This window comes from Anguilla anguilla, chromosome 16 (genome assembly GCF_013347855.1).
Source record: "Anguilla anguilla isolate fAngAng1 chromosome 16, fAngAng1.pri, whole genome shotgun sequence".
In the NCBI taxonomy this organism is placed as follows: Eukaryota; Metazoa; Chordata; class Actinopteri; order Anguilliformes; family Anguillidae; genus Anguilla; species Anguilla anguilla.
The window spans coordinates 12,341,017-12,413,105 of NC_049216.1; the positions used below are offsets into that span (position 1 = coordinate 12,341,017).

General features: G+C 45.7%; 1 protein-coding gene across 1 annotated transcript; it reads right to left on the minus strand.

Moving 5' to 3' along the window:
* Window positions 1-865: 865 nt before the first annotated feature.
* slco3a1 (solute carrier organic anion transporter family, member 3A1) lies at window positions 866-59,449 on the minus strand. Its single transcript, XM_035396627.1, has 10 exons — window positions 58,748-59,449; window positions 46,947-47,406; window positions 9,413-9,511; window positions 7,656-7,934; window positions 5,943-6,107; window positions 5,391-5,589; window positions 5,008-5,143; window positions 3,540-3,709; window positions 1,986-2,050; window positions 866-1,388 (listed from the first exon to the last, which is right to left on the minus strand). The coding sequence occupies exons 1-10, from the start codon at window positions 58,901-58,903 to the stop codon at window positions 1,012-1,014; spliced, it is 2,106 nt and encodes a 701-aa protein (XP_035252518.1). The 5' UTR covers window positions 58,904-59,449; the 3' UTR covers window positions 866-1,011.
* Window positions 59,450-72,089: the final 12,640 nt, after the last annotated feature.

Here is a 72,089-nt window from a genome sequence, read left to right on the forward strand (position 1 = left end):
CCAAATACTTATGGACTGCACTGTATGAACACTTTAAACATATGCTGAAAATATAGAAATGGTTATGACATTATTACATTTGAAATGATTGAAAAATATGATACTGACAGTACATTCAAAAACAGTAGAAAGAACCAACTTCCCAAGACACTTCCTGTGCAATATCTGCTGATATAACTCTTTTCAGAAATAGGCTGATATTCGGTCAGAATCCATATTCTAGTACTGTACATAAAAAGCCATCCGTATGCAAACACACAAAGAAAAAATGAAACAGCATAAATAATAATTTTTTTAAAATCTATTTTGACATTTCTTGGCAGCTTTAATGGTATCAGACAAACTGTTTAAATAACAAAGCAACTGTTTAAATAAGAGGGAACAGATCAACAGCTGAATCAACCTTATGTGATTCAACGGAACCAATCCCACTGGGGTGGGACAAAGATAACCAATAGCTGCTGTCAGACACAGCAAAAAAACCACTGACCCTGCTCACCATCCTCGCAGATACAGTATCCGATTTTTAAAATAACAAAAAGAAAAAAACTAAATGGACCCTAATAAAATCTCCTTGGATTTGGATCAAGACACATTAACAGTCTTCTAGGGCCTGAACAGGACATCAAAAAAAGTTACATCCTTTAAAAAAAGAACAAAGAAACACGAAGATCCTTCAAGAGAATTTTTTATAATTTACTCACACTCGCTATATATGTATATGTGTGTGCATGGGCGTGCGTATGTGTGCGTTAGTGTGTGTGTTCGTGTGCGTGTGTGCGCGCGCGTGCGTGCATGAGCATGTGTGTGTGTGTGTGCGTGCGCGTTTGTGTGTGTGTGCGAGCGCGTGCGAGCATGAGCATGTGTGTGCGTGTGCGTGCGTGTGTGTGTGTGTCTGCGTGTGCGTGCGTGTGTGCGCACGTGCGTACGCGTGTGTGTGTGTGCGCGTGTATGCGTGTGGGTATGTGCGCGCGTGTGTGCATACAGCAGGTAGTCCCGTCAGTGTTTCCACTATAAAACAGACTCCATGTTCTCGCACCACTCGTGATCCTCCAGGCTGTATATAAATTTTGTCCTGTTAGCCGGGTTCTGGCCGAGCTCCTTGCCCACGTTGTCCAGCGTGAGGTTGGAGGCGAAGAGTTCGGTGGGGGTCAGGTATCCCTCGTGGTTCTTGATGTACTTCTTGTAGTTCTTGCGCAGGCACTGCCAGGTGGTGGCGTACAGCAGGAAGGCCACGGCCTTCAGGACGATGGCGATGCTGACGTACAGGTGGCGGTAGGCCACGTTGTCGTAGAGCATGCAGGCCCCCCTGTCCCCGCACACCGTGCTCCAGAACAGGCAGGTTGAGTCGATCCCCGCACCAAAGATCAAGGGAGGGGGGATGAAACCTACGGCAGAGATAATGATCAAGCAGGCAGGACTCAAAGAGGACACAGAGTAATGATGATAATGCATTACTTTTCAGATTTAAAGAGCTGTTCAGAATAAACCTTGCACTAAAGTAATCAAACAAACACAAACCTCGCTAAAAGCCGGAAAAACCTTTTAAAGCAAAACAAAAAAACAAGACGCCTAAAACCAAAGCTGAAAGCTAAAATAAAAGTCGTGATTTAAAAGCCCAACGGTTAAAAACTAAACAACAGAACTAAAGGCAATCCATTAAAAGCCTCTTTAAAACACAGAGGTTTTTGTGTCCCCCAAGTGAACCTGGTCAAGTTTTCAGCAGAGGAATCAATTGACAGCGATTAGCTCAGAAAACATTTGGCACTATATATGTTCTATATAGCCTGGCACCATATAACGACATGGAGACTGTAATCCTTATATCTCCACATACATAGGGTGCCTCCTCACTGTGCGGTGTGCAGCTTGACGGATTAACTCCTTTACAGTTTCCGCTCATAAGACCCATCAAACCTAGTCAAGGGAGGAAGGGCAGCCGCGAATAATCTCGCAGCGACTCGCGGCCGGCGGCGATCTCTCACCGAGAAGTCGCAGCAGCAGGAACAGAACTCCGAGCGCGTAGGACTTCAGCTCCGGAGTCACGGTCCTGCGAATCAGCCCAGCGAGAAAAAGAGAGGGAAAAGAAAAAAAAAAAGACTGATTTGAAGGCTGAAACTGCGGTTTTTTCCCCCCCTTTCACTTTCCTCCTGACGGCGGGACTCTCTCCACACACAAAGTCATTTGGCTGCTCGCGGCTGAGGGGCCGGCCCGTCTCCGGCGCAGAGGTTATTACCGCGGGCAGAAAAGAGGAAGCAGACGGAATGAGATTTCACCGCGAGGAGAGCCGGCGGCGGTGTTTGCGGCGGGGATGATGCATAACTGCATTCCGCAGCCTTCCGCAGAGCAGCGTCTGTTTCCCCATTCCATTCCCAACCCCCCCCCCCCCCCCCCCCCCCCGAAAGCTCATCAGCTTCCCCGCAGGCTGGAACCGGAGGTCCCTTTCCATGTCTGGGTGAATCGCTCCAAGTGAAAGATCAGCAGTGCCAAAATGGCTTTTTTTTTTTTTTTTTTTGCCTCAGACATTTTCACGGGGAACTGAGCAGGTTTCTAGTGTTAGGTAACTGAAAGTCAGCAGGTCTCTAGTAGGGTTGCAAAGGGTTGGGAAATTTCGGGTAAATTCCTGGAAACGTTCTGGAAAAAGCTAAGCTCTGGAATTTTTGACATTTTGCCCAATTTCAATATAAAATGTAAGCTGATAATAGTGAATAATTTCTGGGGGGAAATACACTCAAAAAGGTAATACTAGATAGTGTGGCATGTTCTGGTTAAATAACCCCATTAAATGGAAATTCATTGAATCACAACCCTGCACTTTGCATCTCATGTGCAGTGCACTCTTGCATCACATGCACAGATTGCCAGCATTCCACTTAATGGGAATTCAGTAGAAATGTAAACCTCTGCAAACAGCATTACCATCAGAGGCAATTCATTATTCAGAATTCCTGTTTTTTGGTTGTTCAGTGAAAGAATCCCAAAACTTGACTGTAGATTTTTTATGTTTATTTGTAGGTTTTATAATTATGTCTGCCTATGATAAGGTCAATGGTTTATGTTTTATATGGTTTCCACCCCAGAATATTTAAGTTTGTGCAACCCTAGATTCTAGTGTTCAGATATCTAAAACGTGAACAGGTTTCTAGTGTTCAAATATCTGAAAAGTGAGCAGGATCCTAGCATTAGACATCCGAAAAGTGAACAGGTTTGCAGTGTTGGATATCTGAACAGTGAGCAGGTTTCTAATGTTAGGAATCATAAAAGCGCAAAGGTTTATAACATTACTGTAGATATCTGAAAAGTGAGAATGTTTGTAGCATTAGATAGGCGAACAATAAGCAATGTTATAACTTTAGATACCTGACAGGTGAGCAGGTTTCTAGACGCTGCTGTTTAGATTGTCAGAGGAGCAAGCTGTTTGAAAAGCACAGATGTCAGATTCCCTGAAGAGTGAGCAGCCTTAGAGGCGCTGCTGTCATACATAACAAGGTTTCCCTTCCCGGATAATGGGAGACGGCCTGATGGGCATTGTGGGATACCTGATGAGGATGATGACGGACGGCGTCTGGGCCATGGCTCCGATCATGCTGCAGGCGCAGATGACGCAGAGGAAGATGAGGAAGGCCTTCTGGCAGCCCGGGCTCGGGCACTTCCCCGGGATAGCCTTGGCCTCCCCGTCCCCGGGGATGCAGGCGCACCCCGTCAGATTCTGAGGAGACACGGACATTCACCCCATTTACCCACAATCCCTCTGTTTCCTATTATTTCTAAATATTACCATTTTGAAATGCGCTTCACTTTGGTGGATTTTTAAACGTATTTTAAAGGTAATCAAACAAAATGACACTTTCAGGCAGCTCTGAATCTGTGGGGGATTGGAACAAGCAGGGGGCACTTTAAATCAATTAGAGTAGGTGACTCTACTGGGGCAGTTACAGAACTGGCTTCATAGCTAGGGGACAAGTTCCAATCCTGGCTGGGGGAACTTCACTATCCACTTAACAATAATGTAAGATATATAACCTATTATCAATTCAACCAGTCTACTTAAAAAATGAAAGCCTGAATGCATTTATCATTTATCTTTAACTTTTAGTTGTAAAATGCAAATGCTTTACTCACAAACATAGATTGGTATGTTTATTTGTGTGTAATTATGAAGGAACAAATGTTGATTGAATCCAGGTCTGTGTTTAGCAATGCGGTCATTGAAGTGTTAGTTAATTTGTTTATTAAGGGTGGATAAAACACATATAAAAGTCCCTGAGGAATAAATAGTACAGGTCATGAAGGACATTCTCATCTGCGCACTGTATATATTGTACATTAACGTTAGAGCAGCATGACCATGAAGGCGATGCTCCATCATCAGTAGTCTGCTGGGAAGGAGGCCGTGCTCCAAAGCCAGCACAGAGACTCTGTCTCTTTAACAATATCGCCGTACGTCTCGGGGAGAGCTGTGATGTGACATCTGGGAAATGTCTCATACACAGCGACTGTATTAAAAACATTATTCACCCCTAATGGCAGCCCCGCGCACGCTGCTAATAAAAAGCCGTGAAATCTGAACAGTGAAAGGTCGCTCCTGAGAGAGCAGGCGACAACGGGGCCACATTACCCACGATTCTCCTCACCCGTGCCGTCTGACTGCGACTCGGTAGGCCCGCGCCTATCTCTGCTGAGGGAGGCTTTCAGAGCAGGCCATATCGATTCCATCGCACGGCATCCATTTTTTACTGACTACTGTAGCAAACGGCCCAATCCAGGCTGAGTCACGCGGTTCACTTTAACTCTGCATAATTCAATTACACAGCTGCATGTTCTCATTTCTTGCTTACGTTATATTTAAAGAACCTTTAAGAACCTTGAGCTGCAAGTTTTTGTAAGAAATGTGCTATATAAATCGATTTATTTAATTTTATTATTATTACTAATAATAAAGAAAATAAGAAAAAAAAAATTTTTCTGAAGAGGGTGTGGCATGGAGGTGGAGACCCCTGGACTCACCGCTCGAGTGCAGCCGGCGAAGCAGGCAGACAGGTAGGTGACTCCATCCGAGCCACAAACGGGACTGACAGAAGCGGTGAGGCAGTTACAGTGGCTCATGCAGGCGGCCACCGGCTTCTGCCCCACCCTCAGGGTCCTAGAGAGACATGGGTTCAACATTTACGCCTGACAATAACAAGCTGCAATGAATACATGGGATTAAACATAAAAAGTTGGTATGTATTTAATTATAACCTAACACTTAATATGATGACAGAATAGCCTAATAGTTCAGGGGAGGGTCATAGATAATGGACTGGCTCATTCGGTGGGCCAGGAGAGAGAGGCTAATGAAAAAACACCAGCAGCACCACGAGAACCGCAATGTGGGGGTGGGTTCTTACTCGTTGTTGTAGGCGACGGTCACCCCGGCAACAGGCCCCGTGTCACAGCCCAGAAACAGGAAGGAGACGTAGCAGGCTGTGGAAACCAGGTTGACCAGCATGGCCATGCGCACGGCCCCCAGGGCCGAAAGGTTGAGCTTCTTCACCAGCAGGCCCCCCAGGAATATCCCCAGACATGCGCACGGGATGGCCGTCATGCCTGAAAATAACAAGCCCCCAACAGCAGCCATTTTCTTCTTAGTTATTCTCATTATTTCAGCAGCATTTTGTAACACACTTTGCAAACCACGGATGGACTGGTAAAGGCTCAATGATCTTTATAGTACATGGACGGACAGTTAATGAGCATAGTGGATAGCAGGAGCCATCCAGATGATCTCAAGCTCAGTGAATATGTGCACAATCTGAGTGATTAAAAAACAAAGAGAGATGCAGATTTTATCAGTCACCATTAATCTCCTGTCACAAGATGTATGGATGACCTACCCAGAAGGAAGCTAAATGGCTGTAGAGCTGGCCCCTCCCCCATTACATGTCAAAAGTGTTACTCACCCAGTAGCTGATTGGCTGAGGAGGTGGTGAGGTTGAACTGCTGCTCCAAGTACTTCCCCAGGAACGCAGCAAAGCCGGCAACCACAGCGATCTCCATACAGGCCGCCAGGGTTATACAGGTGAACACCGGGTTTGAGAGAAGGTGTTTGGTCACTTTGGGGATCACTGGGGATGCACGGGAGGAACACAGGTAGGGAAAGAGGAAGAAGGGAGATTACTTAAATTACTTTCAATTGCTAGCTGTTAATTACAAACTTTTTAATAAATATGTTGTGGTATTTACTGTTACATGCACATATGTTGGCAGTATTGGCCACGGCATTCAGAGATACAGGCGAGGTCGTTTTGCATTACAGGAACAGTTTATTGCGTCCCTATAAACCCATGGGACATTTGCGTGACTAATCTCAACATTAAATGCAGCAGGCAGCTTGCTAAAAAGAAAGGTTTCTAAATACGATCTAACGAAGCCAGCCACACAGTTTTCGCAATGCTCAGGATTCATCAATATCTAGCATCCTACAGCACACCCGGGGAGTGAGCTTTTTCATCAGACTGTAATTGGATGTGGCTTCTAGTTAAACGAGGGAAGTTTGCGTGATAAGGGATTCGGTGCTCTGTTTGCTCTCTTTCAGCCTGCAGTTTAGCCGATCTCGCGATGAGATTAAACACAGGCGGCAGCGAAAGCTAACACCATACACCGCGTCCCGATTCCTTTTTATGGCTGCACAATATTAGACAGACTTCTTGGAGCTGCTGGAGAGAATAATCCACGCATTCACGAGTGTCTCCCAAGTCAAACATTTCAAAACTGGAGATCTTACAGGATCCAGATGGCCGTCACAATTTTCACTCGCGTTTTTATACAGATTCGTCAGCGTGAGCTGCGTGCGCATCGCTGCTTTGTCCAAGAAAGCAACGTTAAACCATCTTTTGTGTTCTCGCTTCCTCCGTGCTCCACGTACTCGTCTAAAATACGCTTTTCCTTTGACGTGTAACTGACATCTCCCCGCTCCCAACCTCTGCCTGAATAAAAAAAGGTGTTATCTGTTATCTGATAATGAGCCGTATCGTTTGATTGACAGCTATAATTATTCCAGGGGTGAGGAGGCAATAATGACTCTAATAAGACACACATCCCGACGCCCTCGCTCCCCACGCCACCCAGCTATTTTTGTGATTCCGGGAAAATTAATGAGAGCGCGGGATGCAGAAAGTGAAACGAGCATCTGGCGCTGGCCCCCGCTGCTGCTCCGCTTTGCATTTTAATTCAGTTACAGGGCAGTTCTGCGCGCTGTTGGGGGGTGGGGGCGATGACTGAGGGGTGAAGCTAAGGAGGCGTAGCAGGGTCATGATGTGCACTTCCTGTTTGTGCTCTCTATCGAACAGATGGCAGATGGAGGCTGATCAGGCTGATCAGTTTTAATGACGGAACACGAGCAGAGTGTTACTCCCAACGATCAAAGCACTTGCATCACTCAAACTGTTTCCCTGTACCATACAAACTGACTTCTGTTTGTAGTAATTATCTTAATATCAACAAACGCATATCTGTGTGATATGTCCTTCATCAGACCCATGTATCTATATTCTGGTAGTGACCATATGAAGTTCCGGTTTTAGCAGTGGCCCCAGTGAATTCTGGGCGCTGTGTCTGTGAGGGAGAGGTCTTGGTTGCGACCCAATAAGGTTCTGGTGGTACGCCCCCCTCACCTCGAAGCTGCTGGCAGCAGGACAGGCCGTTTTCGGGCTCGAGGTGGGGCAGGACCCCGTTGCTGGGCTTGGCGCCCTCGTAGTCCTGGTCCAGGGGGTCGGGGGGCAGCATGGCCTGCTCGCTCTCGGGCCCGGCGTCCTCCTCGTCCAGGTTGGACAGGGACTGCGGGAAGCCGAACATGAAGAGGGCGGAGAAGAAGAGCAGGGCCCCACACAGGAGGAAGCCCCCCCACCAGGCGCCGATCCAGCGCGGGTCGTCCGGGGTCAGGTCCAGCTTACCTGTCCACAGCGACACGCAACACACAGACAGGTGAGCAAAGATGGCCTCTCAGGGATGGGATGAAGTTCATGTGAAGGTCAGCGCAACAGAATCAATGGAATCCATGGAACCTATACCCAGCTATTCAAACTGCATCTTGGCTCCCCTCCCATCTCAGCACCTTAGAATTCTTATATTATGTCATTAATTCCAGTTATCATGGCATTTTTATGGTTTTGTTTGCTTGTGTAGCTTTTATAATAATAATAATAATAATAATAATAATAATAATTTGTACTTGTTTAGTGCAATTCCCATTTTCATGCAGTGCATTTTATCCAAAAATAAACACAGAATCAAATACTTACAATTAATATAGTGATACATTTAAAATTCATATACAACCAACTATCAGTTACCTCAAACACAGCCATAAAACCATTAAAATAACACTGTATAATAGCGAAACGCTGCGCAGACGTGTGAATACTGTCTGATTAAGGTAGCACCAGTTCTCCATCCATCGAAATGACCTTTCGGAAAGATCAATAGACTACAGTCAATATAATGGCATGGATAAAATATATAAGGCATAGCAGCAACATACCATTGGTCTACTTTGATTTTTATGCACATTGTTATATGTATTTTTTTCTTGCTTTAGTGATGTTGCAGATAAAACTCCCTGTTCTAGGAATTTTTTTTGCCTGGTCTGACACTGCTGGCCCTACTATTCAAGTAGACGCCCACAAACTCTCTTACAGTACACTGTGAATCACTCTGGATAAGAGATCTGCTAGCAATCCAATGAGAAGAGATGCAACGTCAACACCTGAAGAGGTTCTGGGTTCAAATCTTTGCTGAGACACAGCTATTGTGCTCTTGAGCAAGACTGTGACCTGTCTGCATTGCTTTAGTAAACATCTAGTTGCTCTGGGCAGGCGGATGTTTAAAAAGTGCCATATTGGCCATTAGTTACTCTGGTATTTTACCGTTAACACATTTTGTAAACACATTCTGAGGTCTTTTTTTTAAAGATTACAACAGGTGATGACCCAGACTTGAACTACAGCAAAATAATTACTACTGTTTCTTTTAGCGAATCATCTTTCAGTGTTTGACATTTGTGTTGTTTACTGATCGTATCGTAACATATATTTATTGGAAGTTGTCATATTTATGGTTAATATTTAATAACAGCTATTTTTTATCAGACCACAAGTGAATGTGTAAAATGCAAATGTTTAAATGTCCTGTGTTCGAAAGACGCAGAATTCCATGGACTGGCGCGACCACTGACATCATTGTAAAAGTTTACACTGGCGTCTTACCACAGTGTTATAAAAGTTTACACTTGCATTTTCATCAAGTGCTGTCGTTCACAATAACATTCTTTTCTTCTCCCATAGTGTGTGACCACAGTGTTCTAAGAGCGTATGCCGATTAACGAGGGCTATGCAGATTAACGTCAACCACTGGGGATCCACGGAGAACTCACTGGTGTCGATGAAGGCTGCATCCACATAGATTTTAGTGCAGAGAGAGCCCAGGATGAAGCCACAGGCAGGACCAAACACCAGGGTGGAGAACAGGATACCTGCCGCAGAAAAGCAAAGAATACTCTGTCAGGAGGAGAGGATGTTCACACCTTTAGATCATTCCCGTTTCCTATAATAGAGACACGAGTCAGCCAGCAGTGAAACACATTACAAATGAAACGGTGTCTGCATACACTCTACGAGAACGAAACAGATCTCCTGTACAGGGCTTCCTGTATATGGCACTTGTCAGTACATTCGACATGGAAGAACCGGACTTCTGTGCAACACAACACACTTTCAAGCAGTTTATTAATATCCATAGCCTTGAAGAATATACAAAAGAAAAATATTTTAAAAAGTCTAATAATAATAATAATAATAATAATAATAATAATAATAATAACATTTTACAGAACATTCATAGAACAATGGCATTAATTGTAACAATAATATTGATGTGTTTAATTTATAATTAGGACTCTCACGTCAAGGCACAAACAAAGAACCAACAAACAAAGAAAGAACCAACCTGCTACATCAAAAGTGACTCAACAGTAATAATTTTAACAGTAAGGTAATAACAGCATAGGACCTCTTATAAACTGCTTTGAAAAGGCAAGTTTCTTTTTCTTCAAAATCACTGAGGGAACCTGGCTAAACCAGGAGCAGGGAAGCAGTCCTGTAGATTTAAGAAGCTGCGGGAAACAGTAAAGAAATGGAGGACTGTGGGATAGATCACATGCTTGTCTGTAGGGATAGATTGAATCACAAAGGTATGTTAGAGTTAAAAGTCAGATTTAAAAAGGTGAAACAGGACGAAATACCTGGTTTAGAATTCCACATTAGGCTCTCTTTTCGCCGAATGATAGCAACACAGTTCCCTCAGAACTATCTCTGTGGTCACTAAGCGATTACTTTCATAAGAATGCAAACACTTTAAATTAGGAAAAAAACAAAACAAGAGAAGACAAAGCTGTTAATTCTTTCACTGGCCTCAGATAATTGTGGGAAGAGTGGAGCAGTTAAATTCCTTTCAGCGAAAACCCAATATGCAGTCACTAAGGAGTTCACACGTGCTGCAAGGAATTGTGGGAGTTAGTTTGTTCCTCACCATCATTCTCTGGGGAATGCATACTCCCTATCCTGGATTATGAAGCAGCCCAAAATGTATAATGACATTTATCAGTTTTATAAGTACTATCATGGGGTTTAATTATCAACCAGACCTGAAGCTGCTGCAAGGGAAGTGTGTGATACTGAATGCGACAGGCAGGATTCTGTCAGATGTGAGCCTCTGCTGCCCTCTACTGGTGATAAGCAAGAGCATTTATATCTCCCTACACTAATGGCTAGAAAATGTATGTTACATACATAACCATATTTATGTTTGATGACCCACCTAAATGACTGTAGATGATATGCAACAGTTTTATGAAATAGAAAAACACACATGCAGCACAACATCTACATAGCACTCAATATAAATTCTTCTTCAACCCCTTAAGTCACACGGAGTGGGTTTATTTTCATGATTACATTTTTAATGGTGAAATTTTCAATCAATCTGGTTATACAATATACCATTTGAAAGTGTTACACCTCAGGATCTCATCTCTATTAACAATTTTATCATGCCAATGTTCTAGCAGCAACTGTTCCTTATTTACTTGGGGAGCCAAACTAAGTTTGGGGGGTCCCTCACCTTCTATGCATTTTGGAAATCTGGCACGAATCGCAGTAAAGTCATTATCCTTATCATGGAAAGGGTCCACTGAACAAAATACATGGTAGTTTTTAAGTCCCAAAAATGGGCTAACTCTGAGAAACATCAATAGAATGTCCATTGTTTACTCAGCAGTTCTCCTGAGGAATTATCATTGTTATCAGTTTCGCTGTTGCATACACGCTGACAATACTGTGGAATGTTATTATCACTGGTTTGTAGAGACTCTCTGGAACAATATGAGCCCCACTAGAAGGTTCTCTGACCAGCATTGGCAAAGCAATCCCTCAGTATAGCCAATGGGACCCACCATTAGTCATGGACAGTATCATGCCTGCCCTGCACACAGCCAGCCAGTGGCAAGCTATTATAGTGATGACTGATAATCCTTTTAGCCAATTACATTATGTGTATAATGGGGTATAGGTTGTTAGGCTTGCGTAAAAGGGCACAAATTGTTTCTCCTGCATAAATAAACTATAACTCTTTCAGTACGCACACTGAGAAAGTACTGGCAAAAAAGTTCATGGAAAGACTATGCATAAAAAGGTTGTTATACAACAAAAATGTATTTTGCAATGACTAAGTCTAAACAGAAGACTGCGTGAGTGAATATTTCTGAGGAGGGCAGTGAAAAAAGCTTTGACTCCACAGCAGAGGGCATGTTCAATGAAGGATGTTTTATACCCCATTTTATATCAGTGAGGATCTAAATGCATCTAAACAGGCAAAGGGAAAGCAAGCTAATTTCAGCACACTTCCTTCACAAAGATATGGTACATATATACAGTATATAGTATTTTACACCTTTAAAGACTCATAGTATCATTTGGTTACCAAGTGTCCTTCTAAAGTCTCCAAATGTCTTTTTTGGAAACCTGATCAGATATCACTTAGAAAACCATGCAGAATGCTCATTTTTGGTGGTCATCAAATTTTAATCAGGATTGTCCAGTGTTGTGGCTGTGGCTACATTGTGTTTCCAAGCCCACCAAGTATAACCAAAAGCATCTGTATCCACTCAAAAAAAGAAAAAAAAACTTTGGAGAGAAAAACTGTGTGTTTGAGCTTCTGTTATTTTGTTTCAGTAATTCAAACTCCTAATGGTTATCTTTTCAGGAGAGACCAGGTTTATGCCTGTAGTAAAAGGGTTCAAGAATAGTAGCCATTTTATTTGGGGTATTGTGGGTCATTTTCAGGCTTGTTTTAAAAAGGGTGATGCTACGGATGTGATTAACAAAAGAAAAAGGTGATTTTATCGGGTGGTCTGGAAATTATAAGTAATCTACTGTTGAGTCTCTTGTGTAATGCTAGATGAGCCAGCCTCAAGCAAGTTGTTTAAAAAACAACACAAATAAATACGGAATATGTATTTTCAGCGGCTTGGTCACTCAGTGCTCAGCATTAAAATGCGAGCAGTGGCACATTTCATCCACACAGGGGAGCAGTCGGCCCAGTAAAAATTCTCAGCTTTCTCAGCAAGCAGCAAAAAGCACTCATCCCTCATTAAAAATACAAAAAGGGGCAGTCAATTATTGAGAAAATCACTGGATTAAAAGCACATTCCACCTGTCACTGTGAAGGGATTACTATTTCACACACAACATAAAGAGGAAACTCAAGTGATACCACTTCCTCTCTAGATGCAGAAAGCCAGTGGCCTGAAGGTCAACGTGAGATGGCTGGAAGTACCTTGCCGTAAATTTCATTAGAACATCAAGCACGCGTCACAGAGACTCTGCATTTCCTTCATCATAAATCTGAATGGACAGTACTGTCTATGCACTGTGTTGCCCAGATGACACGACATAGATTCGCCCTCACTGATTATTGATCCAGTCCCATACACAGCCGGTGTCCGCGGTGATCGTCAACGGGAGCGCTTCGGTCACGTGACTGACCTGTTTGCAGAGCTGTGGAGATGTGTGGTAGGAAGCAGCGCTAATGGCGGCTCTGGAAAGATGGGCCTGATTACGTCAGCCCTAATACGCGGGACGCGCAACTGGGTAGCTGGGTTACGCACCCTGGCGTGCAGTGCAGAACAAGCCAGCAGCCAGAGGGGAAAAACAACGCACTCCAACATGGTCAGAGTAACCCCAAAACCTTAAAAGCAAACACGGTCAGACGAATCCCAAAACTGCACACAAGTACAGTTGGACGAATCCCAAAACTACACACCAGTACTGTCAGAGGAAGCCCAAACTATGCTTAGAGTTGCATCAGAACTCAGTTGCAGACAGATAGTGTGGAAAGACTGTAGAATCTGTTGCTTCACAAAACAACCACTAAAAATGCTCTGGCAACACTGGGTAACCTCCCCCCCCCCCCCCCAACCCTAACCCTAACTCCCCCTCCTAATGCTATTTACAGTAACCCTGCTGACATCCCTGAATCTGTGTGTATGAAAGAGACTGACTGTTAGAGCGGGAGAACGTAACAGAGAAAGAGTGAACGAGAGTATGGTGAGAAATTAATGTAAGCTAAAGAAAGCGCACACAGGTGCAGGGTACAAGACAAAATTGAAATAAGAGGAAGTGTCACTGAAAGAGAACCAGCAGTTGAAAGAGGAGTTGTGTGAGAAAGAAGGATAATTGAATATGGGAAAATGAGAAGTAAAGCATAACCGCAGAGTAAAACTGGCTAGTATCTAAAAACATGGACATCTAATTCTGATGTGAAAATTGGCAGAGCGATCTAAAAAACGTCAGTGGCATAAACACTGTAAGCAGATATGCCATTTTAAAGGAAATATGAGAAGAGGAAACAACCCATTCACCTTCGTGATTCTCTGAATGGCATTATTGACTCCTGCACACTCCTAAATTCACATTATGCAGTACGCCATTTATTTCGGCATCCTTCAGTTTCAAACAGGAAAGGTAAGGGGTAGTCACCGTCTGCCATGAAATGTGAAATTGTGGATGCTAACTGAAATAGCAACTACTGACAAAGCTGTCACCTACGCTACACGTGCAAACCATCCTGTTATTTTCTGGAACAATGCTCCAATTCTCCTGGAACAAACAAACAAACAAGCGGGCAGGCATTCAGACATCATAACAGACCCACAGTGATGAGACGAAACAATCTACATAAGCAGAGACGGCGTCGCAAGTCCGTAGCAACAAGCCGGGGGTGTGGCAGGAAAAGACTAAGCCAGGGACTTTATGGCGCCCAGTGGAAATTTTATTACACACCTACTTCTGTTCTACACTCATTTTCTTTCCTTTTTTTTAAAACCCTTTTTAGCCTTTTATGCTGTCGCCTGAGAGCACCCTTTCATTCCGAAAAAGAAATGTTAACAGCATCCCTCTTTCAAACTCTCATGCACTAAATGTCCCATGTTAAAGCAACTTTCGCCAGTTTGCAGCTTAAAGCAAGCACTCTCAAAACAGATGTGTTAAAAACAACACATAATGTGTCATTTGTTAATGCACCTGAATGCCTAGCTGAGTACAACACTTTGTATTACTTTCGACACAGTCTGTGTTTAAAAAGTCTCCCTTTGTAAAAGAAATAATATATTTTTCTGACAGAATTAGTAATTTAGACTTTTTGAGAGTGAGAAAATACACTTCAAGTAGGCATAAAGCACCTTGTGCAGTAATGTTACGTTTTTCCGGAGGCTATACACATGAAGACATGAATTTTATAGTGTTCATTCACAATTATATGCATTAATGTCTGTTTTTACGTATATCACTGCTGGTACTTCTTTCATTGAACACAGAAGTCAGGCTGCAGGTGCAACAGGAAATTCCAGCCAAAAATAAGATTCAATATAATAATTTTCATTTACAAAATCAGGTACGATACACACATACATCCTCTGGAGTCACAATGTCGCTGCGAAAGCTGCTCTGAAGTTGAAGTGTAATTTCCTGCTTTAAAGCACAAACTAGTGAATGTCCCTAAAGCAGCTACTGCAAAGAACACAGATCCTCAGAAAGTTCTGCAAATATCTAAAATATCCTTCATCGCACAAAAAAAAAAAAATGTCTGGGCCAATCAAAAATATACCAAAACTGAAATACTACTGCATTTTGAATTACCATTAGTAGTAGTTTTCCTTTGTACCTTTTGGACTGCTTAAAACTCTCTCAGAGTTAACCTAATTCTTAATATGTCAGCTGACCAAACCACTTTGCGGGTTTAAATAAATTTATTTATTTATTTTTATTTTGTTTTTATTCTATTTTATGTACTTTGTACTTTCTTTGTTCCTTTTGCTTTTATTTATGTAAAGCACACTGGGTTGCCTCTGTGTATGAAGTGTGCTATAGAAATACATTTTGACTGATTGATTGATATGCTGTGAAGCGTACTGTGATAAATCTGTAAAATACCCTAAATAAACACCATTTTGATTGGTTTTGATCTGACACTGATGTTCTGTTCTGAAATATCTACTCTTCATTACTTCCACCTCCTGCTGCCTGCATCCATTCTGTTAGTGTCTCTCCAAGATGCAGGCAGACAGGGTGCTCCTGAGTCTCTCCCTCTAAGCCAATGGGACAGTCAGGCTGTGTTAAATTGCAGTGGTACTTTTGTGAGCTCGCAACAGCAAACAACAGATGTTTACACTTTTGCAGCGAGAGGGCCAGCAGTCAGCGATGGGTTTTTATCCAGACGACCGGGATTTACCATGGTGACGGCCATGGTTACAGCCCAAACACGCGGGCCCTCGCAACCCAAGGGGGTGCTGTTCGGAACGAGTCCTCCGAAAAGCAGGTTCAAGGAACACACACGGTGGGGATAGCACGTGAACTGAAGTCGTCCGAAAGAACCAAGTACAGTGACACCTATGAGTCCCCCAGTATTGAATCAATCATATGAAAATTATATCTCACTCTCTGTGCAGACCGTGCTGGAACCTCTTCCAGGGCTGAATTTCAAGGGGGCACACAAGAAAAAAAAATGCTTTCAGAACTTTTACTCCAGCGTGTTCCAGAAACACAGCATTATTAGTGAAGCATTAGCTTTAGCATTAGCATCAACCTGGCACTGGATGGGGTGAGGGTGTGGCTGCCCACACTTGTGTCACATGATGTTCGTCTGCCTATAGCTGCTCAGGCCTGTTCACCAAATGACAACTCCTCATATGGACGCTGAGACTTGCTGCCAAGCACTGCGGACACAAAGCCAGTCATCTATCCAATATTTCTACAGCACATTAGGGAGGCTTTACAAAGTAAAACAAGGTGAAATCATTACAGTGAAAATCTGAATTAAAGGTCATTTTAGCCTGGTAATTCATCTAATCCCTCCACCCACACATGGGCATTCCCCGTCTCTTTCGCATGCTGAGAAAAACAACGCTGCCTTTATCTCCTTGGGTAATCTGGAGGCTGACGGCGGATCACGGGTGGATGGGGCTGTTTGATGTCAGGCCCACAGTGGCTGTCTGTTTGAGCAGGGAGCTACAGCACAGGCTCGGGAGTGTTCTCCATTTGTCTTGCCACAGCAGGGCACTCGGTCTTTAAATAAATAAAAAAAACAGCGTACGCTTAAAGTTTTAAAGCCATTTACAATGCTAACAAGGCCTTCCCTGCTGTCTGGGTGCTGAGTATTCTGCATTTCCGTGTGTTGTGCACTAACTAAACTCACTTAAACGTGCTTGTCCTCGTATCGTCAGGTTGGCTTCCGCAGAGAGAACTAGGACCTGTCGGAGGGACCTATAAATCATTTTGTTCCTAGAGCGAGAACAGCCTGGTGCCCGCATCCAAGACGATGTCCAGAACAGTCCAAATGGCCACGGGAGTGCGTCATTGGTCAACAATCGGGACTGCTTGGACATAATGAATAACCATAATGTCCGCCTGAACACAAACACCGCTGGGTAAACCCCCTCAGTTTTTCAAAGCGATGACACATCCTGCGCTTGAGAAAACGTCCCTGAAATAGTAAGCCCTGAGAAAGAACCGTTGGCGGTTGGCACATCAATACCAGCAATCTCGTTTATGCGGTCTGAGTGAGATTCCAAAGAAAACACACCATCTTTCCGTCGTTCGCGAGGCAGCTAAATGCAGGCCAAATTTGTTCAGTGCGTTTTGGGCGTTGCCTTAGAGACGGCACTGTTTACTGTCTCCTAGTGACAACAGGCAAAATCTTTGTTACCACAGGAAAACCTCAAAAAGGAAGAACACAGATCGTGCAATCGCCGTACCGGGAAGGTGTGCACTGCAACGCCGCTTTTCTGCTAAACTGCTCTGTACCTTCTCAGACATTACCATCAAAAGTGTCCAAATAAATACATTTCAAAACCACACAGTCTTAATGCACTTTGACAAAGTTAATCTGGTTGGAATTCAAATTCTGGGTAGGACGTTGTACACAAATTGTCTAATGCATTGGGTGAAACAGTAGTTTCTACGGCAAGGTTCAATTTGCAGGGACTCTTGAGCATAGAGTCCAAACCTTGTCTCTGATTCAGTGTCGACGTGGCCTGTGGTCCAGCCAAAGAACTGGACCACAGGCCACGTCGAATCACATGATTGGCCAGGGCGTTGTCCGGTGAGAAGGGTTCCAGCACCCCATTGGCCAACGGCAAATTAAATCTTCTCGCATCAGCAGTGCAGACCTCCAATAGTGGGTCTGCGGAATGAGAAGAAGCAGCGCCTGTTGACTGAATGCATCCTGGGGGACTTGCCTGGTAGTGCTGGCCCTCTCCAACCAGAGGAGGGCACTGTAGTGATGGGAGGGGCCTGTAATAACGATCGGCCATTCCAAAGCGGTGGTGGTGGTGGGGGGGCATTATAAAAATGTCTGTGACATGTGGAGAATGATTTACCCCTGGTCACAGTTTGCTTCTTGGACTGTGCAAGGACAAAAGCATCAGGCATTTTTTGCCAGGTGAGTATTGTGTAAAAGGGCAAAAAAAAAATCAATAGGAAAGATACACACTATACACAGTAATGTTATTTCATCTTCAATCTTTGTGCCTTGCGGTGATCTGGGCCTTGTACACTACTGTGTTTTAACTGTAGGCAGGAAAAATGGCCCATTTGCGCTAGGGCAACAGTCTACGAGACTGTGTGTGTGTACAAACTCAAATACTAGGTAACAACATGGCCAAAAGCTTGGAAGTAGTGATGGTAACTTCTGTTCATTTTGGAGAGTCAAAGCTATTGGTTCTGCTCCTTCAAAAGACTTTTTCTTTGGCTCACTTGTTTGTTCATTACGAAATACACAATCTATTTTTGCCAAAAACTTAAATATATATATATATATATATATGTTCTTTTGCCTTTGTGCCTGCCTTCTTGCTCCCCTGAAGAGACAAAGGGGGTGGGCTGACCATAGTTCAATATCGCCAACCCCCACATCCACGTACACCTCTATCTCTCAGGGATGACTGACTGTTTCACGGCAGTTGGTGATTGGCAGATTGGCTTACAAAACCTCACTCGTGTATCCAGTGAATGGAGCTGCTCTGTCGAGAATATCAGCTGCAGCTCAGTAATACATCTGTGCTTTGTTGTCTTTGTCTGCAGCTCCTAATTGGTTTAGGGACCGGCAGAACAGGGCCCTCTGGCTAGTAGCTGCACATCCCCTAAATTACATTAATTAGACCTACACAAATTAACCCAGAGGCCCACAGAAGCCCCATTACAGACAAAAGGAGACAAGCTGTCTCAACAGTATCATATCTCCCTTCGATTCAGTCGCACGTCACAGCTGTTTGTGCTGCTAACTGAGTGGCCAAACTGTTAACATTATTACCATTTTGTTCATTATTCACATAAATCCGAGAAGCAAAATGTATCACAACTCCCGCCCTGTCACTGAGTGCCACTTTTAGCTGCTGCGCTCATGCAAAATTATAATTAGGCTAACTCAGAACGCTACGCTAAGGGACGGTTCATTTCCTGCAGTTTTCAAAATATTATTCCACTTTTAATGTAGGTTTTAGACTGGCCCAGACTGTTTCTGTGGGCACTGAAGGATACTTCACAATATTCTGCAACTGCAGGAAGTACACGGGCCCTTTAATTGTGAGCTGTGGTCTAAGGGCCCTGAACCTGGCCTCAGCTGTTCCTACCCGAGGCTCTGTGGAAAGCGAACTTAACTGTGTGGAATGCTGACTCTCCCTATCACACAGACTCCATCTCACATGTAGGTCCTAGATTGGCTGCATGAGTAAAGCATTTATCTTCTTCCTTGGCTGCAGCCGAGATTCCAGTGACATCCTTACAGATTGAAATGATTATATTTGCCAGAGAGAGACTACGACTTTCTTTTACAGTATATTACTGTTCATTTAGTTTCATGCAAGTCAACCATTACCGTCCTTCTGTAATGAGCTCTGCATTTCTGTCGGTGTGCTGCTTTTTTACACAAGCAAAAAGATTTGTAGTCTCTGCAGTGTAAGGTAAATACTAGGATGTTAAGTGTGGTGATAATATAAGACTGCTTTGGCCACTGGCCTGCCCTTTCCCTTAGCTAATATGCCCTGAGAAAAAACAACTGATTTTGGTCTCTGTTACAGGGGCTTTGAGTTAATAGACCTCTCTCTCATCTCCCTCAGAAGGTTTTCTCTAACAATACAAATGCAAAAGTAGGCCACGCCAGCTGATGGTGAGACAGGGAATGAAGTGCAGCACAGCTCACGAGAGACCTTGAGTGACCTTGCAGTGTGTTTCTGAATGCTTTAAATAGATGACTCTCATTTTCAGCAAAAGCAGCACGACAGCCCTTTATGTAATGCATAGAACACTGCACTACCTCAAAAACCTGGATATGAATAATGAATATTTATATATATACACACACACACACACAGTGAGGTCTATAATGTTTATACAGCGAGAGAGAGAGAGGGTACTCTGGCTTTCTCTATGCTCCACAGAACTCAATTTCAGAAAAAAAAAAATGTAATGTAAAATGTAAAAAAAATTATTTTCTTAGCCACAGACATATGACATCATGTTTGTCAAGGGCAATTCTTCTATATTTCAATGACCAGTGCACTTCTCACTCTGGCACAGACCAAACAGTGATGCACTCCTGTCCTCTGAGATAACACACAACTATACTGAATGGGGTTTTTTTCAATATTCTTCATTTTTCTTGCACCAGCCCACTTCAGCACCTGCCCAACCAATAGCAGTTTAGCAAAATGCGCACTGTGGGGTCAGATTGATCTCAGCCCTGTGAAGCAGAGTCTCGACTTTAAATCCTGAGAGACCTGCACGAGTGTGTCAGGGGCTTGAGGCGCTAACCGGGAGGGAAAATCACAGCGGGCGTGGCCCCGCTCCCGCAGTCCCGGCGCGTCACATCTGAAGTGACGGTTTCTGAAATGGGCCTGACAGCGTCGCAGCGCACTGGAGTCGCAGCCGTGCAGGGCCGGCGCACCCGCGCAGGAGCGGGTCAGCGACGCGCCAGCGTGCTAGCAGGGAAGCAGAACCGCTAACGTCGCCGACAACGAGCAGTTTCGGCCATTACCGTGCGTTCATTTCTAATCTACTAACGACAGTCCTCAAAATGGCTTCCCGGCATGGAACGACCCTGTTCTCCTTTTAAGTACATGGAGCAGTGATCTGCTGTAACCTCCACGCTGGCTTGAGTCTGACGAGGAGGAAATGGAATTTGAGAGAAAGTGAGTGGGCTTGTTGACAAAAAGTAGGCTATTGGTACTGAGGACGAGGTCTTGTCAACAGTAGCGTAACAGTGTTATCAAACGTCTGTTATTCCCAACTGCAAATAGTCGCAGAGCAGAAAGAACAAAGCAGTCTGGATTTTAAACATAAAACACACACCCTATGCAAACAAAGATACGATTGCAACTTCCTGTTCAAGAGCTAATGGAAGCAAAAAATGTTTTGGCCATACAAAAGCAATAAAAAACAATTAACTTTTTTTTTGAGTCAATACAGGGACAATTTAATAATTCAGAAACATTAAAAAAAACAATTCAAACAATTCAGTCTTGACTCCAGTTGCCTGAAAATGGGATAATGGCATACAGCCAAAATTCGATCAACATTTGTCCTAAGTCTGATCAAAATGTAAAAAATGCTAATTTTGTTTCTGCGCAAACATTTTGGCAAATACAGTAACAAGCATTTATTTGTTGAAAAATGGCAATTGAATCAGGTCCTGTCAGCTGTACAATATTTGCCAAATAAAATGGAAGTCACCAGGAAGCATCCTGAAGTTTTCCATTTAATTTAGATTATTAATGAACAGTTTTCCAGCTGTGCAGAAAAGATCTCCGCAAATTTTCATACATATAACGGCTGTTCTCTTTCTAAATCCTGCTTTCGAGTGAAGAGACAAGACTCTGGCTCCTGAAATGTAATAGAGTAGCAAACAAAAGCACATGGCTACAAGCTGTTATGTAATAAATGCTTAGCTAATATTATCCTTTTGAACTTGAGCCTTGTTTTTCATAGGATCCTGAAAGGATAGTCAAACACTGGGCAGCTATCACTTAGAAAAAACCTGTTACTGTTTTCACGTTATGGAATTTTCAAATGTTCAGTTGTTGATGTTGGTCAAAGAGGGGGCGGGTTTTAAAACTGCTTTAATGATGAGACGGTCTGAGCCATGATGAACACTGGCACGTCCAGCCCTAATATAGCCTACTAATCCAGCACAGCAGGGTTAGTAGGCTATATTAGGGCAGGGTACAACCGGAGTGACCCAGTGACCGGCATGGGCTGAGCGTTAAGTACGCCAACGGCTGATGAGCAGGCGGATCAGCGCATCACGGAATCGATTCCACAGCCCCTCCCCCCACTACACACACACCCTAACCCCCACAGAGTGCTTTTAAATCAACAAATCGCCGCGCCCCGACCTTGTGCCGATTCCCGCTTACGCAAAAGAGCGCAGAGAATCCTCCCGGTACGCATTTAACAACCGGCGCGCCGACCAGGGGGACTCCAGAAATTTGCCACGAGAAATCTGAGACGGTGCCGCTTGCATACGGGGAGGCTTCTGAAACAGCTATGAAAAATTATCCAGCACTCATTTAATTCCAACCGAGGCTCCTGTTCCGTTTCGGTGTGCTCCAAAGTAAGACGTCCACCGGTCGCGTAAATCGATAAACCGCAGGGCGCCGGTTTCTTAATAACTCGTCCCGCAGCGGCTAAATATACACCGGCGCAGTAGATACACAAAGACGTAGGACGCGTACGGCTGAAGTAAGCCGTGGTGAAGACCGCAGACACGTGCACCGTCGACTGCGTCGCGAGCTGCTCAAATTAGAAGCCACAGGAGGCGGGAGACCGATATAGCCCCGGTGAGCAGCTCGAGCTGCCAGAGAGCGCTCCGGAGCGACATTCCGAACGACGGCGGAAGCCCTCCGTAGCGTAGCAGACGGAAGAGAGCGCGGATCGGCCTGCCTGTTCCCTGGAGAAGCCGACCTCAAAGTAGCACGGAGCCCAATTAATACTGCCTCTCACTCAGCAGCTAAGCCCACAGCTGCGAGCTGGAGACACTCGCTGGCTTTTACGTCCTTGGACATATTTATCTTCAGAGGACACAACACAAGGCCATAGCATGGTGGCACCTGGCACCTTCTATATCCCTGTGGATCTAAATAGGAGCGAGAGCACTCATATATAATGCAACAGCCCACACTCACCGTTCGTCATAGTAGACTACAGCATACATAGGCTTAGTATGATTAGTATTGATACCCCTGCCAGGGTGAAACCCCCCCCTATAAATGGCATGTGCTCTGTCAACGTAATCTTTGCGGCTTGCTGTGTAGCTAGTCACACCAGATATAATAGAGCTCTCTGCCAACACACAATGCTAATACCACAGGCCAGGATCAGCGAACATCCGCTCTCTGCTAACATGGCATCAGGCATGACATTTTCTTTTATCATGGACCACTTTTGTTTATTCAACAATCTGCAAGGCGTGGCAGAGTAACACACACTTCCCACTGTGTAAACAACAGCCTTTCCAGGCCCAAACTTGCCATTGTGGTCATACTGTATCATATGGGGAGCGGCTACATTGAGTTCCAGAATATTTTGATCCAATAATTAAAAAAAGATCAAACACAGCTGGTCATTTGAGATGCCATGCTGGCTTAAAAACTGACCATTATATTAAATTTATTTCAGCCCTTTCACAAAAACAAATCCCCAAAGAGATATACAAATCTGTTTTTGTTTGTTGCATGTGGTAAGGATCCTTACCCTAAGGAGCATTTCAAAAGAGACTATCTGCGAAGTTATTTCTTAGTTATTTCTAAGACACAAATAAAATGGGCAAGTGGCCGTCTGGCTATTTCATCACACTACTAGCGATCACTTGTTAACTTGTCACTGTTTCATAAAGCCTCCACAGCAGCGATGTGCTAATGTATCGATCTGAATGCTGTTAGGACTGTTAGCATAGCACTGTTAGCATAGCACTGGCACAGGAAGCCACGCAGTTCTGCTGAATTCACCCCATGTTTCACTCACTGCTGAGAGATGCATTTCATGTGAAGTGTTGCTTAGCTGCGTGAAGGGTGGGCGGAGCCAGCAGCCCTAGCAGTGGCACCCGCACACGTACACAGGGGGTCGCGTCCTGTAAGCGCCCTCGCCGCCGGAGGCCGAGGGCACCGTTGGAGAGGGCGATGCGCTCGTGCCCTCGCCCGACGCATTCACAGGGCCATGGCAGCTCACACAGCTGCCTGAATCTCAGGGCTGGTGAAGTGCAGTCTGGGAGATTTAGAGATGTTTTTGTGGCAGGAGAGGAAGGTGGGAAACACAGTGTTTTTTAAACAAGGATATGGTGAGTGAATTTTGACCGGGGGCGCAGTGGATGCGTTCTGTTACACCAGGGAAGAGAAATTCGGCAGTACCACTCAAATTCAGGAAGGAGACTATCGAACAAAAAAGATATTCACGTGTATTGGGAGTGACAGGCTAAGTCAGGGTCGGAATTCTTGAGAGTGAGAGTGAGTCAGGTGTGGAGGTGCATGAGACTACTTCATAGCCCCTTTTAGACATGTCTGCAGACAGCACTGAAGGCGAACCACTGCTGCCTGCAAGTGTCAAACATGCAAACGGGATGTCAAGAACACCTCGACCGTAGCGGCTGAAGTGACAGCTCACCCACTGTGAGAGAGCGATGATGGCACAACCCACAATCCACTGCAGCAACTGAGCATAACTCAAAAAGCTTTTCACCTTTACTCAGGTGAGTGTCTACAGGTTTTCAGGATAGCAACATACCCCAAAAACTGGTATTAACCCTGACCTAGTCAGCAATGACTGGTCAGAAGCTCAACATGGTAGTTTATGCCCAGGGAGAGAGAGAAAATAATCAAACTCTCATTAAAGCTCCATGTTCCTTAACCTTCAGTAGTAGACGTTCACACAACGAGTACAGGTATGGCACCAGTAAGAACACCCAGTCTGCATGTAGCTGAGCTGAGCGCTGTTCAAACATCTCATCACTCAATCAGTAACCCCCACAGCAGGCTACCATCTTTCAGGAGAACTTTGAGGTCACGCCACCTGACTATCTGCTATCTGTCAGTCAGAGAAGAAGCATGACAGCACAGTAGTTTAATTAGGACAGCAGGCAATTCGGCCCATCTAAGTTAGCTTGTTATTTCAGCTACTGTCCAGGAAGGCTTGCGTCAAGCCTGGTCCTTAAGGCCCCAAGGGTCTAGGCATCTACTATTATGCCCAGGCAGGCTGTTCCATGTACAGCATGTACAGCTCCGTGTGAATCTGTTAGTGTAAAATTCACCTTCAGTGTCCATGCATTCCCCCTTATGCACTGCCACCAAGTCTTAGTTTAATCACAGTCTATGTCCTCAGACGTCTGCAGACTGTGTGCTAATTCTGCATTTTCATATATATGGTCTAGTTCCACTGGTCCAAATTTGTCATTCATCTCAGTGATCCAGCATGAAATTAGCAAACTTGTTAGCTTACTGGTTACATAGCAAACATTTTTTTCTGTTGACAATATCTTACAGAATGTCTAGCTTGACAGCCAGTAAAGGTTATATAACCTAGCAAACATTAACTGCGGTCGACTATGGCACTGGCATGCACTAGTCTGCATTATGCCCTTTTAATTACCTCCAGCTGCTTCTCTCTCCTCTCTGGCTCTGTAGCTTTACTTGGTCTCAAATAAAAAGGTTTTTTGCAAATGCAACACAACACCTCTTCACCTTGTCTATTTCTCCATACAAACAAATGGTGGAATTTTACTCATTTTCCTCTTTGTTTATTGCTAAGGTTCTTAGAACTACGTTACCCAGATGTCTCACTTCTCCCATTAGAAAAAAACAGCAATGTTCAGTAAACAAAAAAAGCCTGTTATACAGTACTTCACAGTACAGCATAAAATAAACACTACAGATCATACATTATATTATGTATTATGGCCCCATAATTGTTCACTTATTCAGGACTCAGCTGTCACTTCTAAAACTGACCCAACAGCCAAACCACCAGTGTTGAGGCACTGCAGACCCATGACTTGCACTCCTGCGGACACACACAGATCACCAAATCCCATGTATCCTTTCAGCAAATCAACAGACTGCATCCACGTCAGGGCTTGGAGCAGATCGAAAGAAAGAGATAAGATAAACATAGCACAACAGAAGACAAATGAAACAGCAGACGACAGAGATTTATTTAATTAAATTTGCCTCCGCGCAACAGGCTTTTAGCTAAAGAGCTTCTCCATCAAAGTTGGAACCGTTTCCATTATTGACCACTGCTCCCCGGCCCGGCCCAGCCCGGCCTGGCCCTGCTGCTAGCCAAGCATTTTCCCCGGCCGCACCGGAAGCTCGGTGAAACCCCAACATCCGTCATTACCCGTCATTCGCGCGGGTTTCACAGCATCACACAATAAGGAGGCTGAGCTCTGCGGGGGGTAAAGTGTATGATGCGAGTGTAACCCAGGCAGCTTGACCCCATCCTGACCTCCAACGGATCATGTGATCAGGACATACTGTGAGAGTACAGGAAGAAGAAGGTCCTGTGCTTTGACTCACTCTTCCTTCAGGAATTAGCTCATTTACACCTGGGCCAGCAGAGGCTGTGCCAACAAGTAATTCAGTTACAGCTCTTGAGCCTAATGGGGCTGCTGGATGGCTCATATTGTCAAGGCAGCGTTCTGGTGTGCAGATGGGCCCTACGGTCTAGGATCGAATCCCGCCAGCCACGCCGGAGCAGACTGTGGCCGGTAGCCCCGCAGGAGAGCGCGTAACTGGCGTTAGCGTCACGCCCGGGTTAGGGAAAGTTCACTCGGCCGGGATCCACACCTCGTCACTCTCTAGCAACCCTTCGCTGTTCGATCGGGCGTCTGCGGTCTGTTTGCTAAAGCTGCACGCAAAGTATCTTTCTCTGACTCATGTTTGTCCAAGCTTAGCATGTGGGCTGTGGTGTGAAAATAAGTGTGTGCTTGGCTATCCTGTCCCTGCAACGTGAGAAAATTGAAGGGGGGGGGGGATGAAGAAGAAGAAGAAAAAAAGAAACAGCCCTGTATTTTCAAAGACTCAAAAGACTGCATTCACAAACCAACTGAATCAGCTCTAAGACGAAAGTGATTCAGCTTTGCATATGCGAGCCAATACTAATCAATCCTGGTGAAAGGAACATCCACCTCCACCTCCGCAGCAGGATCGGAAGCTGTTGTTTGTCATTGTCGTAGTCAGCTATCTAGGCTAGCAAGCTTTTGATATCTGGCAACTCAGTCGATTCGTCATCAAGCCTCCTACCACGTTTCCGGGGTCAAAAACCCAGGTGTGTAGCCATCCTGTCATTCCATGCAATCTTTTGGCTTGTATCGACACAGCATAGTGTCAGGCAGCTAACTTAACCAGTTATTCCATCTAATAATAATGTGCTCCTCCCTGCACAGATATGTTGTACTTCTAATTACTCTTACATTTTTACAGGCCCACGCAGCCACTTACAAAACAGGCCATTATGCCCATACTGTCACTATGGTACAGACAGCACCGGTAATGCATGAAGCAGGCATATTAACGTATTCACACAGCGAGCCAGTTCTCCATCAGAACTGACTGGTGAAAGAACATTTTATGTAAATCGCCTTGTTGATGACGCCGGAAAGAAGCTCCTCGAAGACAAATAACAAATCATTCAGCAGCGAGCAGTGCAAGAACATCTTTGCTTTCAGAATAAGAAAACCTCATTCAAACTCTCAACAGATCCACAAGTGCTTATCAGAGAAATTTCTTTTGTTCTTTATTTATATTGCAAGCCTTAAAAATATATGATTTCGAAAATGCAGGATCTTTAAAAATCACAATTTTTTCCAATACACAACAATATAAACCAATTGAAAAAAACAGTAATTGAGTCTCTCAGCTTTATAAAACATAATTGGTTTGAATAATTATGAGTAAACGTTAAGACTACCAACACAGCTTTAGTCTAGAACAAGAGGCCTTAACTGTGACATAATTAGGATTAAATGTAGGCTAAACAAAATTTGCCTGATAGCCATGGACACAGGACGAGTTTCTGTAATGTGGATAAACCCATTGTTACCATGGTAACACAACACAATAGACAATCTGTGGAAGGGAGCTACAATATCACAGAGCCTAGCAAGACCTGTTCCCTTCAGGAGTCACAGGGATCGATAAGGGCTAAATGCAGGCGGACAGACGGACAGGCTGCCGCCTCTTGGTGTCACCTGCAGACCCCTCATCAGCAGACAGCAGGACACCCACAGGCCACTGCACCAGACACACCCCTCTGTCCCCTCCCTCTATGCCTTAGAAGCCCTGCAACCAGGATTCAGAGGCTTACATTATGACTGGGCTGAGTTGGGGTTTTTACTAATACAATTTTAATAAATTATAATTGATGAAGTTAATGAAAAGTGGCTCCAGTATGATCTCATCAACAAGCTTAGAATGGGCTGTTTTCTGCTTTGTTCAAGAGCTTTGGCAATCATTTCTTCTAGAAAATTTCAGCTGCTATTACCTCTGAGCCGTGAGCCTATTATGTAGGTATCATGTGGTGATACCTGTTTAAATTTATCTTCTGTGCGAGAGAGTGCAAGAGAGCTTCTGCGTGAGACTGAGAGCGTGTGTGTGGGAGAGAGCGTGAGCGTGGAGGAGAGTGTGTGTGCGTGTGTGTGTATGTGTGGGACAGAGTGTGAGCGTGGAGGAGAGTGTGTGTACAGTACGTGTCTTTGGCTGAAGTCTCCTAGATTACTCTTTTGAGAGGAGGCTGTGTTGTTTAATTACTGTCAATCTCTGATATTAAATGTGTGCATGTACAGTATGTGTAGGGTGGGATGGGGCAAACAGTCATCTAATTATTTCATCAGAGTCCTGGTGTTTCATTACACACTTTCCATTCAATTACACACACTTCATTTAGAAAGACCTAGCTCTTTGAAGCATGGCAGTAAAAAGGAGTCGCACACCATGAAACGTGTCATATTAAGTATCTATACTGATTTGCTATCTTTACTTCAGAGAGGCGAGGGGCACCAAAGCAGGTCCACATAAAACAGAAAAATATTCCTCTTTTACATGACTAGCAATTAGCAATTATTTCTCCAGTGTTGGTTCACACCCCTTTAAAAGATAATGATAGTCTTTCCTCCATTGTGCTCCAGCATAAACAGGCGGAGGAAATGTTTGGAGACGTGGTGAGTGCTGAGGTAGAGCGTGAGGCATTCTCTGAGGCCCCCTGCTCCCGGGGTCAGAGAGGGAGGGGAGAGCATTCGAACAAATAATCAGGAAGCATACCCCCTCTGCAAATACCAGAGAACTCTCACAGCAGAAACTGTTTAACAGGAGACTGCACTCATTCTGTTCCCGGCTAAGGTGCTGTGATCTGTTCAAAGGAGATTCCGGTGATATTTATATCTACTGATTCTTGTGTCCCTGGCAACAACCCTCATGAATATTCATCAGATATTTCAGCCTTCAGGTGTGTAGAGGTGCACTACCTGGCCAGTAAACAGCTCAATGAGGACGCCCATCCCACCTGCAAAGACCAGAGGGGGAGGGAAGAGAACCGTGGCAGCCAACAAGAATGCTAGATGAGGAGGCAGGTTCCCTCCTGATTCTTCCCAGGCCCTGGGAGCCTGAGGCCTATTTTCAGTTGGGATGGGGGGGGGTGTGTATACTACAGTGTGGAGAGTCTTTCATCCCCCCACCCCAAACTTGACGGTGTGTAGCAGCCGCACCCAGAGGGAAAAGAGGAAGTTGCGAGGGGGGGGGGGGGGTATGAGTGCAGAGGACAGTGTGACTGCAGCTGCTGCACATGCAACTGCAGGTGGCCTCGCCTGATTACCAGGGAAGAGACGCCAATGGCGGCCAGAGCTCCACAGCCTTCCTGGACCCATTCAAGCAAAACCAAGCTTTATTTTTTTTAAAAAGACAAAAATAACACAGATTTGCTCGGACAAAGCCCTACTGCAATTAAGCCTTAATTGCGTTATATCCGGAGGACGGGGGGTGGGGGAAATAGCTCACATTCCCTGCCGAAAGTCAGTCTTATTCATGCAAAGGCAGGCTTGGCAGCCAGTCTGATCCCCAATTCTGGCTGCATTCTTTGAGAAAATATGAACCAACAAACGCCCTCGCAGGCTGCTGAATGGGTGGGCACTTCAAGACCAAAACAAAACTATTTGATTGGTCGACCTGTTTCAAGTGCTAAAGATTGGCCAGTTCGTCTACGGCGACAAAGCATTTAGTTTGCTCATTCAATCGTAATTCACAATCACAACGAAGCTTCGTACCATTTTGATTTTTGAAATAATTAATTATCAAGTGACACTGCATGACTGAGCCCACAAAACTACCGGTCAGGAGGTACAGTAAGAGAAGAGGAGACAACAGAAAATGAGCTATATCATTAACGCTGTGAGTCCTTTTCATTCCCACATTTCTGAAGCTTTTTTTTTTTTTTTGCACCGCATTCCTGAGACTTCACGGAAACACGTCCAGTATGACATCATGGTGCCTGCGAGCGCAGTCGCACCTCCCACGCTACACAGCAGACAGTGCATCTGGGAGTCAGACGGAAACAGAGAGGCTGTTCACTCGGAACATTAGATCCCACGGGACGCTCGATCGTTTCGCTAATAATTGTGAGACGCTTTATTGATGGCTTTGTTGCTCGCTTTCAATTATACAATTTTGCACCATTCTTTTCCCTAGCGCAGGTGCAGCCAAACAGCTGAAAATGAAAGCTCTCAATACAGAATGCCCAATCACAGTTGTGGGCCCAGCACCAAACAGGGGTGTGTACACAGACTTGAGAACTCAATCTACCTTTACCTACCATGAAGGTATTTATACAGTACCATACAAGACAGATATATAAAAACACCTTTCCACTACCAGAGTAAAACTAAATACATGACAATGATAATGTATAATTATGATGTATTCATTTTGTAATCAAATAACATTAATAATATAATATTGACAGAATATTAAATACAAGTTTAGCAGCAGTGCTGCTGTCCCGAGTTCCTCTCTATCAGATTATGCATTTTCTCGCAGCCTGGCAGCGGTGTAAATGGTAGAGCTGTGGATCTCAGCTGTGAACAGGGGGAGAAGCACGTGTCCATTAAAGGGTTATATTTAGAGAGGAACAGCAGGAAGTGCCCTCAGTTTCCAGGCCAGGGTTTCCACAGAGGCGTGACACCAGGTGGGGCAGCTCTTTTCCTGACAGCCTGTCCGGACGGCGAGGCCCTGGGAGGTGCACAGGGGACCCGTGCTTTGCTAAGGTCTGTGTATTTTCTGAGATCCTTTCCCGCCTGAGCTCAGACAGAACACTGTGACAGGGAATAAATTCTCATTTGCTACGGCTTATTTCACGGTTTCGTTTCTTCTGAATTCGGAGATTGCCGCCAAACCGGTGTTTGATGGCTCGTGGTTCCAGGGGGTCTCTCTCTGAGTAGAGTGGGCAGCTCGAAGTGCCCAGATATTTTTTCCTGATGGTTAGGAATGTGTGTGCGCGAGTGTACGTGTGTTTGTGTGTGTGTGTGTGCGGAGGCTTAACCCTAATAACTTATACCACACCCAACTGCATCTGCTTGAGTTTGAAAATCCTATTACTCTAATAGCAGAACAATGCTGATTGATCACGCAGGCAGTTCATTAAGAGTGCATCTGAAGTGGAGATTGCATTAAGCACTTGCGCTGACACCACAGGCAAACACACACACACACACACACACACGCACACACACACACACACACACACAAACACGCACATTCAGATAACTAACCCAGGCCTGCATATTCAGGGACCGCCAAGAAAGCGACGTAACATTTCACACCAACACAGACATAACAGACCAAAGACTGAGCGGCTTAAAGCTCCCTCTCTCTCTAATGAAGAACCACATCGCCTTGATTGCATGCGGAACACAGAGAGATTTCTGGGTAGGGTGCAATCAACTAAATGGTAATCCAACTTGTCTCTGACTGCACTTGAAAAGATCTGTCTTACACCCGACATCGATTTGGACATCACTGGTTTGGCCAGGACCAGCAAAAGACATACCCCTTGTTTATGTCCACCAGTTCCACGTGATCGCGGATGAGCCTACCTGGAAATGTCTGGCCCAGAGATTGCGGTGGAGAATGGGCCGGCTCTGGAGAGACAGGCACTGTCACCCATGTTTCAGTGGCGCTCGGTGATGAGGTCATGAGGGCGCAGAGGCTAGGTTAAATGCAGTTTTTCAGCTAAAATAAGATGACGGTTGGATTAGAATGGGATTATTTTATGTGACCTGTCGAGCTGCTCCCTCTCTGCAGAGAGATTGTTAAATGAGTGTGAACCCTCTTTCATATGAACACAGCACCATGGCCCAAGACCCAACCGGGGCCCAAGAACTGCGCAACCTGACCCACTTATCAGGCTGAAGGCAGATTAACATACAGTCAACCTGCGGGTGTGACCTTACGCACTCAGTCGCAATATGTAGGCCTGAGCCGACCGCGTCACGGCCGGCCTCAGAGCCGTATCCCGATGCCGAGCCCCAGCAGTCGTAGTCCGGGGAAAAAATAAAAAAATAAAAAAATAAAATTGGAGCACAGGCCTCTCTGTGTGGCTGACTGTTGTTTTGTTTTGGTGTTGTTCTGTCACAAAATGGCGCACGAACATTGTTATAAATGCAGAGTGAAGAAGAGGAAACAATGAATTCACTGTTCTGTAAGCGCTTAGCAGCACCGGAGGGAGGGAGTTAAACACAAAGCAGACGGACAATGCGCTGCTCCATCACATCAGTACGTAAGTAGCCTACCATATTCGCTTCAGCTCATGCCTTTTGGATTTTGCTTAACTGATCGTTATTCCTAATTAATTAGCTGGCTAGCTATACAGCAAGACACTGGCTTCTGGCGAGACCTGGCAGACAAGTTTGAAATGCGAGCAATGGTATCCACAGAGAGGACTAAGGGGAGGGTCCTTGGTTTCCAGCCTATAATGACAGTAGCTTTTAGATCACTTCCTTTCGGCTAAAATAAGCAATGTGTCTCTCCAACTACAAATATTAGTCTGCAGTGGTCGGACACCAGTCATATCCTATATCTGCACTGGACAGTCTGAAAATTTGACTATCTGGCTCACCCTTAATATATGCATATAACATGGCTATGAGAGCTTTTTTTAAATAAGATATTCAGCTCTCTACAACTGCATGCTGCATAGTAGAATTCTGTTCAATGCGTAGCTGGCTGTCCCATTAAAACTGCACCAACTTCACATAACTACATATATTCAGGATAGTTGTAATGTTATGAATATAACCAGAGCATGCATATATCAGTCATATGTGAAGTCAGTGGGCTGAGCAATGACATACAGCATGCCACCATCCACCATGTTGTAGGGAGATGAAAGTACATGGAAATGCCTGACATTCATTGTGGCAAGCCCTGTCACCCTCCACCCCCTCCACCCCAGGGGCCACATGTGTGTTTTCTCTTTGCGATCCACGCCCGTCTGTGTTAGTGTTAAACTTAGGAAACAGGAAATGAGTGCTCGGAAAGAAATTGCTCATGCCTGAGAATGCCTTTCAAGCTGTAAACTGCGAGCATATTTCAAAGATGAATAACAACATTTTAAATCACAAGCTAATTTGCTACATTTTTTTTCTTGCAGTAGATTATCAGCATAGCCTACAGTAATGAGTGCAGCCTAAATCTGTTTATTTGCTTGTTCCATTTTTTCCATAAAATGGTACTACTAAAATAGTTGATGAACTACTTCAGTAATTCAGGTCACTGGTTTTGAGCTATGTTAAAATGTTTGGACAGTATCCTGATGTCGGTGTAAAAAAAAAAAAAAGAAAGGAAGAAAGAAAACTTTGTTTCACACAGCTACGGGGATAGAGAGAAACGAGCGCCTTCAGGTCCCGCTGTCTCATCCGGAGCCAAAGTTTCTCCCTCAGAGGCCTCGGCTCCTGTGACACGCCCGTCACCGCTCCCCTCCCCTGCTCTCGCGTGTCATTTATCCACGGCCCGTCCTCGAGTCTGGGGCCAGGAGACACCGGCGTCACGGCCGAGCGCTGGAGCGTTTAACGGGCCTCGTTCCCCTGTCGGCCTGAGCCCAGCACCACCCCACCCCACCCCGCCCCGCCTCGCCTCGCCACGGCTCGGCCTTCTAGTCCGTTCCGGGGGGCGGGAGGAGAGGGGCAAGGGCGGGGCGGAGCCCCCACAGCGCGGCGGGTCGGGGGCAACATCTGAGATTTGCTTTCGGCGTAACCCTGGTAACGCGCCCTGTGGATCCCCGCCAAGGAAAACAGGCCTCTGTTCTGGTGTGAAAACCAGGCTCCACAAAGCCTGAACTGCGAAGAGGGAGGGGGGTGGGGGGAATGGTCTTGCTGGAACAGAAGACTTTTAAAAAAATTACACTGGTATTTTACACTGCGATACCCTCAAAGAAATAAAAGGCCTGGTAGACCACAGTGCATAGAACGATGGTATAATAGCATACAGTAGCACGCCATTAGAGTGCCCAGGGCAAAAGCAATTCAGGACACTCAATACTCATCCTTAACAAAAAGAGGGTATTCATTACCAAATACCATCTTAAGCAGTTCAACAAATGTCCACTGATAGCACTGCACAAGTAGGGCTTGTCTGCAGTCTAGAGGCACATAATTAAGCCATCTTAAAACCTCATTCAGGTAGAAAATTTGAGAGCTAATTTATAATACTAGGGATAATTAATTACGAGCAAATAATTATGACTTCCACAACCCCTGATAAACATATTACAAATACTATGTGTTTAACGGACACCTTTATCCAGGGCATGTAATCAGCCGGGAGTCGGCTGGAGCAATTCAGCCTGGTGCAGAAGAACTCGGCAGTGACCCCCCGAGGGATTTGAACCCGTAACCTTCCGCCAACGAAGCACGATGCCAAACCCCAAAGCGACACCGCTCTCAACCTCATTAGTCTGCCCTTTGAAAACTCATTATTTATTCAAGATGTTACTTTTTCCTGCTTTTGGACAGTAAAGCGTTTTTGTGAGGCCTGCTCGTAGCTGTAGCCGCGAGCGGCTCCCCTGATTTAGCGGAGCGCGGACGAGCGAGAGCCCTCCTCCGCAGTGCATGCTTCTTTAAACGCTGCAGCCCCCCCCTCCCCCAGCTGAGTCACTCCGGGGTGCACTTCACCCCTCCAGGTGCCCTGCGGACAGGATGCGTCCGGGTGTGGGAGGAGACAACGGGCATCAGCGCCGACCCAAGCCCGCACTCTCCGGGTCCCACCGGGGCCAATTACAGGGCACCCAGCCCTGGCATGGCAGTGCCAGGATCCAGTACCCGGCCCTGGAATATGCACTGAACCTGGACATTAGCATAGCATGACATGCTACAGAGGCCCCTCTGGTGTCTTTATACAAAGCTCTGTGTGCTTACACCTGCAGAGCAGGAAACGAATGAACGTACACTGCATTAGCGGCTTCCTTAATCTGACCGTATTCTCCCCCCTGTAGAAAGAGCTTTGCCTTAATGCCGTGAGATTCTGAGAAGACTGATGATCGTTTTGGACCCAGCGAGCCAGTTCTGCTGTTTGTCACCGGAATGGCCGATGCTGGAGTGACATCACTGCTTACGGTGCAGGAGTCCATGATTTGTGCTCCCTCCTCGGTGTGGAGGGAGGGGAGATTGGGGGAGGCTTTCTGCACTTAAAAATCTTAAAATCTATACTGTGAGGGAAAGGGACGAGCTTTCACACTGGAATGCCGTTCAATTTTCAACCACCGCGCTGTTTTTACACTTTGATTCGATGTGTTTAAGGAGGATTTTTTTTTACATCCTTAAATGTCAGTGGCAGTCGACAAAATTAACAAAAAGTGTTGTTCGGGGGATACGAGCACTTGGCTTTAACATATTAGCCACCTGAAGTGCTCATTGGCTAAATGTCCCCTCTTCTCCAACCAATCACATCTAAGAATGCAGCCGATAACAGCAGCTGTCAGTCTAGCAGCTGGCTGCTGACGGAAATGGCGCTGGTGCTGCTTCAGGTGATGAAGGACTGAAGGGCAAGGTAACGGGTTCGAGCTGCAGCATTTCAGCAGGACCAGGGACTCGCCTCAGAGAAAGACTGCCCCAGGCCTCTCCTGCTGAACAGCCAGCATTCGCCCGTCCTCAGAAAAACCAGGCTGAGGCGCTTTATTCATTCAATTAAAAATAGTCAGCCCCTTCTAACCACACAGGATATAACGAATGGTAAGCTCATGTTCTATTTTACTCCACAGAGCGCAGGAGGTCCCATTTTAACCACACTTATTTTCTTCTGCCTGTCACATGTCCACTTTTGTTGCACAAATGCACAAACACACGGTTCAAAGCACATGAAATGATCAAGGGTGCAAACAAGGACGTTCAGCGCAAGGCAGAGGGGTGAAGGCGAGTGGAATCAGTGTTGACGCGTGCGTTTGGGTTTGCGGTGCAGCAGCGAGGCAGCGTTTACGCTGCGAGAGAGACATGCGCATCGCTCACCTGACCCCGACCCGCAGAGAGAAAAGAGGAACCAGCAGCTCCTCCGTCTGCTATCTCTCATACCTCCCCTCTGTTTTTTTTCCAGTCCTTTGTTCCTCTAAAGAGCTCAGGGCGCTCCCCGCGGCTGCTGAAGCCGGGGTCGGGCCATTACCCCGATGCTTTACGGTGGGGGGCGGACCGGAGGGGGGGGGGGTGTGTGGGGGGGGCACGTTTCGGCAAGTGAAGTTCACACGGAGCCCCGCGTTTTCAAAGGCTCGCTCGATTTTCCGGTAAGATCTGAGGGGGAGGGAATTCTTTTGAATTCCATTTGGTAATTCTCTTATCTTTCCCGGTGGCGGTTAAGCGCGTCTGGAATTTCAGCGGGCGCTGCGATCGCGCGCTCACATTTGCATCCGCGTTCACATCGGCGCGGGGTTTTACGGCTCCATCCGGACGGCAGCTCCTGGGCGCCGGGGCCTTGAAACTTAATCCGATTTTAAAGGAAATGTCCACCGAAAAGATAAACAGCGCTCGCCGATTGTGATGCTAATGTGCACCATTGTGCAACACGTTTCCTCGACTCAGCCTTACGCGGCACCAGGCTGCTTCTTAAGGGGAAAAATACATTATTAAACCGGGACAAAGCTGCCATTGCCGCTGCTAAATAACTAAAAACTGCAGAGAAATGTGGCCTAGCTAATCTGATCGAGTCCGCGGCCTCTCGTGGCACACATCCCAGTTTCTGAATCCCCTCTGACACGCTGGCTACCTCTGAGGCTAATGCCTCACTGCATGACCCTCAAGCCCCTTCCCACCCCCCCACCCCCACCCCCTCCCTCGCTGCATTACTTGACTATGCGCAGTGCATTTATGCATCAAGAGGCCTGTACAGTCCAGCACTGGAGAGCTCAGGCAGGTGTGACTCTCCTGAATTAGTAGTGGATGCCGAGAGGTCAGGGGTCAAAGGTCACTGGGAACCGAGTGCAGGGAACGAAACTCTGTTTTGTTAGCATTGGCCCGACAAATGCCAACCGCTTTACACACTACTGCATCACGCACACAACAGAATATGTGTGTGGCGCTTTTAAAGAAATAAACTAACCTAGCGGTTTCCTGTGATAAAAAAACCCCAATAAAAACATACAATTTTAAAACAGTGTTCAGTGACAAACTAATCAAGCCTTCATAAGTCAGTTTATGAATCCAGCCAGGTCAGCTGACTTGGTTTTAGCCTGGTTTATTATTATTATTATTATTATTATTATTATTATTATTAATAATAATAATAATAATAATAATAATAATAATAATACATTTATTTTATATAGTGCTTTTCATGGACTCAAAAGACGCTTTACAATAAATGGTACATACATACATACATACAATGAAACATTTTGGTTGGCCCTTATCAACTGCTTATTAATTTTTTTCTGTAAAATCCAATAGATATAGGGTATTATTTACATTTTAAATACCAATTTTAGATAATTTGTTTGTGCACAGCATAAGGTGTGACTGAAAGAGACCCTGAAGCACGAATAGCCTGAGATGGGTTTCTCTAACACTGCATGTGGCTCCAGAGAGGAAGCAGAGATGAAGGGCTTGTGAGGCCCCTCTCTTCCTGTCAGTCAGTGATGACTCTGTTTTGTTGTTGCACAGGGCCGTGCGGTTCGCAGGAAGAGCAGGGTCGCTACAGCACACCTACAGCAGCGCACACACAGCCCCGCTTTACCGCGTACTGCTTTCTGGCGGCTACAGCGCCAGACTGAGCCGCGCTTCCCGTTCTCCCCGCTCGCTTCGCGGGGAGGTAATGACATCATCCGTCACTGTCGGCAGGAGGGCCGCTTCCTGCGTCACGCGGTAATTACGCCGAGGCTCCGAGCCGCCTTCGTCGCCGCCGACATCATCATCCTCGGCGCCGCTGCCATCATCGTCGTCGTCATCATTAACGGCGCGTTGCGCGCGGCCGACAGGGCGGGAACAGGGTGGCGCTCGAACCGCACATCGGGCGAAACGGGCAAAAAACGGACCAATCGACACTCTGCTCAGTCATTCCTTTCCCCCTATAGCCGTTAGCATCTAAAATGCATCAGTCTCTCAGTGGGAGCAGTGCTGCGTGTGCTGCTCCTCCCTTAGATCTGCAGTGCGCGTCTTCTGCAGGCGAAACCGTCTGAGCAGCCCCAGACTGCAGCCTCGCAGATCACATTTAGAACCGAAGTTTTTTTAGACCGCTCCAGTTTCCTCAGTTCTTCCGCGCTTGTCCCGCCCGCCTTTTGGAAGATCGGAGGGGTGTGTGAGGGCGTGGGGTTGTAACCGAGGAAGTGGAATGGCATGGATTTATTTGGGCGGTTCCATTAACCGGTGCCCTGGGTGAATGTTCACAGCCCTGACACGCTGTTCGGCAGTATTAACCCCCCATGTCCCACGGAGGGAACAGAGCCACGACGGTCCCGCACACCACTCCCGCACGGCGCCACCGGGCTTTGTATAATCAAACATGTTAATATATGACATGTTTCCTCATTTCCCATGGGAGCATAGGTTTACTCTGCTTCTCTCTCTCTCCCTCCCTCTCTCTCTCTCTCCCTTTCCCTCCCTCCTTGTCTTTCTGTGTCCTTATCCCCCCCCCCGCTTCTCGCATTCTCTCTGCATGCTACCCATCTTTTCCCCCCCACTGCCGCTCTCTGTCTTTCTCTCCCTCTCTCATTAGCTAGTACAGCGGTACGCTCAGATAACACGTTGGAAAATGAGACCAGATTTAATCCTCTGTTTATGAGATCCCGGTCTGCGACAGACAAAGAGAGAGCACCGTCGCGCTCGACTTTACGGGGGAAACGCTCGTAATTCTATTTTCTCAGTAAACAGCCCACGCGAAGCGACGGGCGCTGCGGCAGGACGCTGCCCGCCACGGCCGAGTACAATAACATGCCCTCCATTCCACAGCCACGGGATCCAAAACCCAGTCAACCGCCCGAAGAGGAAGGGAAGGGCCTGTTCGCTCCAGAGAGCTATGCGCTCCAGCTACAAACAGCCTTGGATTCCTGAACGGTGCGGGCCCAAAACAATGGACAATTACATTAAACGTGGCGCGCTCGGTCCGTTTCCGAGAATTAAACACGAGGCCTGGAAACAAAGGCGAGCCAGAAATACTGTAACTGTACAAAAATAGCAAGCTTTTCAATGGACCTGCCTTCGGTTCACGATTTTACACACAACATGAACACTGTGTCAAAAAAAACAAGAGGATACAAAACCTTAAAGATTTATCAAACGAGAAGGAGGTATTTAGGTGCACAGTACATGATCCTTTTTATAAGAAACGGGACTCCGCTAACTCTGATAATTCTGCAAATTGAGCCAAGGTTACCCATCGACACAGTAAACTGGCCATTTTCCAGTTTAAACCAGGTTAAACCAGGTTAAACTTCTAATGTGAACAGGAGCCAGTCTCCTGAGGCTGCAATCACAATGTAAAATAAATAAACCTTGTGATATGACAAACAAAACATTGCTATCTATCTATGCTATGCCTAGCTAACCACAGAAACCTCAGATGCACAACTGAAACAGGATATCGACAGAGCAGTGACCACAGACCCTAAGGCTGGGGGTGACAGTGTGAGCAGTGCCAGTGAAATGTGGGACGTTAATTGGTGTACATCAACGGTGATAATGTCACAGGGGTAGGTCTGCTAAGGGGTTTGGACCATGACCCCCCCCGCTGGCCACCCCACACAATCATGGATAAGCCCACTGAGCTAATGGCCAACCAAAGGGAGGGATGTCAAGCATCTAAACACACAATATAAACCCACGGTATCAATAATAATGCTAATATGAAAATAAATGTACTAAGACATTAATTGCAATGTCACACACAGATGTGTTAAGCCTGTCTGCCATGCATAGACCAGAGCTTCAGCGTCTAATAAAGCAGGGTGAGGAGATGTGCACGATTTAATGGGAGAGAAAAGCGTTCTTTGCGTGCGCTTACAGTGTGCACAGAAACTGGAGTCGGCGGTTTGCATACATTTCACAATAAGAGTCTGAAAAGAAAATCTGTGCGGACCGTAAACAATCTCAGCCATTCAGGGCGGCCCGCGGCGCCTGACCCGGCAGCGGGACTGCGTGGGGATTTGGGGCATCAGCTGAACACATGCCTCGCTCAATACGCCATTGTTCTCCACCCGGGCCGCGATGCGCGCACCCGCCCCCTCGCCCGGGCGAGCGCCGCGCCAAATCCCCACCGCCGCTGACGCCGCCTTCCCCGCCGGCCCGCCGGGCCGCACCATCGAAACGGACGCCGGCCCCGCATCCCGCCCTTTTTAAGAGCCCCGGGACGGTCGCCGGCGAAGCTGACGGGGCTTTGAGTTGTGGAATGGCGCCAAGGGCCCGTCACATAACAGGGGTACCGGGGAGTTTGGGAGGGGCGCCGGCCGTGTCGGGGGGGGGGGGGGGGGGGTGACCGTTTGATCGTTCGCGGGGCGGTGCAGACTTCCTTTCCCGCGTACATTCGCACGGTGCGCACAATGGGTTCTGAGGAAAATAACAAAATAAACTTAAACCTTACAAATGGGGCGATGACGTACAGTAGCGGCCTTTGGCTCCCTGATTAGGCAGATTAGACCGGGCCTCTGGGGGCCCGGGCTGCTATTCCCAGGCTTTTTCTGGGAGCCTGAAACTGTCTGACGCGCCTGACACGCCTCACACACAGTGCCGATAATGCCCAACACTCTGTGGCCTTTAGGCTGCGGAGGCACATAAAGGTCAGGTCATATCGAGGGAGCGTACAGAGCATATACACATACGTACACAGACACACACACTGGGCAGTATATTTTATTTTAAGGTATACAGGTATGAATTCACGCAATGGTAGGCAACACCATTGCAAATGGTAATTTACTACTTAAACGCAACTTTTATTTAATACTAAAAATTGCACATCGCAACAGTATGATGAAGACTGTGTGACAAACTCAAGGTGAATTGCTATTAATGAAACTTGAACCAGTTTCATTAAAAAACACGTGCAGAGACGTTTGTGGAAATGCATGATGGAGTCAGAGCCAAGCGACACCGGCGGTGAAACCTCTCAGGCTCCTCCTGCCCAGCCCAACGGGGACTGGGTCCTGAAAACTGGGAGCACATCGACAGTGTGGAAAAGGTTTGGTTTCCGAAAAATTAGACACTGCACAGAAAAATGTAACATGCAAGCTGTACAAACAGCATGTTACCGTAAAGTGTGAAAACGCAATTAACTCAAAAACTATTTAAGATTTTGCTTGAATTTTGTATAATGTTTGCAGGTTGCACATTAGGGTTTTTTCATGTATACTATCCAATTTTTGAACCTTGTTCAATATTTCACTCCGTTCCGTGTACATGTGCAGAACAAATATTGTGCAATTCACTCATGCATTTTACAGCATATTTCAGTCAGACGTCAGGTACACGGAGATGTCACGCAGACACACTACAGGTTTGAATCCGGATGAGATAAAGCTGTTTTTGCTCTTTAGAACAGGCTTTACACGTCCAGCTGTTCAAATAGGTCACCTGAGTCACCATGGATACAGGCATCTGCTTAGCCAATAATAACAATCAGCTGATCAGTTACCAACAGCAACGCAGACAGAACAGAACAGGCCTCGCCTCCCCCGGCTGCCGGTAAGCCATCAAAGTCGACCTGCGCACAGGGCCCGGCACAGAAAATAGCAATCAAATGCTCCTGGGTGCAGATTAGATTAGAGGACAGAAGGCCCTGCCACCCAGCGCGCAGCCTCTTCAAAGCGGCATTCATTACACGTGTGGCCGCTAACCCAGCGCCTTTGATAAAGGTTGCCAGCTGAATCCACGCACATAAAAGCTCTGCCATCACAAGGCAGGAGCAAAGGAGAGAGCAGACGTCCAGTTACCCAACACAAGCTCTGCAGACACACAAGTGGCCCTGGCAGCCACTACATCCGGTTGGAAAGGACAGGCAGTCACAGTGAATGACTAATTAATGTAACTGTCATTAGCACAAGTGTTGTTGATTATAATGACACGCGTGAATGCCATCATTACATCATTAAGATCACTAGTTTTATTTCTGTAAAGGCCAGCCAGGGCTGTAATCAATCCAAACGACACCGCCGCCACCTTGAAAAGCTGCTAATTCTGCCATTGCTAGAACAAAGAATAAAAAGGGCAATTATCCCCATAGAAGATGACTGTGTTTGTTTTAAACAATGAATTAAAGATTATTATTGGTCAACTTCACATTATTTTGCCAAAATGAACAATGAGACAGTTCTAAGCTGAAGGGTCAGAGCATTACACCACTAATTTACACTGCATTTCTCTCTCTCTCTCTCTCTCTCTCTCTCTCTCTCTGTTCATGCCTCTCTAAATGCTTCTTTCACTCTCTCATGCGTGCACACGTACGTGCACACACATATATTCTGCTGAATTAGGTGGACTTCACTCGTTTTTTTAGTTGTCATGCTCTATTTTACTCTCATTTTTACTGTTTAACATTTTTCCATTTTGACGAGCACTGAATGAATAAAAAGTTGGAGCAGCGTTCAGATAAACTATTGGATATTTTTCCATTGTCTGTATCTCATATAACAGCACAGCAGGTTCTGTGAAGCAAAGCATGATGCAGGCTGTGCAATGCCGTGTTGCAGACCATGTAATGCTGTGTTATGTGTTTGGCAGGAACAGGACTGTGTAATGCTGTGTTGTGAGTTTGGCAGGAGCAGGGCTGTGTAATGCTGTGTTTTGTGTTTGGTAGGAGCAGGACTGTGTAATGCTGTGTTTTGTGTTTGGTAGGAGCAGGGCTGTGTAATGCTGTGTTTTGTGTTTGGTAAAAGCAGGGCTGTGTAATGCTGTGTTTTGTGTTTGGTAGGAGCAGGGCTGTGTAATGCTGTGTTTTGTGTTTGGTAGGAGCAGGACTGTGTAATGCTGTGTTTTGTGTTTGGTAGGAGCAGGACTGTGTAATGCTGTGTTTTGTGTTTGGTAGGAGCAGTGCTGTGTAATGCTGTGTTTTGTGTTTGGTAGGAGCAGGACTGTGTAATGCTGTGTTTTGTGTTTGGTAGGAGCAGGGCTGTGTAATGCTACGTTTTGTGTTTGGTAGGAGCAGGACTGTGTAATGCTGTGTTATGTGTTTGGTAGGAGCAGGGCTGTGTAATGCTGTGTTTTGTGTTTGGTAGGAGCAGGGCTGTGTAATGCTGTGTTTTGTGTTTGGTAGGAGCAGGACTGTGTAATGCTGTGTTTTGTGTTTGGTAGGAGCAGGACTGTGTAATGCTGTGTTTTGTGTTTGGTAGGAGCAGGGCTGTGTAATGCTGTGTTTTGTGTTTGGTAGGAGCAGGACTGTGTAATGCTGTGTTTTGTGTTTGGTAGGAGCAGGGCTGTGTAATGCTGTGTTTTGTGTTTGGTAGGAGCAGGACTGTGTAATGCTGTGTTTTGTGTTTGGTAGGAGCAGGGCTGTGTAATGCTGTGTTTTGTGTTTGGTAGGAGCAGGGCTGTGTAATGCTGTGTTTTGTGTTTGGTAAAAGCAGGGCTGTGTAATGCTGTGTTTTGTGTTTGGTAGGAGCAGGGCTGTGTAATGCTGTGTTTTGTGTTTGGTAGGAGCAGGGCTGTGTAATGCTGTGTTATGTGTTTGGTAGGAGCAGGACTGTGTATTGCTGTGTTACGTGTTAGGCAGGGCTCGGTCCTGGCAGCGATGGCCAGCTGCTCACACTCGATCGCTGTCTTCTTTGTCCCAAATTCAGCTGTCAACAGAGCTGCTGTTTGCCGATGCTTTCAATCCCCAGTCACACACTGGCGCCTGATACCTCCCTCTCTCCTGCTTTCACCATCTCTCTCATTCACCCTATTGCCCTCCCTTCCATCTCCTTCCCATAACAACTCTCTTACTCTCTGCCTCCCTTCCTCTCTTTGTCTCTCTCTCTCTCTCTATCACACACAGGGACACACACATGCACACAGCACACAATATGAAGTTCACCTGCGGAAATTCACACAATAGCCGTGTGACAGCGACCGTGGCCTGGTCTCTGAACGGCAGAATAACGGTGTTCGTGTGCAGGGACACTCTGGCTGAGCCAGAAACCCGCCAGTGACACAACAGAAATGTCACCGAGCTGCGAAACCCTGCGGAGCGGAAAAGGTCACAGGCGATGACAGAGAGGCGGTGTAAAAGACAGCAATGATGACATGTAACAGTATTTGCATAGTGCAACCATAGCAACATGTAACACTCTGTACAATGCTGCCATAACATCATATTAGACCGCGGATAATGTTGCCATAACAACGTGTAACACTGAGTACAATGTTGCCATAACAACATGCAACACTGTGCGCACAATGCTGCCATAACAACACGTAACACTGTGAACAATGTTGCCATAACAACATGTAACATTACGTAGGATGCAGTCATAACAGTGTAACACTGAGTACAATGTTGCCATAACAACATGTAACAGTATACACACTGTTATATATGCAAAAATGACAAAATACAGTGCATTTAAATCCATCTTGATATGTAATAACATATATAATACTGCTATAACAAAATGTAGCCAATTTAGTGCGGGTTGTCGCATTTGGTTATGGCGGCATTACACAAACATTGCAAAAAATGTGATGGAGCAACACAGCAGGCTTGTTACATTGTGACAACATTGTTGGGGACGGGTGTTAGAAAAAGACAGGTCACTCAAAAGGCGTAGCCAGAAGAAAGACACACGTACACACACGTGTGAAAAGGATCAAACGCTCAGCTAAACGCTTAGCCTCACAGCTTATTCACCGCTTACAGCCCGCTAAAGAGAGCACTAGGGCTGCAGCTTAGCGATGGGCTGGGCCTGTGATTGCATTTCTTCCTACTGAGTCCTGCTGTGCGTGTAAAAACGGAGAAGGAAAATGGAGCCCGCTGATTTGCACCACTGCTAGGCTCCACCTCCAGAGCAGAAATCACCCTCCCGCCCCCTCGTCCTCTTGTCCAATTGGTTGTAACAGCACTCTGAGAAATTGTATAAGCAAAGCAAATCATGCATTGCAATAACTGCGTTTGAATCAAAGCCATGGCTGCGTCTGCACTCACGAATGATAAAAAGGTGTCCTCTGTGTTCCACGGTGTTGCCGTGGTCTTCCGAAATTTGACGGGCGTGAGGTTACCGGGACAACGCATCCCGATGTGGCCGGTGCTTATGCCGCGGGTGAACCACGGTCTGCGTAAACATCGGCCGGAACACCACCCCACACAGGGGCTTAATGCCGGGGCGTCGGTTTCTCTACCAATATCTTTACGTTTTTCAGCTACTCCACCTGACGTTAATCTACGCTTCCTAACATAGGGCCGACCTTTAAAAAGCAAAATAAATGTCAAACATTTCACGTCTTCGCGCTGCACCGTAGTCCTGTCTTAAGCTAGAGAACACCGTGTACATTCTGAAGAGACGGGCACGAACAGGAAACAAATAAAAAGGTCAGCAGCAGCTAGCGCTGCGTCAAAGAAAAAAAACATTTTTAATTTGATTTGAAGCACAAGCAGAATCACGGTTCCCACACATTGTTTCAAACAGCCACTCCTGCCCGATCTCCTGCGTCTCGTTAAACAAAAGCGAACGTGTGAAAGTGAAGCGAAGGTGAAGACCTCGCCTGGCGTGGCCTTAAGAAAGCCGGCCGGCCGGAGTCGATACTTCACGCTGCATTAATAAGCACTCGGGCTATCGAGCTGCTTAATGCTCGCAATTATCAACTACCGTGTAACATTCGGACCAGTCAATAGTGCTCACCAGGCAATCATCCGTTTCCTCTTATGAATACAAATTTCCCTTTCGCTGCATACCGCTGCAGCGAGGGGTCACCGTACACTCAATATCTTATGCAAACACATAGCAAGCAATATGACTTACTTGCGGGGAGGGCACAGTCAAAGCTGAAAAGGCTGGCTGATCAATGCAGCTAGTATCTGTAGGGATTAAACCCAACCTGCTTATTATACCCCTTTCCCACTGTAGAGCTGGAACCAGGCTGGTTCATTATACCCCTTTCCCACTGTAGAGCTGGAACCAGGCTGGTTCATTATACCCCTTTCCCACTATAGAGCAGGAACCAGGCTGGCTCATTATACCCCTTTCCCACTGTAGAGCAGGAACCAGGCTGGCTCATTATAGCCCTTTCCCACTGTAGAGCTGAACCAGGCTGGCTTATTATACCCCTTTCCCACTGTAGAGCTGAACCAGGCTGGCTCATTAAAGCCCTTTCCCACTGTAGAGCTGAACCAGGCTGGCTCATTATACCCCTTTCCCACTGTAGAGCTGAACCAGGCTGGCTCATTATACCCCTTTCCCACTGTAGAGCTGGAACCAGGCTGGTTCATTATACCCCTTTCCCACTGTAGAGCTGGAACCAGACTGGCTCATTATAGCCCTTTCCCACTGTAGACCTGGAAACAGGCTGGCTCATTAAAGCCCTTTCCCACTGTAGAGCTGAACCAGGCTGGCTCATTATAGCCCTTTCCCACTGTAGAGCTGAACCAGGCTGGCTCATTATACCCCTTTCCCACTGTAGAGCTGAACCAGGCTGGCTCAGTATACCCCTTTCCCACTGTAGAGCTGAACCAGGCTGGCTCATTATACCCCTTTCCCACTGTAGAGCTGAACCAGGCTGGCTCATTATACCCCTTTCCCACTGTAGAGCTGAACCAGGCTGGCTCATTATACCCCTTTCCCACTGTAGAGCTGGAACCAGGCTTGTTCACCATATCCGTTGGTGGAAAGAGGTGCAGGATTGAGATGGGGTAGAAGAGGCCCAGCTGGAATCAGTACCTTTGATCCACTCACCTATGTAAAGAGAAGAGTCTTTCCTCCGCACATGATCGTCGATGTAGGACACCCCCAGGGGCTGGACGGGCGTGGCCCCGATCCCCAGCAGCACCTGGGCCCCGATCAGCAGCAGGTACATCATGTTGGTGTTGGCCCGGTTCCCGCACAGGAAGCCCGGGTCCCGCCCGTCAGTCCGGGAGCTGTTGGAGCACACGTCGCGCCCCTCCTCTGCCCGCCACGTCTCCCCGGCCTCGAACTCGTACTGGTGGGCCAGGAACTCCGGCAGGGCGGAGAGCAGCGCGCCCAGCGCCATGACGATGCCGCCGCAGCCAATCAGGCGCGGCCGGTGGGCCTTGGCCCCGAAGTAGCTGACGAACAGGATGAGGGCCAGGTTCCCGATCTCGAAGCTGCTGGCGATCACGCCCACGTCCGCGCTCTGCAGGTTGAAGCGCCGCTCCAGCGTGGTCAGGACGCTCACCTGGAACAGGGACGGAGGAAGAGCGGTCAAACAGGGACGGAGGAAGAGCGGTCAAACAGGGGCGGAGGAAGAGCGGTCAAACAGGGGCGGAGGAAGAGCGGTCAAACAGGGACAGAGGAAGAGCGATCAAATAGGGACGGAGGAAGCGCGGTCAAACAGGGACGGAGGAAGACCGGTCAAACAGGGACGGAGGAAGAGCGGTCAAACAGGGACGGAGGAAGAGCGGTCAAACAGGGGCGGAGGAAGAGCGGTCAAACAGGGGCGGAGGAAGAGCGGTCAAACAGGGACGGAGGAAGAGCGGTCAAACAGGGACGGAGGAAGCGCGGTCAAACAGGGACGGAGGAAGAGCGGTCAAACAGGGACGGAGGAAGAGCGGTCAAACAGGGACGGAGGAAGAGCGGTCAATATTATATTTCAAACTTTCTATTACATTTTCAAAGTATGACATCATTTACATGATATATACATGTTCAGAAAACAATAAATACATTTGCACATATGATTTGTTAATATTTTATTTATAATGTCTTAGATTTTAATAGTTACCTAATATCAATATAATAATAATAATAATAATAATAATAATAATAATATAAGAAGTTTAATTACTGATATCACAACTTCAAGGTTGTGCTTTCGATTGTCAGGTTTCACACTGCGGTTGTATCCTTGTACAAGATTCTAAACCTAAATTATTTCAGTAATTATCCAGCTGTATAAATGCATTGCATGTAGAGAATGTATGTAAAAGAATGTAATCTGTGTAAGACGCTACGAATAAGAGCATCTGCTAAATGGCTTTAATAAAATAATAAACATCTTTATTGATGCACATTCTATGAGCAAGTAGAACAGCAAAACAAACTAATTCCAGGGGAGATTCGTGTAAAATCCTACAGGAACTCTGCATATGTTGATAAACTGAAAGACTTAGAGGAAAGGAGGTCAGCCTAGGAACTACGCAGAGAAAAACTTGAGCTGACTCAAGTACGGACTAAATCAAGGAGACGTTCCCTGCGGAGGAAACAAACTTAATCGACGTGTCCCTGCAGAATGTGGGAAAAAAGTGAGGGAACCCTGAAAATTCAAATCATGACCTAATAACGATGATGCGTTTCTGGGACCAAGCTCACCAAGACATCTGGGACATTAGAGATGGTTTAACTAGGTCCGGAATTTAAACTCACAGAAAGCACTGAGATTGGGCTGAATCACAAGAGGACTGAGAATGAGAATTGAGAGTGTGAGGACAAAGTTTAAGAAGGGCCTGAATTTGAACTGAAAAAGAGATTTAGGATAAGACTGAATTTAAAAAGGGCCTGCATTTAAAATGGAAGTTGACAGGTCACAGAAGCAGGAATTAAGTTTAGGGGTTCATAACAGAATTCATAGATTCGTGTTACAAAGGACTTAAGTTGGGCCAATACTTAAATTCACAGAGAGATGCAAGATGGAGGAATGATTTAGCCAGCTAGAGTGTAGAGGCCCTGCTCGCTGCAGTCCTCTTTTTCCATCTGATGTACACTGACACAGAGATCCTCCGCCTCTGTCAGAGATCAGCTTCTCTGCCAAGGTCATTTAGTTTAGCCACGCTCCGCTAACTCTCACTTACATAGCTTTCTTGGAAGCTACTTCTCCCGCTCTGAGTTAATGGTGCAGCATTTAAGGTCAAAGTGATAAAAGCACCCCGCAATGTCAAAGGGAAAAGTCCACAAAATCCAGCTCGGCCTAAAACATTTAGCTTCTCTTTCTGTCCTCAGCTGTCCCCGATGTTGCCAAATGCACTTCTGAATGCTACGGCATCCTGCGCCACAGGAACGTTGCAGTCATAGTTTAAAACGCGCTGGCTCTAGTTCAGGTTGGACGCCTCCCAGCCACCTAAAGGGATCTACGTATGGCATCATCCCGTACAAGCGCACGGGAAGAAGCGTGTGGCCACGTACGGCCATCACGGTTTATTACACGGCTTTATCTCGCACCCAAGGCGAGGACAGGGTCCACTGTTAAGAGAGAACGGCGTAGCCTGTGAGTCTGATAATGAGACCTGCTGCGGGCCGGGCCGGGCCGGGCTGGGCTGCGGGGTGGTTCTGCTGTGTCAGCGATCGTCTTTGTGTTGGAGGGGGTTCTGATACCAGTCCAGCTCCCCCCCCCCCTCCCCCCCTTGCTCCATCCTGATTCTCTGGCCCAGAGACGCGGGTGAAACGCAAACTCAACACAACAGCACAGCATCCTACTGCATTAGCAGAAAACTGCAATACTGCTTCAAATTTTTTTTAAATAATAATGTGCGTACATAATACTATTTTATACATACACACATACATATACGCAACGTGTGTACACACACACAAAAAAGACACGTACAAAAACATGCACGCACCCATTCCAAAGTACGTGGGGGAAAAATAGTCACGAAATACTTGTTTGGCAAGACGTAGGATTTCAAAGCTGTTCTAGTGACCCAGCAGCACCTTCTTGAGCTCTGTTCCTTCTCTTCTGAAGGCGTTGTGCTGTCTGGCGAGTGTCACATTTCCCCACCAAAACTCCACCGACGGGCCTCCCACCATTTTCCTTGTACCTCTGTTATTTTTACGAGACGGTCAGGAAAGGTTCACAGGGACTCAGCCAAAGATAAAAATATCTTCGGTTTTCAACGTCTAGGAACCGGCTGAGGAGCCGTCGCCCGCCTGGCCGTTTTCGGGCTCCGTGGACGATACTCGCCCAGCTACTCCGGAGGAGCACGCGGGAATGCGCAGGCACGTTTCTGCCCGATTCCCAGAGCGGTCTGGATTGGGCCTTCTACCGAGGGATAGTAGCATGTTAAAGGGGAAACGCCAGAACCGGAAGAGCTCCGCCCCCTGACCCCCTGACTCTGCCTAAAGGTCACGCTCTGAAGAGATGAAGAGACATGAAAAGGCAAACTGTACATACAGAAATAGGATTGGGGTGGGGGGGGGCAGTGCAAAAAAGAACAACAGGTCTGTGGAGAGACATAACACAAATAAAACTATATAATAGAACATTTCAATAATATTTGCTGAAATAGTAAGCTGATAGCTATATTTATCTAAATGTGTTTAATAATACCGTAATATGTGATAATTATTTTTCAGTACATTTTTCATAAATTGTTTGTATATTCCTAATTAAGTGATTTCATGAATACAGATTTAGGAAATTTTGAAAAAAGACTCAACATGAACACATTTCAAAACAAATAAGCTTAACCTTTAATCTGAAAAATTGTCACTGAAAAATCTACTTGTGCACTGGTACAGTCTCTGGCAATTCCTAGTAATTCAGCCCTCCCTGCCGCCACAGAAAAATTAGTCTCAGTTGATAGTCTTGTTCATTACTCAGGTGTTACCGAAGCAGTCTTTCAGAGCAGTTAAATCTGCGCTCTATGACATCAGTATTTGTCTACACACAGGCTCTGTTTTTTACAAACAGTCCTAGAACCATTGAAAAGAGTTCCAATTGAATTACTCTCCAGACTGTGGTGGCTAGAAATGATCGTGTTCTGAACTTTTTTTTCCTGCCATGAGAGCAGGCTGATATCGTTACAAGCTGAGCCGTGCCAGCTGGTGACTGCAGGAAGCGGCTGAGCATGCTGGATATCCGTGATAACCAGAGAAAGGGGTCTGCAGGCAAAATGACCCCTCGGGGCCCTCAACCCGTTGCCACACGCCAGGCGGCCGCCCCCTTTCACATTCGCACGCATGTGTATGCATGATGTGTGCATGTGTGTGTGTGTATATGTGTCTGCGTGTGTGTGTGGGAGTGTGTGTGTGTGTATGCATGATGTGTGCATGTGTGTGTGTGTATATGTGTCTGCGTGTGTGTGTGGGAGTGTGTGCGTGTGTCTGGGTGTGTGCGTGTGCGTGTGCATGTGCACCTGCGCGTGTGGTTTTCCTGAAAGTCTGTGTGTGCATGTGGGTCCGTGTGTACGTGCGTTTATGTGTACATCTGCACATATGCATGTTCATGTGTGTGTGTGTATATGTGTCTGCCTGTGTGTGTATGTGTGCATGTGTGTGGGAATGTGTGTGTCTGGGTCTGCGTGTGTGTATGTGTGTGTGTCAGTGTGTGTCTGTGTGTACTGAGTGAGTGTGTGTGTGTGTGTGTGTGTGTGTGTGTGAGAGAGAGAGAGGGAGAGATGCGGTTGCCCACAGAGGCCGTTGAAAAGGGAAATGAAAGCAGGCTGTAGAAACAGGGCCATCTGCCTCTGTGCTCAGACCCCATGCCAGGAACTGCAACCTGTTGACAGCCTGGCGGAGATGCTCCGTGCTGGGGTGCCATTCCAGCTCGCTCTTCCTGTCCGTGCGAAGGCGCCGCCCACGCGCAGCCGGCACGGGCCCACCGCGGGCCCACCGCGACCAAGCCAGCCTCCCCTGATGCGCCAAACCGCTTAACGCATTCAGACCGAGGAGCCCACGGCCACATTAAGCCATAACGTCCACAGCAAAGCCCTCCAGGTAGATGCATCTCACGCCACCTCGAATGGATGGCTTGGCTCCGTTTCAAAGCCGGCAAATTATGGGAAAAACCGGAAGCCCATTAGGGCGACTGAGTGGCCCTTTCCCCCCGCTGTTAAAATTTCCATCATTCTGATGTTCTAATAAATCTGACGGTAAACAATCCGGTTCAGCCGCGTGCTCTTTTACGGGGCCGCCCCCCGGCTGGGCCCGTCTGGAAGCATTCATCCACGCTCGCGGTCCGCCTCGCCTCACCGGGCACCGTCACCTGTGAGGAACGGGCGCCTCGGAGCCCTCCTTTAAGAGGGAGAACCGCAGCTTCAACCGCGGTCTCCGTCTCTCCTCCTCCCCGCAGGCTCGGTCTAGACTCCGACGGCCCACGCAGGGGCGACGCGGGTCGGCCCCAGTCGGCGGGCGAGAGGCCCACAGATCTCCCACGCCAATCCCGAAAGAGGAGGGAGGCCTTCACGGGCAGGCCTGGAACACTAGCCTACTTCTGTGACTGCACACGGGGGACGGCGAAGCTAACGCCTTTAAACAGCGGAGCCGAAATAAACAGAGAGCAGGTACTCCGGAGCACATGACTCACGCGCAGCCTTGCAAGCTCCCGGTATATATTTTGAGTTAAAAATATGCTTTCAGACAGAGATATTGGGCTGTAAGGTGAGCGTCTCTCCGCAGGAAGCGTACGTGACAAAAGGAGCGTGGAGACGTGCCGGCCAATGAGCTGCGGCGTGGAACGCGCCGCCCGAGAAGAGCACAACAGGAAGCGGGGGAGGAGGTGTCTGACGTACACCCCACCGTCTATCCCCGACCACGCCCGCCCACAACTCCCCGCAGATCTATCTCTTACACGTGGCGTAACTGCAACGATTCGTCTCTGCAAATTTAATTTTCTGAAGGACGCTGGGCCACGTCAGCAAAAACGAAGCAGACAAGGGGGAATTTCTGATAGCGTCTTACAAAAGGCCCTCGTGAGATACTGCTGCCAGTCGGATCAAACGACCCTTCAACTGATCCTTCACACAAAAGCCTATCGCCCTCAAACTCAAACCTGAGAAAATAATTACCATTCAAAGTGCCTTTAATATGTTGAGTGTATAACAATTGGACGGCTTGAATGACCTTATTACCTCTATTTAAATTCGTTTTTTTTTATTCATTTTTTTTTTTTTTAAATCTATGGATAAATATGAAAAGAAGTTAAGGTGTCTCCAGAGTCCTTGGTAGAGCTTGGGAGAAGCACTGTAAGCAATTATTAGCCAATCTGTAAGCTTGGGAGATTTAAGCAGAGATTTGTGTTTTATGTCAGGTCCCCTTTGCAAAAGAGATTTCGATCTCAATGGGCTCTTTCCTGGTTAAATAAAGGTTAAATAAAGAATAAAAAATAAGCACACAGGTTAATGCGCACAGCGGCACATGTGCACCCACTGACAAAGCAGCTCAGCAGTTCGCATTTACATTATTTATTTGTTTATCGAGGAACCTTATCGGCGCCTTACATTTAAATATTTACCCAGTAGGCGAACACCGCTGAACGCTCAATACGATTGAGGTCAAGTGCCACGCTAAATCGGCACGGCCACAGTTCCCAGACCCACACTTTCACCTTCACGGGATTCAAACATATGTCCTTCTGGGCTGTGGTTTCATTTCCGCTGCCCCCTGGGCTGCAGGTCCGGACCACTGGGAGTTAGGGTAGGGCCACAGCAGGCAGCAGGTGCCTGATTTCAGGTGAGTGGAGAAAGACCAGCTACTGTGTGACCGTGCTGCAAAGCCTGATACCCAAAGCTGGCCCCAAGGCATGCAGATGGGGCAGACAGTGCAATTTGGTTAGGGAAAGTGATGCCAGCAGAAATTTGCAAACCACACCTCAACCAACACAGGAACAAGCTAAAGTCTGCCAAAACAAGACAGCTGGCCTTCTGCAGTCCGGACTAAGAGTTCAACAATCCAAGTCTGAGACACATTTAATGAGTGAACACTTTCTGTGGCGCACCTCTAATACAAATGTATCTATCATGAGGTCATAGGAATGCAAATGCATTTCATGATAACATCAAGGCCCATGCAGTGTTCAGTTCACTATGTTCAAATGTCTGTGGATGGAAACATTAAAATGGTTAAATTTCTATGTGCATCTTGGGTCCCAGTCTACCGTTTGGAAATCTGTGCCTTTTAACAATGTAAATTTTTATCACTCAACTGGCTATAACCCACCTGCAGGCCACCTAGGTTAACACTGATCACTTGCTGCAAACTGAATCTGGTTACAACAGAGGGATATTGATGACAGTCTTACAGTGTTGCTTGATACAATATCAGCTACAATGGCTGAAGGGTCTGACAAACTGGAGTGGTTGAAGCAGATCTATATCTATAGATCTGCGCAGCATTTCCAAAACATTTGGAGAAAGGAAGAGGACAAGCATTAAAAAAAAACCATGATGTCCTCTGGCAATACTGCTGCAACAACTAAAACATTCACAATTCTTTTTTTTGTTTTTATTTTTTTAAACCCTATTGCACACAGAATACTTCCATACAGAGTGATTTCCTCCATTGAGCAAACCTGTGACAACAACATTACTGCTGGAAATAATGCTGGACGGCCAGTAGGGGGCACTCTTCCCTACAGACCTCATACAAACCATTTGCCCCAGCACAAGGACAGGGGCAATAGTGCCAAAAAACATGCTGTCCTTTAGATGAAATACAAAACAAGGTCCTGACTTTCTACGGTCATTAAAGACCGCATGGTGCTTTCCCAAAGAGTGGGGGGGGTGGGGGGGGGGGGGGGGTGTTAACTCAAAGGTCCTGGTGCTATTCCCAAGAAACCAGAGCTGCGGTCCAAAAAGTTAAATGTTCCAACCTTGTAAACTTTAATTGAGGGGAGAAGAACAGGAGGGAGAGGAATTAGTTGAACTGGGCCGCTCTGTTGACTGAGAAATATGTCAAAAGCTAGAAGCAATAAAGGTGTCTGTGTTAAACAATGCAGTCCTAACCCTGCTGTACATGATTATAAAGGCATATGGACACAGCAAATAGCTGGCTATACATACATATGGTAGCAATATTTCTACCATTATTATGTTTAATAATATTGTATTTAAAACATGACAACTTATTACCACAGATATCAGTTAGACCAACTGTGATATCAGTCATACCACTACATGGCCAAAGTTATGTGGACACCTGACATCCAACATCTCATCTAAAATGATGGGCATAAATATGGAGTTGGTCCATCCTTTGCTGCTATAACAACCTCCATTCTTCTGGGAAGGCTTTATACTAGATGTCGTAGGAATTTGCTCCCATTCAGCCAGAAGAGCATTGGTGAGGTCAGGCACTGATAGGGTGACTAGGCCTGGCTCGCATTTGACTTTCCAATTGATCCCAAAAGTCTTAGATGGGGTTGACGTCAGGGCTCTCTGCAGGCCCGTTCTTCCACAATGTTCTCAACAAAACCATTTCTATATGGAGCTCACTGAGTGCCCAGGGGCATTGTCATGCTGAAACAGAAAGGGGCCTTCCCCAAACTGTTGGGGAAGCACAGACTCGTCTAGAATGTGATTATATGCAGTAGCATTAAGATTTGCCTTCAGTGGAACTAAGGGGCCAAACCAAGAAAAACAGCACCAGACCAAGGGGTGTCCAGACACTTTTGGTCATATAGCATATGTTGGAATAATAAGTTTCAGATTATTAATAATATTATTTAATGAACGTATTATAAAGCATGCTAGAAAATATTACTACCACATAAATTAAGAATTGATTTCTCATGTGACCAACCTGGTTAAAATGTCATTTAGTAATAACAGAATCAGTGATTCACAGGGACTAATTACAATTCTATTAAAATGCAAGTTAAAGCACATGAGATGAGACCGGCTGAAACCACAGATTTCCAGAATCCTCCCTGCACCCTTGTGGCAAAGGATAAAATCACCACTGAGGAAGACTATAAATAGCCTTTTCCCTCTAATCTCCACATTTCCAGGAAAATAAACAAGTTTGGGTCCAACTTGGCCCACCCACACCACACACACATCCACAGTGACACTGGTGGCAGGGAAGGCAAAGCGGCTCTCTGGTATTCTTTTCTGAATTGAAGCCGTAATAGAAGCTAGTTTGACTGTAACATTTAGAAAAAGGGCCTGACCACATTTGAGCATCTACATGAGAGACATAATCATCTGATTTTGAGACCAGGCTCTTTTCCTTCATTTCTAAATGACGAATGGCGAAAGTTCTGCCAGTGCAGTTGCTGCTGTGATGTTTACTTCACACGTACACTCGAATGGTCCACAAGCTACACCCTTCTGTTCTGTGGCTGGCTCAGATATTGGCGGTTGCTGATGACTAAGAGCTATTTCTCGTGCACCCAACAGCATGCGAACGCTGCTCATTCGCTCACGCTAAGAATGGAGACGGCAGAACTCATGTGAAAATAAAGCAAACCAGAGCCATTCACGGCGAAGTCGCCAGACGTCGAAATGCCGGCATTCTAACGGCGCAAGTAAAAGGCCTCCAAAGCCCTCCTGTCAGCACTCATAGGCTCCAAATGACTTCAACCCCTCGACTGAGCCCATGTGCCAGGGGAGAATTTCTCAACCCGTCGTCTGACCGACTACGGCCGGCCCTCATCTGCTCTGGCCTTGCCCCCTCTTCAGAAAGGCCGCTCAAACAAACACAGAGCCCATCTGTGAGAAAACACTCTGCCCTCCTTTCCACCCTGTCATGGAAACAAAAATTAAACCAATAGATCACGGATAATATAAGAACCATCTGTCTGTGCAGTGAACTGGTAGGGCCCGGAGGGAATGTTCCACTTCACATATCCCAACCCTTTCCCATGGTCATCAAATGCAATCCCAAGTGATTAAAAAAAGGAATATTTAATGCCTGCAAAAAATTTGGGATGTCTTCATCATAGGCGCTGAGTTCTGGAGACATCAGATCTGCAAGGTGTACTTCTCTTGGACCTGACAATTCAGACGAGACTTACCTGAGCTTCTGCTCACCTTTATTCTTTAGATACAAATAGAGGGAGGAAGTTCCTACACTATTCTAAACCCACTCTTTCCACATGAGTGTCTTCCCTCCTCCCTGATGACATACAATGTTGTAAGGATAATTATTGTTATTCGCCGGATTATTTACATTTAGTCAGAATATATTTAGGAACAGTAACCATAGAGTCTTCCATCATCAAAAAAGGCATGGAGTCCCATCAGTGACGACACCTCAATGGATAATATTTCAAACATGCTAAATGGCCAGCAAGACACGCCATTCGTGGCTAACCGTCATGGAATAGATGAACACAGACCCGCTGTGCCGTTAAAGGGATACTTCCAAGGTTCATGAGTCCTGTGGTAAAACGCACAGAAGAGACTCTGCTTTCCATACCAAATATGGCTGTTGGGAGTTAGGCTCAGATCACGGATTTCCTAGACACTGGGAGCACAGAAAGGGGCCTGACAGACTTTGTAAGGAAGAGACGGAGCACACGGAGATTCATCATTTCACTAGTCAAATAAACGAAACTCTTCGTTCATAGCTGATCAATTCCAACTCGTAAAAGCAAACGTGGAATCGTTTTAATTATTTTGGCCGCGGATATGCTGGACAATCGACAATATAAGTACGCGGCCCAGTAAATCAGTGCTGAAGAATCACCAGTAGCATACATGAGGATAGCCAGGACGGTAATCTGATGGTTATGCTAAACATATATCGCATTTGGATGCTCTCTGCTAGAGTCTACAGCCTTCCAAATGAGCTGGAGCCTTCAGAGACCCGATGGCATAGGTCACGTGAAGCCTGAAACCCAATAGTCATTCATAGGTCACCCATATGTCAAAAGATGTACGTCATGCCGGCACACATACTGTAGTATGGGTAGATAATAACAGTCACAAATGCTACCGGAAAATAAACCCATCAGAAGTTACCAGGACTGGGCCTCCCAGTTACTAAACATGCGCACGTGTGTATTTCTGTATTGGGTTGCCTGAAACGGCGTCATGAGCAGGCTGGCCAACTTTAATATTAAGTCGCAATAATTTTTTTAATGTTTTTTTAAATATAAGTCTTTATTTAAGTAACTTAATGATTGTCAATAAAAAGCTTACATAATTAAACAAATAGATGTCCTTTTATATATAATTATTTGTTTTAAATAGGCTACCGGTTTTATTTTACCAATTTGTTTATACAAACATGTAGCCTGGTGAGGGCTTTTAAATACAGTTGCCGCATAGACCAGAAAGTCACCTGTTTGTTCTCCGCATCCTCCGCACTCGCAGAGACTGGCGTTTTGCTTTGCACTGTATATTTGAATGTTGCTGCTATTGATAACTTAGCTTAGCTTTATTCATGTACTAACCAGTCACGTTTCGTTTATACGCACTTGTTTTACTGACAGAGGGCACATTTGCGCAGCCTTCTTGAAGCTGACAAGGTTAAACTGATAGCCTCCCCAGTATGTAAGGCATGTCGTTTTGGCATGACGCTTACCCTCATCTAATGAAAAGCACTGATTGTACCAACACATTAAACGCCAGTGTTACAATTATTTTGTAAATGTTCTCTCGGGTAGAATATGCGATATGTTTATGTTTCATGACACAATACATTTCGTCAGCTCTCACAGTAAGCTGCAGCCTGTATTGCGTCTACACAATCTTTTAGACCTATGCTGACAAAATGCACACTTAACAAGTTTGCGTTTCGTCTTGCCACAACGCGGGGTAACGTACTGCTGCATGACAAAAATGTAGAACAAAATGCGTCTCCAAAGTGGAAAGATGCATTATGCGCACAACATACAGACAAAGAAAATTCTCACTCACCAGGTAGGCTCCAACAGTCCCCTGAGCCAACATCAGGGCACATTCCGATACTAAGAATATCTTAATATTTGAGAAGCATGAAGACTTTTTCTGGTTGTCATCCCGCTGGCCGTCTTCGGTGCGCCCATCCGAACATCTCTGCTTTTTCACCTGCATGCTTGTATAACGTGCTTAGCGCCGGTCACTTGGTATTTCGGCGTTAAACGAAAGACAGACAGAACATAGAGAGAACAGAGAGGAAAAACAGCTCGGGGGTAAACATAAAAGACCCCAGCTCCGGTGCTCTACGAAGCGTGTCTATGCCACTGTCTGGCTCTGTGTCTCGCACCGTTTTCTCACTCTGCTACGTCCACAGTACGTATAGCTATATCTACTCACAACGACTGTAAATCTACAGAGAGCCTCCAACGCGCTGCCCTTCGACGGGTCCTACACATTGCCACTTCGACGATGAAGAGGAAGACGCGCAGAAACATATGAACTCCCCCAGCGGGCTTCTTGTGGATACACGAGAACGTATGGCGCCAGCTAATTTTCTTACTAATGACATTGTTCCCGACCCTTACTATTTTTCGAGTATCCTTGGAGATAAAGATCTACACGCAGCTCGCCGCTGCGTCCGTGTTCATAGTGTCTGTATGACGGATGCGTGTGCATGAACCGCCTCTCGTCACCGCTTCCTCACTACTACGTGGAATCTGCAGCGGCGCTGTAGAGCCTGCACCAATACAGTAAAGCCAACAGACATGACTCTCTCTCTCTCTCTCTCTCTCTCTCTCTCTCTCTCTCTCTCTCTCTCTCTCTCTCTCTCTCTCTCTCTCTCTCTCTCTCTCTCTCTCTCTCTCTCTCTCTCTCCACCCCCCTTGGATCTAAAAATATGTAAACCTACGAGACGAACATTGAGTACATATTCAACATTCAAATAGCTAGTGAAACATAACTGTCAAATCATTGACCATTCGAGGAGACAATTCTTAACGTCTTAGCCATTTTAAATGCGTTGGAATTATGAAAGTCCTTTATGCTGTACAGTGCTCATCAGGCAATTGGCCTTGTGTTCTCCAACAGTAGCCGTGCCTAAATAATGACTCTCACGGTAGCGGAGTGGTATCCGAGACCGCCTGTCTGGACACTGTTGCTGTTTCACTGTTGCTTTTTCCCCGTGTAATGTGCCAAATGTCCCCGATAAGCGGTTCACTTGCACACAGCTTTCACAACGCAGTCCTGCTGGGTGTTGGCTGTAAAGGGGGCTATATTTTAGAATTATTTTATATAATTGATTGTCGAATCAATAGACCAGTTGATTGATTGATTAATTGATTGATTGATTGATTAAGAAGAATTACACTGAGAATTAATTTAAACAGTTAAAGGGAGGCCACATGATTACTCAAACAGAACATTAATCTGACCATAAGACACAAAGTATTCAAAAGCAAATTGCAATTCTGAGTAAATGAAATACACTGATTACTAAAAATATCTGAATCCATGTGGTTAAGTCAGTGTAATTAATGGTCGAATTACAGGACTGGTTGGTGTGAACAATTCTGTACATGTAGAAGTCACCATCAAGAAATTGCATGGGTCATTTACAAGTGGGGTGCCCAGTACGACAAACTACACATTTTCACTGCGGTGCATTTAAAATGCATGTGGCTTCTGTGAATTCATCGATCTTTTCATTTCTGTTTTGGCTAATGAAGTGTGTTTTCAGTATTATGATTTGATTGTGTTGCTGACCTGTTCAGGTCAAGCTTTCGTTTTCGTTTCGTCTTTACACCGTTTGAATGTACATTGTGAGGAACTGAGTCACTGCTCTCAGCAAGACCTGCACAGCAACCGTTATCATATAAGGGCAAAGGGTGTAATGTATACTCTCAGCTTCCCATTTTACATTCCTTGTAAGATTTCTACAGCATTTTGGGGTCATATATATAGTTTGGCTACATTCAGGCAATGCTTATAAAACACACACAAATTCACATGTGCAGACAAACACATTTAGGTGAAGTGGGTGTGGTTCGGTGGAGGTAACTGCTGATATTGAAATTTTTTTCCCAGCATTGCATAACTCATAGCCTGACTTGCAAGAGATTTGCACAGCAAAAGCAGTTAATTTGCATAACATCGTCTTAACAACTTGCGTTCAAACTAAAACAGAAGAGGAAGACAATCTAGACATTCAGATACAAAGCTATACTGTCTAAGTGTGTCAAACAACAGCCAAGCAGTTTAAAATGACACAGATCTAGCTGTCATGTGTGAAAAAAACTGCACAAAGTCAAAATTCCCTGCACCACCCTGCTTCTGTCTCACATAAATTAAGAGATGAATTGCATCCAATTTTCAGCATGCAATTCCTGAGTCCTGTAGTTCAATGTAACTTGTGATACCTCCCAGACACCTTCCACATCAGTGAGCCATTTTCCCTGTGGTTTCAAGAAAGGTTGCATTCCATTGTGATCTACACCACCCTAATGTGACCGGGCAAGTTTCTCCCTTCTCTGGAATTTCCAAGCCTGGAAAAAGAAAGTAAATCAGCCAGATTTAAGTCTTTGTACTTTTCACCAGTATTTACGCAACAGAGATATACATTTTTTTTTTAAACTGTTCGGAAGGATGTCCATCTGAGAAGACTATAATTGCAGACGTTCTGATACAAAGCCATCCCATCTAAGTGTGTCACACATTTGGCGAACGTGTAAGCTCAGTGAATTACGCCCAGCCATGGAATGACTACATCTGTAGCCTCGCCGTTTCACAAGCATTTTTAGCCTTGGTTTTGGAAACAGTAACGTTTCAACCCCTCTCAACAAGCTGACAGCACAGTCGCGATCGAAGGGACGGCGGCGGCCAAGGCGAGGAAGACATTGCTGTGAAATAAATCTCCGCGATGAGGCTCGGTTTGACCGCTGCACCACGCAGGTCGCTGTGTGGTCAATCTTGGCAGTACCTGAAAAATCTAACCGGATTTGCCAGTGAATTAAGCGGTCATTTTACAGACGTATTTAAGGTCTACAGGGCTTTACATAGATCTGTCATCAAAGTTCTCTGTGAGCGGTAATCATTTTGTGTTCAAAATACTGGTGGGTCACATCATTTTCTTATTTGTTAAAATTACATAAATAATATTGATCTGTATTTGGTAAAGTGGGTAGCGGTGTCATGGAAACAGTCAGAGCCTTGTGCTATTCAATCTCTGGGTAAATAGTTTTTTTTTAAATGATTGGCTGTCTAGTGCACTGACTTGCTGAAACAGTCTGTTCCAGGGTAGTGATGAACCCCATGGTCTGGCATCAAATTCCACGCGCACCACTGCAGACTGCTGTCAAACAACCCAGCAGGGCAGCTTGTAATTGGCCACGGTGTTGCCCAGGTGAGGGAGGGCGACGGTTGTTAGGGCCGCCCTCATCTAATCACTCAGGAGAGACACCTGTAGTCAATCAGCTGTCTGAAGCCTCTGCCTTACCCCAGCTGTGCATGAAACCAACGACAGGTCAACTGTACCGATCAGCCAGTGGACAGCAGAGTGAAAAGAACTAGTGGGAGGGGAAAAAGTACACTAGAAACTTATATGTGCTCTCCCAAGCTGAGAAAGTATGTGAATGATGCAGGTGGCCTATATGCATGGGACTGGGCATTCCAAAGCATAAGAAAGACATTAAAAATAACAATAGAAACACAGATATCCCTGCTTGCACTGCCACATCCTGCCACGTATGCATGCAGTTTGTTTTTGTCACCTCGTCATCTTTAAGACACGTATGTGACAAACCTCAGGGCCAAACCAACCCTGTCAAACCGCATACGTCACCCCTGGAAACGCGCAACTCGCCTTGGCTCGCTGCGCAGCGCTTCAGCGGGAACTCCACGCCGCTCTTTGTGCCCCGCCAGCAGAACAAGAAAAAAAATGAGAAAGTGCACAGAAGAGGAATGCGGCCACACCTGCCACAGCGTGTGGCTGACTCTTCAGTCAGGGCAGTTTATCACACTGCAGCCCTGCTCATTTTATTTCGCAAAAGACAAAATTCCTCTGTGATGTATGAAGTCTCTCTCTCTCTCCCCCCCCCCCCATCATCATCATCATCATCATCATCAACAAATCACAACAAAGGAGCACAAACAGGCAAAAACTGTGCCCCTCTAGGCAACATTAGAGTCAACAGCCTGGATGCAGTCAAAATGCATCCTTAACTGCAACTTACTGTATCTGGTGAAAAGATGCTGTTGGCTAATTGTGCGTATTTTTGAGGATGCGCGTGCTAGTGAGCGGTCCCCCCCCAAAAAGTGAAGGGACTGCAGTTGTACTGGGCTGGAATGAGGAAGGGCCCCCAGTTTAAATCCCATGGATAATATTCCCTCCTCCACCTAAAGGAATTCAAGGCCTTCTTTATATCATAGTTCAGATGTATTTATGAAACTTGCTTTTTCTCTCTTATCTAGCATCAGAGAAAGGCATATTCTGGTGCAACTCTTCTCCTTACACCGTGATCAAATGCAGCTCAGAGGTATGTTTAATGACAAAACATTCCATGCTACTTTGGCTACACATGCGTGCGCACAGCGAGGACATGATCACCAAGGGACACGTAACAACATTTTGTTTGATTAACAAGCTTGTCACTTATCTAAGTAATGCATTGGCAAGTCATCCCAAAGTTTTCTCCTGGCCAAAAGACAAAGGCAGTTTATTTCAGTACTATCGATTTAATCAAGTCTATAGGCTACACTTAAGAGGCGAATCCTTCCATTTTCTGTACATTACATTACTCTTAAAGCTAGCAAGTAAACCTCAGTGTTTTCCCATGATGGACAGGTCCATACATCATCAATATAGTTCCATCCTGGGCACAGAGAATGAAGAGTAGCCTGCATTTACAAGTTCAAATAAAGCTAATTAATGAAAATACAACTCACTTTTTATTAAAACGAATCCCTTTAAAAAAATTTTTAGAACCTAATTCATCAATATACAATATATTCATGTTGTGAAAATCACAATATCATATCATATCACATAACATATTAGTAACGACAGTTCTCTGAATCAGCACTGAGACCTGCTGTAATGTGATCTGTGTAAACAGAGAGATGTTCAAAGAGGGAATCTTGTGGTATATGCCTTTTGCAGAATATAGATTCCACAAATATAATGGCAGTGTTTAAGCTTGCATACCCCGCGAGGGCCTAATAATAATAATTTTAAACAGGCCGAAGGGGAAAGGGGGTTAAACATGCCCCTGCACATTACTGGGTGCCGTGTGGGAAAAGTCTTTCAGAACTGTTCATTCCAATGTGGGCAGAAGAAAAAATGAATACATGACCATGACATCACCCAAACTGCAATGCTCAATTACGAACATATTCTGACAGGCAAGACTGATTGATATGTAGCAGAGGTCGAACAGAACTCTCACATCTCAAGGGCAATACTAATGTGCAAGACATAAGACACCCAACAAGGTGGCTGCTCTTGGAAACAGTCTGCGACTTCTTTCAGAAATAGAGGTAAAGGAGCAAGCTGAGACATGTAACAGCTTCTCATTCCTGGAATAGCTGTGGGAGTGGTTTAAACAAACCTGAAGCGCAATGGAACACTTACCAGAAGACATAAAATCAAATGCAGTGAACATAAATTGCTCATAATTAGTGACATTCTGATACCCTAGGAGCAACTAAATGCCCACAAAGCAGCAACTAAAACGAGACAAATGCTCCTCAATGCAGGTGGTTTCATCATCGAGGCCTTTGCCTCTTCATGTTAAAAATAATACCAATAATAAAAATATCCTATCTAAACATTAGAGGAAATATAGACTGTCCATTAAGGCAATGGTGTGGAAATCCATTTGGCTGTCCCTTCACACGGTCTCTCGCCGATCATTTGCATCGTCTGTTTATTTTCCCTTCGCGTTTTACGTCCATAACTTGGATTACTACAGCCGATTTCACGTGGTGCCCGATTCGCCGGCCACGCGAGCGATTCCAGAAGGGGGATTGGACAGCGAGTGGGTAAAGTGTGAAATTGGCAAACACCATCTCACACCGAGAAAGGTAATAAGTCCTCCAGGAGCGCGGCTGCGATCGCTATCGCCGCGTTGCCATTCCTCGCGCTGAAAGCGTTATCAGCGACGCAGTGCTGTTGTAATACCCTACCGTTGCCATGGTAAATAATTCTGCAAGAGCCCTTCACTTATAAAACACACAAATATGGAAAGTTTCCGCACACTGGCAGGACAAATGCATGCAGAATGAAAATGGGTCAAAGCCAGGAGTGAGCCACTCCAAAGCGATACTGAAGAGCATCAGTATTCTGCAAACTAGCCTGGGCTACACTGAGTGGCTGGGCTGCGTTCCATTTTTTAAATTTGGACCTATTTGCATTTTTGCATGAAGCGCCAGCCACTTTTTATTTACTGATGCGATACAATCTGCAAAAATACCATAAGAATGGACAGTTTAAAACAGTAAAGTTAATGCGTGAGGCAATCTGTTGAGGAACTGAATGCCATGTGAATATGCTATACATTCACATACTAAAGTGCAGGGAATAGATTAGGGAATGGGGGGGGGGGGATGTTAGAACACTGCTGTGATTGAAAACATGCTCCATCAGAAACACTGATTTACATAGGCTGTGACACTGCTACTTTGCATATGCGCATATCTACATTTGTGCGACCGTGTGTGTGTCTGTCTGTGTGCATGTGAGTGTAAGTGTGCTTCTGCGTGTAATGCGTGCGACAGGTGAGCGTCTCCTGTTCCACTCACCTCGCCAGAGAGTGAGTCAGGCTCGGAGCGGGGGTGTGGGCGGACTTGGCTGGTTCGGGGACTGCATGAATGGAGAAGGATTTCAGCGGAATGGATGTTATTTCCAGGATTTGAAGGAAGGCTGCCTGCCAAGAGCAGGCTGGCTCTTCTGCCTGGACCCAATAGGAAACAATAGGAGAAACAGACAAGAGAAAGGTAAATGCACACACACGCATGCGCGCACGTGCACCCAAACACACACACATACTGCAACCCGATAAAATTCACACATATGACTTTCTTGTTATTTATCTGCTTGGCAGTGTTCTTCCATTCATTTTACCTACCTTCCATTAATTTGTGTTCATTCAGCTGAAGTCCCGCTAACTGCCTAATCAAGAGTAGTGACATTTCCCCAACTGGGAACCAAACTAATCATCCGGTCCAAAGCACAGATCCTTGACCACTACTGTGCATCATATTCTGACCAGAAATACATCACGATTACACTGGAAAGGTCATGATTATGTAAATCTATATGCATTCTCTTCTTTAATCAGAATGACAGAAAAATATCAAATTGAGGCCCATACCTGCTCTACAACAGGGCCTTTACTGGATGAGCTACCCAACAGCCCATCATGTTTCCAACTAAACGGTTTCATTTTTCACCTCAATGGCTTTTGTTGTAAATTTGTCAGCTACGCTCGTGTCCTAGATACTGTATTTAATACATTGTGCCCTACCAACCTCGAAAGTCCCTTTTGGATAAGCATGTCTGTGAAGTAAATGAGCAATTTAAATGCAGCTTTTTAACGATACCACGATGTGCAGGGGAACTGTGGGAGAAATCTGAAGACCTGAGTACAATTTGGGGGGGGGGGTGGGCACTCCTCACATTATTGCTCTTTTCTCTTACTCTCATGAAAAAAAAGTTTGCATGCCATGGAAAGTCTGCCAGAAAGATAATCAGAATCAAAATCGCCAAATAAGCAATTTGTCTGACTTTATCTTACGGGCAGCATGGCAGAAATAAGGGGCCCTGCCCCGTGTCAAATAACCGAACCCCTTCATAAAGAAAAAAAGCATGAAAACAACAACCCTTAAAGATAACAGAACAAAGAAAAGGAAACTGCAGCAAAACACGTCCGCCCATATGCTCCGATTATTCCTTTTTTCAGGAGACAATATTCCTATTATTGAAAAAAAAAATGTTTTTTTTAATTCTGAACACGCCGTATTGTAAAATTAGGCTGCTTGGTTGCTCAGAATTCCGTTGTTTGAAGTGTTTTTCATATCAAAGCGGTGGCATTACGGGGTGTGAATTGCAGCCATTACGCAGGCCGTGCAGGAGCTAATGTGCGCGCCGCCCAAACTGCGGATGAGAGCGCAGCGTTTCGCAATAAAATCGCGGCCTTTACACGACGCGGTTTTTCGAACGAACGAACGAACGTTTCGCGACGTAATTAAGCAGACAAACACCTTCGGGCTACGGCTTTTTAACGCGGTAAAAACGATCGCTCTCTCCGCCATCCGAGAGCGGAAATCAGAAGCATCAGCAGGATTTAAAATATTACGGGCGTTTTACGATCCCCACATCAGCCGTTTGATAAGGCTTCATATGGCCCATGCATTTTTTATGCTTGGCTCACCGGGGACGTGACAAACCGTCGTCAGAGCGATGACAAATTGCTTTCAATCTCCTGGGGTCTCAGTCATAGCCTCAGATCCAGTTTTCTGTTTGTTTGTTAATTTGTTTTTCATTCCACTTTCCTTCCAATATATGTAAATTTCACTACATCAATTTCCATTTCAATAAGTTTTTATTTGCCTGCTCTAATGCTGCCCCCCCCCCCCCCCCCTGCCCCCCCACTGGCAAGTGACAAAACTCACAAATAATATAATTAATGGAATATCTTAAAGACAATAGATCAAATAATTTTATAAATGGCATGTATTAGAGTGCGACATGTTAAGTTCTGGTTTTTTTTTTTGTATTTTCTTTAAAAGTACTTTACTTGAATACTTTTATGTACAATATTTATAAAATCTGGCATCCTGTTGCCATGTCGATATCAGGATAACATTAAGAAGGTACATTCTCTGGATGAGTGGATGGCAACCAGGACACTCTTTGTTTGCTGAAAAAAAACAATATTAAGAGAGACACACACACACAGCCAGAAGGTTGCACAGTGACAATGAGGCAGGAAGAGGCCCGTATGATTAAGGAAGTGAGGAGTATACAGACAGAAATGACATCAGTTAATAACCTTAACAGGAGAAAGGACAGTCAGAGAGGATGTTACTAATTCCCGTACCCCCCACAAAGACAGAACTAGCTCGATTCCATACAGAAAGAGAGAGAGAGAGAGAGGGAGCTCAGCTGATGCTCAAAAATCCCTCTATGTAACTGTCTGCTTACTTGCAAAACTGTCTCCATGGCAACAGCTGTGGTAAGAAGCTCAAGCTTTTGGTGGGGTGGGGGGTGCAGGTTGGGTGGGAGGGTAGGTGGATGGTGCTGCTGGACTTTTTAGTGACAGACCAGGAGAGGATTACGGAGCGTCTATTTGGTCGCTAAACGCATTACAGGCATCCAAATACGTTGCTGTTGGCCACACGCCTAGGCCTGTAACAAGAAGACGAGAGTGCCGTACATAACAGCAGTTGTTCTGTCCTGAAACAGCTGGCGTAGACCCAGAGGAATCACTGACACAACACACTGGCACCACAGAGGAATAGCAGGATGAGGAAATTTTAAATATTCCTTTTTTGGAGTGTATGTTAAATTTCTTCATTGGTATGATTTACACCATTTTTTAAATAATAACCCTGGAGTTAGACCTACAGGGGTCTTCATACTTAAATCAGTGACAATTAGCAGACACTCTTGTAAAGAGCAACTTACACAGCTAACGTTTTTACATAAAATCTATTTATGCAGTTGGATACTTAAGCAATTACGTTAAGTACCTTGCTCAAGGATACAGCTGGTAGTGCCTCACCAGGGATTCAAACCCACCACCTCTCACCCATATAAGAGGCAGACAAAGCCGTTTTTACCTGCTCAAAGACCACAGCCTCGGTACTATTAACATTTGTTCTTATCACTGATTTACAAATAAATGCAAGGGATAGTCTTTTTCTTTAGCCACAGTCTGGTGAGTTTGGTATTGACAAAAAAGTCACTCACCAAACAGCAGTGTGAAACTGTGAAAAGAAATACTTATTAATCGATGTTAGGGACAAACAATCCAGAACTATTCTTCACAGCCCCTTTACACGCTGAAAGTTGCACATAAGTGAGTTATATTTAAGTACAAAATGTTTATTAAATCCAGGCCTAATTATTTTGGCCTCACACAGCAAGCCTGTCTTTATGTGCCAAAAAGAGCAGACCTCCTCTCAAGCATCCAAACATAGCTAAAGGGGCCCCGGGTTGGAGACTCTCCAGTGATGCTGAGGACAGAGGGCATTTGGGTTCAGGGTGAAGCCGTCGCGGAAAAAGGCAGAGAACGATGCTTTCAGCCGGCCCCGGTGGAGCCATCGCAGGCTGCGACAGGGCCATTTAGGGCATCCATCTTTCCCACGTGCCAAAAGAGATGCCACTGACCTCAAATTCGGGCCACAGTATTCCATCGCCCCTTCCCTGGCTATTACGGAGCAATGCTCAAAATCGCATTTCGCAACTCCAGGTTAGTTATAGTTTTACAAAGTAAATGTTATGGGGGGAAAAAAAACAAAATGCAGAAGGTGATAAATATTTAAATGATCTAACTCACAGAGCCTGACTTGCTGACTGCAGCGATGATGTATGAGAGGAGTATGATGCATTACTCTCAGTGACCTGTGCGCTGAAACACGGGGGGGGGGGGGGTGTGGGACAGATATGTTAATACGCGCATCTGCAGATAACTCTTTTATGACAATTTTTTGCACGTTAATCTTTTCTTAGCGGCTTTATCGCCCACTTCTTCCTTTCATTACCCAACGAGCAACACCCCCCCATCACAATTGCAAGTCTGTCCCATCGCCGTGACACACGCTGTCACGGCCGCACATCTTATCAAATGCTCGGCAGACAGGGACTGCTTCATTTCTCTTTGAAGCCCACAAATTAAACCGCACTGCAGCTGAACCGGGAGACAGCGCATCTTGCACAGCAGGTGTCTAACTGAGCGGAGGAGTCGCCTAAGACAAAGAAAATCTGACAGACTGAAACCCCCCTTCCCTGGGCAAAGATAATTTCAGTTGGCATGGTCGGGATTTAATACCAGCACATGGGGTGCACAGTTGCATAAGGGCCAGCTCTAGTGGAATAGCAGATTTTCCTCAATGACTGGAAGGATATTAAAACACATCCCCTCTGTAGAATACACAGGATACATACTGTACAAACCCAATAGGCGGGCACAATAATAAACACAAACATCCAATGTTCTAAACATGTAGACAAAGTTTTTGAATATTTTGTAAATGTTGCTTGAATCTAACCTGGATTTCAATGAATAACTAGGGGATGGTTGCCACCTTATCCCAGAGGAAGGAGCTGGAGCCCAGGTGTCTATCAAAAGCTGGTTCCTCATTACTATGGCAGCAACCTCTTGGGGGGGGGGGGGGGGGGGGTGTAAAATAAAACGCCTAACACAATCTATTCCAGTGAAAATGGCAACACTGATTTTGATTTTCTCCACTCACAGATGGCTTAATTTATTGCCTGCTCACAGCATGCTCAGACACTTCCAGGTTATGATCTTCCCAGTAGTGCATCTAGGTGAGGCAATTGTTGCAGAGATAGGGCAGGCCAAAAATTATGCCAGGGCATTCTGAATTACAAAATGGGAAACAAAAAATTAATTAATTTTTCTGGGTAATTATTCATAAAAAACATGCTCGAGTTTCAATTTGGAGAGAGAGAGAGACCCAGTGCATCCAGGTTGGATGTCTCATAGCCTGTCTATGGGAACAGATGCCCTGTCATTCATAGAAGCTTCCTTGTTCCCACTGTGGTGAAGACTGAGGCGGGCAGGGGAAGGACTTTGGTTAATGGGGTCCCTCTGATTGCCAATGGCTCTTTTCCACTCACCACCCCAAACAATCTGACAGCTGCAAATACTCCAGACTCAAGCACGTCGGGCAGCGGATTCTATCGCTCGCCCTCGTGAATGCAGAAGCAGTCAGCTTTTTTTTTCCCCCCCCTGTTTTCTGAAGGAGCTCATGAATAAGTTATCTTGATCCGGCTGCAGTGTCAGTGCCTGCACTCAGGGTTTACTCTAATGAGAGCTTTCACACCAGCTAGCGGAGAGCGCGCTAATCCGTCTCCGCACGGGGCCAAGGTCCTCGCTCGCCACGGTGCTCATTCCAGGAGGTAGCCCGGGTGCAGGGCAAGGCTTTGCATTCGCCAACACGGACTCTTTAGTCTCAAAGTCATATGCTGAACAGGAACGGAATGCACTGTCACTTGTCACACGGAGCTTGCGGTTCCAGAAATGCTACGTCTTGGGATTCAGTCAACCTCAATTTTTAATGTTGACTCGCAAAGTTGTTGTTGTTTTTTTGTTTTTTTAACTGTAAGTCAATGTTCAGGACAAGTGCAGATTGGATCCCGGACTGAGTCCCAAAATAGGTTCTGAGATTGCTGAGATTACTATCACCCGATAATAAACATACTAAATTAAATCCACAACATAACCTCAGGCTAGAGAAGCAATCATCAAATTATTGACTCCATAGAATGGGAGGAGAATGCTGAGATGGAGAATATTATCAAACACGGACATTTCTGACAGTTATTTGGAAGCTTTAAAGTAAAAAATAAAAAGGTCATGCAGAGGTTAAATGCATAAAACTGGCACAAAAGAGTGATAAAACATTCCCAAATGGGGGATTCTCAGTGCACTTATGAGCACAATTATTCTTAATTTGAATTGTAAACATCCAGCTCTATAAATTAGTAATAGTTTTTTAAAAATGTGTGTAGGCTGTGCAAAATCGCCTCTGCTGATAAGATGAACAAAATGAACAAAATGAACAAAATACCCGTAGCCGACATTATAGTCTGGCTGTTTTTAATCTTCCAGGGATTCTGCACAGCATTTATTCAAGTGGGCGACCACGGACCCCTCCGAAAAAGAAAGGGCATTATTATTCATTTAGTGAAGTAAATTAAGCAAACGTCTCCACTAATGATCACGTGCTTGAGGATTGTGCCATGACCACGTGCGCGATGAATTAATCATGCTGTAACAGCGAGACATTTTATCAAATAATCGCAGAGCATGTTAAAATTGTGAGTCCCTAACTCAACGGGGACCAGCAGAGCAGCTGAAGGGAGGATTAAAAAAAGATGACACGGCTGATGTGCCGAAATTCCTTTGCCAACCGACGCTTTCTCTGCACTTCAGTTTAACTGAACACCGCAATGAACGAGCAGGAAATGGGATTTCAAACGGTTTCAAATCGACCGTACTGAGTGGATATCTGAAATAAGAATTTTCAAAATGGTAGGTTTTTTTTATTTTTTATTTAAAAAGTGAAAGAAAATGTTACATCAGCTGTCAGTAAAATCAAATGGTAACATAGCAAGCAC

Excerpts from the sequence above, each read along its gene's own strand:
- slco3a1 (XM_035396627.1), bottom strand. The coding sequence starts at position 58,903 with ATGCAGGTGAAAAAGCAGAGATGTTCGGATGGGCGCACCGAAGACGGC. Across the intron at positions 3,710-5,007 it reads TCGCCGGCTGCACTCGAGCG|AATCTGACGGGGTGCGCCTG; the intron begins GTGAGTCCAGGG and ends GTGTCTCCTCAG. Across the intron at positions 1,389-1,985 it reads CCTGCTGCTGCGACTTCTCG|GTTTCATCCCCCCTCCCTTG; the intron begins GTGAGAGATCGC and ends TCTCTGCCGTAG.